The following is a 72089-nucleotide window of genomic DNA, read 5'->3' on the forward strand; positions in this document are numbered from 1 at the left end:
TAGGAAACAAATCCCCATGTACACGCATGGGGAAAAACAAAAAAGTTGGTTTGGAGTCGACAACGGCACATGGCTGGTGTATGGATTATTTTGGAGAAATTCAATTGGACTTTGAGCATGAGAAGTCCTATGAAGGTTGTAAACATTAGCGCTTTGGGACGGAAAAGTACATGAGTGTAAACAGATGATCAACTGAAAGCTCATAGGGAATATTTGGTGCCTTGTATCACTGCTTAACTACATGAACTTCCCTTCTTAAAAATGACTTTTGCCGTTTCAGGTTTTGGCCGAGGAAGCAAAGCGGTGAACTGCTCTCGCACATATTCTTCTCCCAGCTAGGATGAAGAAAGCAGCCCATTCATTCACACAGAGTATTTTAATTAGACTAGAGTGCATGTGAACTGGAAAACGTCTAAGGTTACACCACAAACACAATACAGCGGGGTAAACACGGAGACAGGGCCGGACCACAGGGTGCTATTGTCAAATATAATTTGTATGAAATTAAACTATAATCAATATTGGATCAGGTACAGTGGGGTAGACTACTAGACAGTCATAATATGGCTATGTCCTTGAGTCCACATAACAACCCTTGTTTTCTTCCATCCAGACCAGCGTATCATAAACAACGCATGGGCATAGAAACAAAGGGTTTTCCACTAACAAATCTTTCCACCGAGACCTGACACTAGTGTTAGTAGCTATTTACATACTGAGAAAGCACTGGCGGAGATTTGCATAATGTTTTTTGTAGCCGGGTGCTCAGGGGAGCAGCATTGTAACATATTGGTGCTTAATGAACTCTGATTTTTTTTTTTCTTCCACAGAGTAAATTAAGAAATGCATTATAGCTGTTAAAGCAATCTGGAGGGAAATCGGAAGCCTTCCACTGCTAAACTACGCTTGATCAGTAATAAATTACATTACACTTATTTGCTTTAATTCATGCTAATTTCACCCAATTAATGTATCACAGTGGTTCTAAGAGAAGGCCGCCACAAGAGGTTTAATTATTTATCCGAATTTCTGTATGTTCATGTGTGTGTTTTCCTGTTTGCATATCTGTGTGTCTGTATGGCGGCTTCTTTCACTGAGTTTATGCATGACTGTCAGTGTGCTATTATGAATGTATATGTAGAAGTGAGTTTTATCCGTGCACAGGGCGTTTCTAGGATCAGAAGACATTGGGGATTTAGCCCAAAGCCAGTAGGGGGGTCCTGGGGCATTCTCCCACAGTATTTCTACAGCATGAATTTGGTGCACTTTGAGATGAACATTGAGAGACAATATCTACAAAGTTTTTTTTTGTGACCAACTTATTTTGTTTGTCAGTTTTACAATGGGGGGCTTATACAGCTACAGGTATAATATTCAGACAAATATCAAATCATATCTTCAGTTATCATATTTCCACAAATATTATAATACAATACATTCAGGTCACTTACACATTCCACAGCAGACACTACCTGTATGTAATTACAGTAGCTACTGTGGGATACCTAGTCAGTTGTCAACTGAATGTATTCAACTGAAATGTGTCTTCCGCATTTAATCCAACCCCTCTGAATCAGAGAGGTGAGGGGGCTGCCTTGATCGACATCCACATCTTCGGCACCCGGGGAACAGTGGGTTAACTGCCTTGCTCAGAGGCAGGGCGACAGATTTTTACCTTGTCAGCTCTGGAATTTGATCCAGCAACCTTCCGGTTTCCGGCCCAACGCTCTAACCACTAGGATACCTACCAGGGTCTCTACTCTAAAACACTCCATACTTCTGGAACACATAAATGCAGCAGAAAAAGAAACAGCCCTTTTTCAGGACCCTGTCTTTCAAAGATAATTCGTAAATGTCCAAATAACTTCACAGATCTTCATTGTAAAGGGTTTAAACACTGTTTCCCATGCTTGTTCAATGAACCATAAACAATTAATGAACATGCACTTGTGGAACGGTCGTTAAGACACAAACAGCTTACAGAGGGTAGGCAATTAAGGTCACAGTTATGAGAACTTAGGACACTGAAGAGGCCTTTCTACTGACTCTGAAAAACACCAAAAGAAAGATGCCCAGGGTCCCTGCTCATCTGCGTGAACGTGCCTTAGGCATGCTGCAAGGAAGCATGAGGACTGCAGATGTGGCTGTACTCTGAGACGCTGAAGACAGCGCTACAGGGAGACAGGACGGACAGCTGATCGTCCTCGCAGTGGCAGACCACGTGTATCAACACCTGCACAGGATTGGTACATCCGAACATCACACCTGCGGGACATGTACAGGATGGCAACAACAACTGCCTGAGTTACACCAGGAACGCACAATCCCTCCATCAGTGCTCAGACTGTCTGCAATAGGCTGAGAGAGGCTGGACTGAGGGTTTGAAGGCCTGTTGTAAGGCAGGTCCTCACCAGACATCACCGGCAATAACGTTGCCTATGGGCATCAACCAACTGTCGCTGGACCAGACAGGACTGGCAAAAAGTGCTCTTCGCTGATGAGTCACGGTTTTGTCTCACCCGGTGTGATGGTCAGATTTGTGTTTATCGTCAAAGGAATGAGCGTTACACCGAGACCTGTACTCTGGAGCAGGATCGATTTGGAGGAGGGTCCGTCATGGTCTGGGGCGGTGTGTCACAGCATCATCGGACTGAGCTTGTTGTCATTGCAAGCAATCTCAACGACGTGCGTTACAGGGAAGACATCCTCCTCCCTCATGTGTTACCCTTCCTGCAGGCTCATCCTGACATGACCCTCCAGCATGACAATGCCACCAGCCATACGGCTCGTTCTGTGCGTGATTTCCAGCAAGAATGTCAGTGTTCTGCCATGGCCAGAGAAGAGCCCGGATCTCAATCCCATTGAGCACGTCTGGGACCTGTTGGATCGGAGGGTGAGGGCTAAGGCCATTCCCCTCCAGTAATGTCCAGGAACTTGCAGGTGCCTTGGTGGAAGAGTGGGGTAACCTCCCACATCAAGAACTGGCAAATCTGCTGCAGTTCATGAGCAGGAGATGCACTGCAGTACTTAATGCAGCTAGTGGCCACACTGACTGTTGCTTTTGACGCACCCCCCCCTGTTCAGGGACACATTATTCCATTTCTGTTAGTCACATGTCTGTGGAACTTGTTCAGTTTATGTCTCAGTTGTTGAATCTTATGTTCATACAAATATTTACACGTTAAGTATGCTGAAAATAAAGGCAGTTGACAGTGAGAGGATGTTTCTTTTTTTTGCTGAGTTTACATCTACAGTGTATTGCCAAAACCCCCCAAACCATTCCACTGCCACTCTACATCACTTTGTGTCGTCTGTTGCGGTCTCTCGTCAGCCTTCTTCTGTTGTGGTCTTTGTTTACCCTCCTCTCTTGTCCTGTCATTGTTGTGCAGTGTAAAAGTAAACAATTGGTTTAATAGCCAATTCACCTCACCTGCATCTATGATTCATTTCATTTCGTCAGTTCTACCAGCTAATGTGAGACTTTTAGATTACATTTGAATGGCCAACGTGTTTTCAATGTATTGTTCACCTACAATCTAACCACAAAGCCGGCCACTCTCTTTCTGGCTATAGAATGGAAAACAGCATGACTTATCAAGAACATCCTTAGCTTGCCCTTTCATTAAATATACTGTTAAGTACCTCTGACTGACCCAATAGCTTATGGATGCTGACCGCTAATGCTAGCTTATAAGCATTTGCCAGCCCTTATGCTGAGGGAGACTAGCTAGCTAGTAAGCTACCACCAACCCTGCACAAACATGTGGTTAAGTCTGCTGCTGTTCTGCCCTCTGCACCTCATTCCCTGGTCAACTTGCTCACTTTCTTCAGAATATCCATATTTGCTCTGTGCTACCAATATGGAAAAGTAATATATGACCATATATGGCCTTATATATATATATATATATATATCAAAGGGGTTTTCTTTATTTTTAATATTTTCTACATTGTACAATAATAGTGAAGCCATCAAAACTATGAAATAAAACATATGGAATCATGTAGTAACCAAAAAAATTAACAAACAAATCAAAAAATATTTTAGATTTTAGATTCTTCATGATGACAGCTTTCTCCACACTCTTGGCATTCTCTCAACCAGCATAACCTGGAATGCTTTTCCAGCAGTCTTGAAGGAGTTCACACATATGCTGAGCACTTGTTGGCTGCTTTTCCTTCACTCTGCAGTCCAACTCATCCCAAACCATCTCAATTGGGTTGAGGTCGGGTGATTGTGGAGGTCGGGTGATTGTGGAGGACAGGTCATCTGATGCAGCACTCCATCACTCTACTTGTTGGTCAAATAACCCTTACGCAGCCTGGAGGTGAGTTGGGTCATTGTCCTGTTGAAAAACAAATGATAGTCCCACTAAGCGCAAACCCGATGGGATGGTGTATAGCTGCAGATTGCTCTGGTAGCAATGCTGGTTATGTGTGCCTTGAATTCTAAACAAATCACAGACAGTGTCACCAGCAAAGATGCCAGCAAAAAAATGCTTCACGGTGGGAACCACACATGTGGAGATCATCCGCTCACCTACTCTGTGTTCACAAAGACACGGCGGTTGGAACCGAAAAATCTCAAATTTGGAAAATCAGACCAAAAGGACAATTTCCCACTGGCCTAATGTCCATTGCTCGTGTTTCTTGGCCCAAGCAAGTCTCTTCTTATTATTGGTGTCCTTTAGTAGTGGTTTCTTTGCAGCAATACGACCATGAGGGCCTGATTCAAGCAGTCGACTCTGAACAGTTGATCTTGAGATGTGCCTGTTACTTGAACTCTGTGAAGCATTTATTTGGCCTGCAATTTGAGAGGCTGGTGACTCTAATGAACTAGGTAACTCTGGGTCTTCCTTTCCTGTGGCGGTCCTCATGAGATCCAGTTTAATTATAGTGCTTGATGGTTTTTACAACTGCACTTGAAGACATTTTCCGGATTGACTGACCATGTCATAAAGTAATGACGGACTGTCATTTCTCTTTGCTTATTTGAGCTGTTCTTGCCATAATATGTACTTGGTCTTCTACCAAATAGGGCTATCTTCTGTATACCTTCCCTACCTTGTCACAACACAACTGATTGGCTCAAATGCAATAAGAAGGATAGAAATTCCACAAATTAACTTTTCACAAGGCACACCTGTTAATTCAAATGCATTCCAGGTGACTACCTCGTGAAGCTGGTTGAGAGAATGCCAAGAGTGTGCAAAGCTGTCATCAAGGCAAAGGGTGGCTACTTGAAGAATCACAAATATAAAATATATTATGATTTGTTTAACACTTTTTTGGTTCCTACATGATTCCATATGTGTTATTTCATAGTTTTGATGTCTTCACCACTATTCTACAATGTAGAAAATAAGTATTATGCATGCACTAGATGACGAAAAGTATGTGGAAACCTGCTCGTCAAACATCTCATTTCAAAATGATGGGCATTAATAAGGAGTTGGTCCCCCTTTGTTGCTATGACAGTCTCCACTTTTCTGGGAAGGCTTTCCACTAGATGTTGGAATATTGTTATGGGGACTTTCTTCCATTCAGCCACAAGAGCATTAGTGAGGTCAGGCACTGATGTTGGGCGATCAGGCCTGGCTCGCAGTTAATGTTCCAATTAATCCCAAAGGTGTTCGGTGGGGTTGAGTTCAGGGCTCTGTTCAGGCTCGTCAAGTTCTTCCACATCGATCTCGACAAACCATTTCTGTATGGATCTCGCTTTGTATGCACTGTATGTAGTTATATGTACTTGCACATAACAAAAATATAAAACGCAAGATGTAAAGTGTTGGTCTCATGTTTCATGAAGTGAAATAAAATATCCCAGAAATGTTCCATATGCACAAAAAGTTGGCATGCAATTGGTTGCGAGGCTGGTTGGACATATTGACAAATTCTCTAAAACAATGTTGGAGGCGGCTTATGGTAGACAAAATACCATAACATTTTCTGGCAACAGCTCTGGAGAACATTCCTGCAGTCAGCATGCCAAATTCCACACTCCCTCAAAACTTGAGACATCTGCGGCATTGTGTTGTGACAAATTGCACATTTTAGAATGGCCTTTTATTGTCCCCAGCATGAGGTGCAACTGTGTAATGCTCTTTAATCTTTAATGCCACACCTGTCAGGCGGACAAATTATCCTGGCAAAGGAGAAATGCTCACTAACAGGGATGTAAATACATTTGTGCCATTTTTTTTTTTTGAAATTAGCATATGGAACATTTCTGGGATCTTTTATTTCCGCTCATGAAACCAATCCTGCGTTTATATTTTCATCCAGTGTAAATACTGCATTGCATAAGTGATGTGCAGGTATGGAAGCTTGCATCAACCTGAAATAAAAAAATATATAACTATAATAATTATTGGACCATCAAAACATTCGGGGCTGGACCCAGGAAAGCTTCGGGAAAGCCCAGGCCTAACGACACCACTGTCAGTGTATGAAAGTGTGTTCATGTGAATGTGAATGTGTGTGTGTGTGTGAAAGAGACAGCTCAATCCCCTGGGTGACGGAGCCTTGTAAATAGAGTCCTGATTGTCTTTGTGTGGCCTGGCTTTGCTCTCCTGTACTCTTGTGTGAGGACTGGAGGCTGCAGCAGCACAGACAGGAGATCTTCCTTCCTTCCTTCCCCAGCTAGCAGCAGCAGGATGAGTCACTGTTTACAGGCCTTTCCATTCTGCTATCCTATCAAACAACGGTGACGCCACTTTTCCATTGAATCACAACCTTTGCATGCCGCAACATGACACTAAGCCGGACCTACATTTCCTCTATAAAAGGAGACTGTCTCGCTCTCTCACGGGCCTCTCGACAATCCTGCTGTCCGCAGGAATCGGTCATTGGTATATTTACCAGCTGCTGTATAATACAGTAGAAATGTCAATAAAAGGGGAACATGTCAAGCACTTTAGAAGGTGAAGAAGAATATCAACAAAGTGTAAACAATTTTTATTTTACCTTTATTTAACTAGGCAAGTGAGTTAAGATTTTTTTTTTTTCAATGATGGCCTAGGAACAGTGGGTTAACTGCCTTGTTCAGGGGCAGAATGACAGATTTTTACCTTGTCAGCTCGGGGATTTGATCTTGCAACCTTTCGGTTACTAGTCCAACGCTCTAACCACTAGGCTACCTGCCGCCCCATAATATTTCAAACGGACAAAAAACATTCAGAAATCAAAACAGAGCAAAATGTTACAGTTCTTTCAGGACAAAACATTTTTACCACTTCAAAATGCATCAAGTAAATAAAAACATACACCTCACTGGAACGTTAAATGGAATCGCAGGTTGCCGGGTAATGTTCTCAGAGAATGTTGGCAACACCCCTGGAAAAAGTTACTATTGAATTAGCCTTTTGTTTCACTACCGGCCACCGAGAATACACTTCTACCTCAGAAAAAAATGCAATCTATGGCCTGATAGACTACAGACATACGTAGATAACTGGTAGGGGTAGGGATTTTTTTAATTTAAAAAAAATAATTTTTCCTTTTGTTGTAATAGTTATGGGAGGGGGAATTGTGGGTGAAAAATTTAAAGTTTGTTTCCTTTTCTATCTTTGTGTGCGAGGTGCGTTTGGGGGGTGTTCACGCCCCCTGACTTTTTCCGCATTTTGTTGCATTGCAGCCTTGTTCTTGAATGGATTAGGTTGTTTTTTTATTTGGTCCGTTTTGGAGTGGGGCTGTGGATGGGCAGGGAGTCTGGGTGCTTTCCGGGTGCTCTGTATACTCATGTCTGTCAAGTTATTGTTTAATGCCAAATGTAATTCAATTGCATTGTTGTTAAATCGTAAAAGGAAACAAAAACTATAATAAAAACATTTAAATGCAATCCAACAAGGAACGGCTTAGTAGTGTATATCAGATTTTGACAAAACCACTACAACAGTGCAATATCAAGAATCTCAAGCACTGCATAGAACATGAAGCTTTTGTTATTAAAAACTGCACAGGCATTTAAGAAAAGATGCCCAAGAATCACACCTAGGCCTTGTTAGCGGTCTGTGTCAGAACCAAGAGAGTTTGATAAGGAATTAACTGTACTTTGTTTCCCCCCCTGCTACAGTAGGCCTTCCCCTTTGGAGAGGCACCGGTAAGTATCCGTTCCCGTCATGCAGATATTAAAAAGCTTAACCAGAGATAGTTTTCAAGTAAATTAGAGAAAACAAAATCTCCTGATTAGTCAATTAAGTGGCACATTAGCCAGAGAGTTAATTAAAAGATAGGGCCATAGTCTTTAAGGATACGTCGCTATGGCAAGAGGAGTGTTTAAACAGGAGATTGAACAAATGCTGCTTATTAAAAACTTACAGTGAATCACTTGACATCTAACACATCTTGCACCTAGAGCTACACAAACAGATTGTCACACGGTGCCAGTCCCTGGATTCCACTATGTAAATCTTTGGGATGGGAGAAAGCCAGGAGATGTAGAAGAGAAGTGCCATGCGTCACACCATGCTGGCACGTCAAAATGTTAAAGCTTCCTACAATCAGGGGCTTAGTGTGGCTGCCACAGCAACCGATGAGGGAAAAACACCCAACTCTTACTGTTCACTATGCGTTGACTCTTCGAATTGCTGAAATTTACGCTTGTAACGTTAAGGAACACACAAACATATCTCTGGACTGGCAACAAATCTCAGCTGCAGATGCTTTGCATAAAGACATAGCTTGTGCATAAACAAGGCTGTGGGATGCTGTTTGTAACCAGACACCAGCATTCATAAGAACATTCAGAGAAAGGGGAATATTACACTCTCATACCTTCTTAAGCAATTCTTAATGCAAAAAGGCAGGAGTTGAGGCAGAGAGCCCAGAGAGTTAACAGTAAGGTACACTAAAACATCACAGTTCAGTGGGTGTGCGTGTCTGTCAGAAAGACTGAGCCCTGAGAGTTAAGAGTTAGGTACACTAAAACATCACAGTTCACTGCACTGTGTTGCCGCCTCAGCATCACGTTCAATCCAGAACAATGCGACAGCTGACAGCTTGCGCCGAGGAGCATCACGCTAAAACTGAATTATTTCTGCCACGTGTTAATTTATTAACAACCACACATGCTCTAATGTAGGCACATTTGAATATACATTTTTAACCTGGAAGTCGAATCATGAATATTCTTGCCAGGCAGACATGAGGAATATTTCTCTTTGTTATGTGCGTTTGAATTTTGAAGGATGGGGTGAGGGAAAAAAGGGGAGACAGACACACATTTGTGTGAATGTCCACAGGGCACATCTTCTTTAAGGGCACATCTTCTTTAAGGGCAGATATCAACACTTCATCATCTGGAACATATCTGAAACCTTCTCAGCACCACAATACGGTCTCCGTAGCTGCAGCTTGTCGTCTAAAAGAAGCATGCACCAGGTTTTAAACTAACTGGTTAGTTTTGAAGGGTCAAGGACTTGACAGCAAACATATAGAATACTTTAAGATGAGGTACTGATTAACAGATGATAAAATACACAATTGAAAAAGAGATGACGACATGAAAGACCAATATTTGAAGTATCTTTAACGCAGAAACTAGTTTTAACGCTTGCAGAGCACTGACAAAATCAAGCAAGAGGCTGGGTCACAGAGTTCAGATTAACATAATTATGACACAGTACTACTAATGGGACCATAGAACACTGTATATATTCATCAAGTATGTTGTGACAAAAAGGTCTGTCCCAAGTGTGAAGGCAGCAGGTGTTTCGATACACATACACCTGCAAAGTATCTCACATATTATTATTCCCCTAGGTTACACATGCATGAAACCTGCAGATTCCTTCTTCAGGTTATGGGGCTGACTTCACCATCACCAACAAAGCCATTGTGTGTAACAGTGACAGGTTGTTACTGAATGGTTGGTAAACAAGGATGTAAACAGAGATGTAGTTGTTGACTTCGGATGAGACAATTAAGAGGTTGACAAGGAAACAAACACATCAAGGCGATGCATCTGTGAGTTGAGAAAGAGTCTCAGGTGTAGAATGCTACCTGTGTGCCTACAGTAGGTGGTATCTCTGTTACAGCGAGACTGAAAGACTTGAAATGCATTGTTAAAAGTGCTGTACGAAATGACTCAATAGGTATACGCAGATTGATCAATTATCACAATGAATCTCAACTAAAACCATAATAGGCATTTATTCATCTCTGTGTGAATAAATGCAATGTGCAGCCACATTGCTGTGTGTGTGTGTGTGCTTTCCTCTGTGTATATGAGACTTCACTTGTCAGTCATGTTAACTCAATGCGAAGAGGGCTGCTCCAAGCGGAAATTTGAGTCCTATAGCAGCACAGAGCTGGTAGTATTAAGACCTTCTATCCATCCGCCCATGTTTTTTTCTGCATGGAAGGAGGTAAACTACGCTCTCTTAACTACCAGCCTGTGTATAGTAGCTCCGCTGGGCTTATTCGGGGGGGGGTAACGCCAGCCTGGTGTGTATCTACGCAAGCACACACAAAAGTTTTTGTTTTTACACACCATTAAATATGTTCCACCTCCTATCAGGATTCTAAAATCCTGATAGCATTGATGCATAGTCATATATGGTAGAAGACATAATTAACATTCATGTTACTATGTAGATTCTTCATAGAATCTACATAGTAACATGAACCTTTAATAATTTCTACATTCTGCCTGTTTACTATTGAATAAAAATGGGAGCAAAGTAATGCGTGATCTGAATAGGCTACGTAATAAAGTGAAGATTGTATTTTTAAGAACAATCTTAAAAAGAAGCCATTGTCTGTGTTTAATTTAGTTTATTAGGCTCCCCATTAGCTACTACACATGGAGCAGCTACTTTTCCTCGGGTCCACATAAAACATACAAATACATGACAAAGTACAGAACAGTTACAGACAAGAACATTGTAAGATATTAAGTTCTATATTGGAAGGTCACCAAGAGAAACTTTTTTTTTTTTACACAATATGCATACACTACATGACCAAAAGTATGTGGACATCTCATTCCAAAATCATGGGCATTAATATGGACTTTGTCCATCCTTTGCTGCTATAACATTCCTCCACTCTTCTGGGAAGGCTTTCCACTAGATGTTGGAACATTGCTGCCGGGACTTGCTTCCATTCAGCCACAAGAGCATTAGTGAGGTCGGGGACTGATGTTGGGCGATTAGGCCTTGCTCGCAGTCAGCGTTCCAATTCCATCCCAAAGGTGTTCGATGGGGTTGAAGTCAGGGATCTGTGCAGGCCAGTCAACTTCTTCCACACCTCTCTTGACAAACCATTTTTGTATGGACCTCGCTTTGTACACGAGGGCATTGTCATGAAACAAGAAAGGGCCTTCCCCTGTTGCCACAAAGTTGGAAGCACAGAATCGTCTAGAATGTCATTGTATGCTGTAGCGTTAAATTTCCCTTCACTGGAACTAAGGTGCCTAGCCCGAACCACGAAAAACAGCCCCAGACCATTATTCCTCATCCACCAAACTTTACAGTTGCCACTATGCATTGGGGCAGGTAGCGTTCTCCTGGAATCCCCCGGATTAAAAATAAATAAAAATCATCAGCAATCTACACACAATACAGCATAATGACAAAGCAAAACCAGAAATACCTTAGTCATAAGTATTCAGACCCTTTGCTATGAGACTTACATTGATCATCCTTGAGATGTCTACACAACTTGGAGTCACCTGTGGTAAATTCAATTGATTGGACATGATTTGGAAAGGCACACACCTGTCTATATTAAGGTGCCCACAGTTGACAGTGCATGTCAGAACAAAAAAACAAGCCATGAGGTTGAAGGAATTGTCTGTAGATCTCAGAGACAGGATTGTTTCGAGGCACAGATCTGTGGAAGGTACCAAAAAATGTCTGCTGCATTGAAGGTCCCCAAGAACACAGTGGCCTCCATCATTCTTAAATTGAAGAAGTTTGGAACCACCAAGACTCTTCCTAGAGCCAAACTGAGCAATCGGGGGAGAAGAGACTAAGGGAGGTGACCAAGAACCCAAAGGCTCTGAGAGAGCTCTAGAAGTCCTCTGTGGAGATGGGAGAACCTTCCAGAAAGACAACCATCTCTGTAGCACTCTACCAATCAGGCCTTTATGGTTGAGTGGCCAGATGGAAGCCACTCCTCAGTAAAAGGCACATGACAGCCCGCTTGGAGTTTGCCAAAGTATATATTTAATTACACATTTGTAAAAAGAAAGTTCAGCTTCTTCAACTTGTTCAATGGTCACACCCTTTACTCAAACCTCCAGGTGAGGTTTAGCTCTAAGAGAATACATTGAACCAAATACAATGCTTTTGGTTTTAAATGTATTTAAGACCAGTTTATTGTTAATTACCCATTCGGACACTGACTGTAACTCCTTGCTAAAAGTCTCAATGAATTCACTTGCTGTAGGTGCTGATGTGTAGAGTGTGCAATCAGCAGCATCCATACTGTAAAACTTCCATTAATAGCCAAGACATGTATTTGCTTAAATCACTGAACACAACAGGCGCTTAGAGACAGGCTTCTATTTAAGCCAGGCATCTATTTCGTTAATGCACAAAGCTGTTGCTTATTTGCATAGTTCATTGTTGAATTCCAGCAGTTTTAATTTACCAGGTAAATTGACTGAGAACACATTAATTTACAGCAACAACCTGGGGCATAGTTACAGCAGAGAGAGGGGGGGAGATTAATGAGCCAATTGGAAGCTTAGGTGGCCATTATGGTATGAGGGCTAGATTGGGAATTTAGCCAGGACACTGGGGTTAACATCCCTACTCTTATGTTAAGTGCCATGGGATCGTTAGTGACCACAGTGTCAGGACACCCGTTGAACGTCCTATCTGAAAGATGGCACCTTACAAAGGACAATGTCCCTAATCACACTGCCGTGGGGTATTGGGATTTTATTTTAGGAGTAATATCCCACTGGCCAGTAGGAGTGCCTCCTACTGGCCCCCCAACACCACTTCCTGGTCTCCCATCCAGGTACCAACCAGGAACTACCCTGCTTACCTTCAGAGGAAAGCCAGCAGTGGGATGCAGGGTGGTATGCTGCTGACCTGACTGCTGCTGATCTTTGACTGTGCATTTAAGTTCTTACTTTCGCCACTAGAGGGCGATCTGATGATTTCTAGGAGTCTGTACTCCCCAATTGTTGACTGTTTTTGTGCTTGCCAGTTAGCTAGCCGTTCTCAGCTGTTAGCAGCCAATGGCTAGCAGTTTCTCACTGGCGAGAAACTGATTATTGCTGTCATTACTGAATGATTTAATGTAACAAATCATGGTAACAAATAATGGTAACATCGTAAACAATTCATTTAAACCCAGCGTTTATTTAAAAGTAATTTATTAGCTCAAACGTGGGCCAATACCGGGCTATTAGAAAGGGACTGGCAGCTATTTGAGACTGCGTTTAATTTACGTTTTACAGGTGTCATTTGTAAAAATAGAGAACAGAAACAGCCCAAGGCAACTGTCCTGAGGGATACCGCACTGTACATATCTGATATTAGTGTCTGCATTAGTTACATACCTTTGACAAGCATGGCAGCATTGCCTGGTTGTAAATAACCGGAGTATAATGAAGCAAGCACTCAGCGTTCCAAACAAACTGTCAATCCCAACGAGATGACTGGAGGCCAGTTGGAGCCGTTCATTTAAGTCATGTTAAGAGCAAAAAAAAAAAATCAAACCAGCGACCCGGGGAGAAAATACAACACATCCACATCAGTAAATGACAGGTAACAATGGTGACATCTAATTTATAGTTCAAGGACCGTGTACAAGCAAACAAACAGGCAGTTCTGTTCCACATGTCCTTCTCAATTTGCCTCTCCCACGGTCCATTACTTTTGGAAAGGAAAAAAAGTTGAAAGTGTACAACTTTAGTATGTCTCACTTGCAGTGCAGAGGCCTGAAGCCCAGTCTTAAACACCCCCCAAACAAAGGAAACAAGCTGACAGGTCTTGATACAAATGGTCGATTTACATGCATGCTTACTTACAGATACAACTCACAGAGGGTGGTGTGGGGGGCTAGAAGGCTGTAACGGGTGGGGGACACTTTGTGCAATCAAGCGGAAATTATTTGAAAACATCTCATTGTGTCTACCCTATTTCCTTCCATCCCTCCTTGCTTTCTTTCCTTAATTTCTTCCTATCAATCTCTTAGGCAGGTGTTGTCAGTCCCCACTTCACAGAGTCAAGTGGCAGAAACTTTGAACCTCTGCTCCCCATTCCTCCGGCAGGTTTTGGGCCTAGCTCGTGATCTTTGTATGCGCATGGCACTTGCTGTCTTTACATGTTGTCTTCAGCGCCTCCAGGTAACAGAAAGATTAAGCACAGTGAGATGCCCTCATACAGCAGCAAAGCTTTAGTGAAGGGGATCTTCAAATATTTAGGGTATGAGTAGAACGACACGTTGCTGTGCAAAAGGGAAAAAAATACAAATCGAACCATTTACATTTCATTCCTGGGTGTCTGTTTTGTAGAAACAGAGCAAAAAATGCATTTTTGTCAAAGATAATACATTTATTTGTAAAGTGTGATATCCTATGTGAGGTGATGGTGGAATATTTCATGTTAAATATAAAAGTGTTCATACATCATTAAATGCACATACATCAAATCGCTACTAAAAAATACATCTATAAAAGGTTCAGATATCTAGCCATTTCTATAAATGATCATCCATCAAAATGATAATAAAAAAACGGCAAATTTTCTCATTTAAAATATCCCTTTAACACGACTTCTCCACAATATTTTCATCAATATAATTTTCATGTGTGCAGACTCAAGCCATATTCTCAAGCATTTTCATAACAAGCAAATAAACATCACGTGGTTTCACCATTCTGGCCCTGTGTCAGAGTCAATTAACTTCTCCAGGTAATGACCCCATTTGCATAGTAAACCGGGCCTGTGTGTGAACCCTAATGGGGCCACTACCTGAGGAGATTAATTTAGAGTGACATGACTTGAACTCCATTCCTTTTCCCCCTCCATCTTGCTTACCCCCTCCGAAAGATCTGCCTCATATTATTTTTATACCGCGCTACAAGCCTAAATAGCGGGAGTCCTTCAAACTTTGACACAGGCTCTGAGAAGAAAGGACGTTACTTGCATTATGCATCATCACATGTGATGTTCGGAGCAGGTGCATCACTGGGCTGCATGGTGTTCCTAGCCATGGCAGAGCATAAAATAATACCCAAGCTTCATAAGTGAAATGGAACATGAGATGTGTCTTTTTACCAAACATGCTGCGTCTCTGTTCTAATTACCAGGTAAAGAGGTTTCATTTGCACGGGCTGAAAGGACAGCAGTACAAAAGCACAAACACACTAACGCTAAACATAATGACGAGTACTATAACTGGACCATTTGGAAGACACGGTCCTATGCGGTAAATTGCCATGTAATGCAACCACCCTCTTGTTCCTATCAAATTACTTGTATTAGTTATAATTATCAGTATGGTTAATCTTATCAATATGTGACTGAAGCCTACCTCTAATGTGAAAATGAGGCAACTAAACACCATTAAAAGCCCCATCCCTTTATGCAATAAAAAGTGACAGTATAAATTTGTTCTCATGGCTAAGGGCAGCAGACATTCATTTTCTGAGTGACAATTCCATCCCACCCAGAAAGAAGAGAGAAAGGAGACAGCGCTAGTGAGAGGAAGAGAAAGGAGGGGTGGTAAGGCACTTTTATTTAATATTGAGAGATGACCCCAGGTCCAAGAAGCACCAAATTTCAAGACCGAAAACAGAAACAATGGATGTGTCTTAATTGTGACATTACAGGCACTCGCACAGCCAGGAACAGAGGGGGACTGATTAAAAGGATGGGAAAGGTGGGTGACTTTGTGAAAAGGTCATCGCACACTTACACACCTGGGGTTTTCACATATTTTCCTCTCAAAAAAGAGAGAGGAAAAAAAGAGTGAAAGAAAGAACTCCTATGTGATTATAGAGAAAGGAAAGGCGTTTCGGGGGCCGGGGACAATATTTTACAATGCATTAGTGAAATAAGATGGTAATTTCCTGGGCAGTGTGTATCCAGGCAGAAAATGACAAACGGGAAGGATCCTCCCTATCTCTGTTAGCTTGCAGCAGGTTCGCCTGCCCTCATCACCCAATCGCCAGGTGGGCTAGGCGCAGGGGTTAATTGAGAGGTTAACAGGAGGTTGTGTCAGTCAAAGGTCAGGGCATTGCTCTCCATGGTCCCTGCTGACCTCGCCGAGTGTTGGTGGCCGTGTTTCCATGTTCCTCCGCTGCGTCTACGTGAGAGGCTCTCTAATGGAGAGTAGAGCAGAGGGGAACCACACTGAGCCGTACTACATAGACGACCCATTGTCTATGAGTGATGAATTGTGGTGAAGATGAAAGAGGACGGTAACGTAACAGGCAGTGTATCATTGACCAGAGAACCTGTGCTGTAGTCATACTACTGACCCCCCACATTACACACCGGTGTCATTGTTACACTATACATTGATAAAAAAATATTATAATATGCAATTTGAGGGATTATAATACCTGCCAATTCATAACTATTTTGGAAAGCAGACAGTACAATTACAGTACACAAGCTAATAGAGTTGGTCAAAGAGAACACACACAAAGAGACCACCACACATTGACTGCTGCCCACCAAATAAGGATGTACATATGCCATACAGTACATTCGGAAAGTATTCAGACCTCTTGACTTTTTCCACATTTTGTTACAGCCTTATTCTAAAATGGATTAAATTGTATTTTTCCTCAATCTACACCCAATACCACAAAATTGACGTTTTTTTAATGCAAATGTATTTTAAAAATGAAACACCACATTTAAATATGTATTCCGACCCTTTACTCAGTACTTTCTTGAAGCACCTTTGGCAGCGATTACAGCTTCGAGTCTTCTTGGGTATGACGCTACTAGCTGGTACACCTTTATTAGGGGATTTCCCCATTCATCTCTACAGATCCTCTCAAGCTCTGTCAGGTTGGATGGGGAGCGTCGCTGCACAGCTATTTTCAGGTCTCTGTAGAGATGTTCAATTGGTTCAAGTCTGGGCTTTGGCTCGGCCACTTCAAGGACATTCAGAGACTTGTCTTGGCTGTGTGCTTAGAATCGTTGTCCTGTTGGAAGGTGAACCGTCGCCCCAGTCTGAGGTCCTGAGCGATCTGAAGCAGGTTTTCATCAAGGATTGCTCTGTTCATCTTTGCCTTGATCCTGACTAGTCTCCCAGTCCCTGCTGCTGAAAAACATCCCCACAGCATGATGCTGCCACCACCATGCTTCACCTTAAGGATGGTGCCAGGTTTCCTCCAGATGTGACACTTGGCATTCAGGCCAAAGAGCTCAATCTTGGTTTCATCAGACCAGAGAATCTTGTTTCTCATGGTCCGTGAGTCCTTTAGGTGCCTTTTGGCAAACTCCAAGCAGGCTGTCATGTGCCTTTTAGTGAGGCTTCCTTCTGGCCACTCTACCATAAAGGCCTGCTTGGTGGAATTCTGCAGATATGGTTGTCCTTCTGAAAGGTTCACCCACTGACAGGAACTCTGTAGCTCTGTCAGTGACCATCGGGTTCTTGGTCACCTCCCTGACCAAGGGCCTTCTCCCCCAATTGCTCAGTTTGGCCGGGCGGTCAGTCGTCTTGGTGGCTCCAAAGTCCTTTCATTTAATAATGGAGGTCAATGTAGTCTTGGGGACCTTCAATTCTGCATACATTTCTGTGACAACACAATCCTGTCTCGGAGCTTTACGGACAATGCCTTCGACCTCATGGCTTGGTTTTTGCTCTGACATGCACTGTAAACTGTGGGACCTTATATAGACTGGTGTGTGCCTTTCCAAATCATGTCCAATCAATTGACCATAGGTGAACTCTAATCAAGTTGTAGAAACATCAAGGATAATGGAAACAGGATGCACCTGAGCTCAATTGAAAGTCTCATAGGAAAGGGTCTGAATACGTACGTAAATAAGGTGTTTTGTATTTTTAATACATTTGCAAAAAATTCTAAAACCTGTTTTCGCTTTGTCATTATGAGGAACAACATTTAATCAATTTTAGAATAAGGCTATAAAGTAACAAAATGTTAAAACGTGAAGGTGTCTGAATACTTTCTAAATGCACTGTATGTATAACATACTGGTAGTTTACGAGCAGATCGTTTTGTGCTGTAGCCATGTGTTCATCCTGTTAATCTCATGCCAATGCTATGTATGGCATGAAAAGGAGGGACAAAACAGTTGGCTAAAGTGCCAAGGGATCTGCTTCCATGCCAGGAATTGTTACAAAATGGCTCAAAGCAAATCTGAAGACAAGCGATTAAAAGTCAAATTTACAATGTTCATACTTATTTTTATATGTTTTATTATTTCAGACATGATTCTGAATTAATGTACAACAACCTACAAACTGTTGTATGCTAAATGCAGTGAAAAGAGGTATTCTAGAAGATGGAAAAGGTAAAGACGGTACAGTATATCATATACACAACTAGTGGACAGAATATAAAAACATACTACAGTTAGAGGGAAAAAAAGATAAATACATGTAAATACTATGTCTTCACATTATCTATAGTGTTGTTCCTGTTCATAGGCCTGTATAGCCAGAAGAAAATATCCAGAGAAAGACCGTGTTAGTTAATCATACGAATGTTAAGAGGTCTGCGGCTTAGTTTCATACAGAGTGCGACTGAACACTATCTGCTGCGGTGTCCTTCCAACTCCTTTAAACATAGTGACAATCCACCATTAGAGAAGCAAGCCTAAGATCTGACAGCACATTATCTTTGATGGTGTGAAGTGAAGGAACTTTGCCATTTAGAAAAGCAACACACTAATGAGTCCCTGTGTTAAGTATCACTAAAACAACATCAAAGCAAATCTTTGAAACTGAGAAAGTGATTCACCAAACTCAACTTGATACACAGAAGAAGAAGAAAAAAAAATCTGCTGAAAAAAAAATGTTGTTCATTAGTTTAGGATTCTCTTCTCTGAATCTGACAGTCCAGAATATTTCCTTATTGTGTTGCGAGTCATTCACTTGTAATCCAAAAGCCGCTTATGGCAAACAGGGTCAGCCATGTTTTAATTCCTTATCACTTTCTGTTACTAAAGAGTGCATTTGAACAAGTAATACTGAGGCAGTATCCCAAATACATGCTAAATAACATCACAGAACTAACAGTCGTACCGTACAGTATGTAATCAAAGTGGAGTGTAAGACTGAGCAAATAATTGATTGACAACAATATAAAACAATGATTGTAGGGAACAAAATGTTATGACAATGATAAAATGTTGCGCAATTCACCAGTCGTAAAAATGTCTCATCCCTTGTATATTCCAGGAAGCCAGTATTTCCAATGTATATCCAGTAAATTCACGGCTTGAAAGACTGACAGGTGAAAACCATGGTGAGGGTCTTCAGGATATACTAAAACCATTATTTCCAACAATATGGCTTTAACATTGCGTGAGGGCACACGCTACAGTATAACTCAAATGTGCATTAATCATTAGTTATATCAGGCCAACAATCAGACAAGAATACTACTACTCATATCTGGAGTGAACTGCTGACGGTAGGCCTAAATCAAAATCTCCTCTGATCTAATAACAGCAATGGCAGCATACTCCAAAGCCTGACAACCCAGATGTCCTTGAACTCCATGTTAACCCTATGGTTAACCCTGCCTGTCATCCATCAATCCTTCTCAAAAGAGATTTGTTGATACAGGTAGATATTAGCAGAAGTCTCTCGTGGACAGACTACGTAACAGAAATGGTTTCGTAACATCTTCCAAAAGACTCTGGGATGCGAAGACAAGCAGAGATTTTAGTTGTGGGTGTCCGAGATTAGCATTGGTTATACATAATAGAGCTCCATTTGTGCAGTTTTGTAAGTAACTCAAGCACACTTGAATCCAAAAGACAACTAAAACGTGCCCTACAAAGCACGTACATTATTTACATAGTTGAAATGTTACAGAACAAAAACTGATATCTGGATTAAATACATTAACAGAAAAGGTATACACTAATCTACCCGATTTAGTGCTGATCTTCAAACTTTCTTTACATGAAGCTTTCCAATATTTCTTTACATGGAGCTTTTCAATACGTATCGTTTTGCAAACTACAGTAGATATGGACTATAACTACGGCTGTTCTGTTACACATTGTTCACGAATGTGTGTCTCGTAGTTCTTATACCTCTAATTGAAGGTGTATTAATATGAGTAAGAAAAACACATCCCAAAAACAAAGTTATTACAGTGTCATACAGTACTGACTAAACACACTAAAAGGCTGCTAAATATCAAGGTAGAACATGTATTCCTTTGGTTTAGTGTCAGGAATTTACATTTTGGTAGTGAAAAAAGAAGAAAACTTTCAAGGCAAAGATGTCAGTCGGACAGTATTCCTGAAATGATAGAGATGATCTTCCTATCCAATAAGGCATCTAAGGTAATATTTTTTAAAGAGCTGATTAACATATTGGTCAAAATTAAACACACACTTTGGTAAATAAAAAAAAAGTTCATATAGCATGTTTATACTTGTGGTACGTAACAAAAAGCATTTATAAAACTATTTTTGGCCCCTGCTTGGCCATGTTGGCAGAGAGGCCCAGTGTAGATTAATAGATCTCTCTGTGTGGGCTTAAATCGAAGGCACGCACTTGTACACACACACATATGCTAAACGCACACACCTAATTAGCCCACACACACACACTTTTCCTCTCCCTCCCTCCCTCCCTCCCTGCTGGAGCGTAAAGTACAGGTAGCAGTAGCACTACGGCCAACATTCCCAATCCCATCGCCATCATGGTCCTTCCTATGTGGGGAAGCAGATGCCGCAGCACTCCATGCAGATCTCCAGGCAGTCGGAGGACTCACAGCAGGCGTCCATGATGCCACAGTCCATGTCGTCGCAGGGGCAGTTGCAGTCATCTCCCATGTCCTCAGCGCAGCAGCAGCAGCAGCAGGCCTCCGAGGTGCAGGTGCCACAGCTAGCCTGGGCCACCACCATGTTGCACAGGGTCAGGAACTCACAGAACAGACAGGCCAGGATGCAGTGGACACAGCAGTCTGGGTCCCACACACACCATGTCCATAGAGACGGGTGGAGGATTATGAAAAAGGATGAAGGATGGATGAAAAACACAGAAAACCACACAAAGCATGATCAAATACAAAGAAAACAAAAACAAATGTCTTAAAAGCCAGTGGAGGAAAAAAAAATCTGATTAAAACCCCTGCCTGGAACAGAGCAAGTTAATCCCTGGTCTTTTGTAATCAGAAGCCTTGAGCAGGGCTCAGGCAGTTATACAGTCACAAATCAGACTGGCCAATTACTTTGACACGTACAGTATGATAACGTCCTTACAGTAAATAAGTCAAGATAAGACTATCACTATTGACTGACAAAACAGATGAAACCACAGAATGAACTGGAACAGTAGTATATTCAATAGTATTATATTGTATCTCTATGGATAAAACTCTGTGTGTGTGTGTGTGTGTGTGTGTGTGTGTGTGTGTGTGTGTGTGTGTGTGTGTGTGTGTGTGTGTGTGTGTGTGTGTGTGTTTGTGTAAGTGTATTCAGGTGCATAAGAGAGAGTGCAAGCTGAGTAGAAGTTGCTGACTAAGCAGGGAGGAGGAAGGAGAGCCAAATGGAATCAGGGAAAATTCCAAAGGGACTGAATTCCACTTTTGGGTTTTGATTAGCAGCTTTCTAAATAATTGGGGAATTATCATGCAAATGCACAGACTTGATTACGTAAAGCTGATTAGCAAAGTCCGAATTCTTCTCCCTGGCAAATTGTTGTGCTAATGCGGCCGTTTCTCTCATCACTGATTAACATTTAACCTCTGTAGACCTTTTACGTGTCTGGTGAGCATGTCGCCAAATCACTGTTGTTTTCCAATGAACGGATGGAAAACCCTCTTCTCTATTTCACCAATAAAACAGCTGTTTTATTTTGTGGAATTTATTATTCAGTTTTTTTGTTCAGTGGTGTTAAAACATTTTACAGAATGTAAGTGATGTCATGCACTAACATCCGTTACATGAAAGTCAGATGGTACACAGTTAAAAAAATAAAAAAAGACTGATGGATGGACAGATTTAGGCAAAACCATACGTAAAGAACAGGCAGAATTCAAATAATCAAAGCACATGCAAGCATTTTAAACAATGTTAGTTGATATTAATGGAGAGACATCTTTGTAATAAATCATGGGTACTAAATCACAGATCTACTCTGACATGCTGTTTTCTGTACCATGCAAGGAGCCGTGAAGGTTCTCCCCGCCACACTAGAGGTGGACCGATTATGACCTTTCAACGCAGATTGGAGGACCAAAAAAGCCGATACCGATTAATCGGACGATTTCTACATATATATTTGTAATACTGAATGAACAATGAACACTTATTTTAACTTAATACATAAATAAAATCAATTTAGTCTCAAATAAATAATGAAATGCGTTCAATTTGGTTTAAATAATGCAAAAAGTGTTGGAGAAGTGCAATTATGTGCCATGTGTGCCATGTGAAAAAGCTAAACATTAAGTTCCGTGCTCAGAACATATGAAAGCTGGTGATTCCTTTTAACGTGAGTCTTCAATATTCCCAGTTAAGAAGTTTTAGGTTGTAGTTATTATTGGACTCTCTCTCTATACTATTTGTATTTCATATACCTTTGACTATTGGATGTTCTTATAGGCACTATAGTATTGCCAGCCTAATCTCAGGCATTGATAGGCTTGATGACATAAACAGAGCTGTGCTTCAAGCATTGCGAAAAGCTGCTGGAAAACAGAGGACAGTGTGGTTTGAATGAATGCTTGAGCCTGCTGCTGCCTACCACCGCTCAGTCAGACTGCTCTATCAAATATAAAATCATAGACTTAATTATAATATAATAAACACACAGAAATACGAGCCTTAAGTCATTAATATGGTCAAATGTGGAAATTATCATTTCGAAAAACAAAACGTTTATTCTTTCAGTGAAATACAGAACCGTTACGTATTTTATTGAACGGGTGGCAACCCTAAGTCTAAATATTGCCATACTCTGCGTCCAAAAATGATGATTATCAATTGCTATGAAAATTTGAAAAATCGTCCCTAAATAAAATCGTCCAGAGCATGCACCTCTACCCACACTGTAGTCAAGGCCCAGCAGAGCTTTGGAGATGCAAGACATTGATATGGATAGAAAAATGCCAGTACAATCAGTGTCTTTGCATAACGGTCATCAGACGTTCTCAGCCTGTCAGAAAGACAGGGCTCCTTTTTGACAGCCGCAAAGCTTGACCAGTAGCGCTGTACTGGACACAAATCAGAGAATGCAAACATGAAACGATACAAACGGGTTCACCAAGATGTTTGAACGCTGATTATCATAGGCAACTACAACAGAGACACTTTAGAACAAAAGTATCATATTTCCGCATTTGAAATGATTGTTATTGAAAAAAACATTCATAATTATTGTGCACCGTATTCTAGAACTTAAAACTCTGTACTACTAGAGAAAGCGAAAAGCAGAACTTTGCCAATGTCAAATGATGAAACCTCAAAGCATCTAAAACCTTGAAAGACGCTTTACGGTAATTAAGCTAGTACCAGCACAGTACACTATGTTCTGATACAAAATGATCTAAATAATGTCCATAGCATCAAGCAGTTGGGGCATCTTAGTTAGCAATTCACTTGGATGTATAATTCAACAGCAGCGATTAGTGAAAACCTTACAGAAGGGGGCGAGGGGGGCTGGGTCATGTACACAAGAACGCCAGACATCTCTCCTACCACAAAGAAAAATACGGCACAAATTGACACCGCCTCAGTGAGAGAGCGTTCATGTTTAATGTCAGGCCGCGGCGAAGATGCCCAGATTCTGGAGGGCCAAAAACAGCGGCGAGCGCCTCAGAGGAAATAGTTTGAGACATCTGGAAAAAACTCCAAAGGGAGCAGCATGACATAAAACAAGCTGGAATGGGTGCACACCATCGAGCCAAGCGAAAACATTCAAATGAAGAGAGACTGTTGGGTGGAGGGCCAGTATACTGCCTAGCTGCCTGCCAGGCACAGGGAGGGAGAGAGGGTGAGAGATAGCATTTGAGAGGAGAAGCCCACCCCATGCAGTAGTCTTTAGAGTGCAAGTCCATAATGCATGAATGAGGGTCAAACATGTGGCTACGGGGAATATACAGACAAACCAAGATGTGAAGTTGGCGCAAAGAAAGCATTCCAAATTAGTTACCACAAAGGCCTTAAAAAGTATTGAATGTGACTTAAAAATGAGTTCAAATCATAATTGATTACACAACAAATAAAAACCACAAAAGGCCCCAACCGAACCCCGGCCTGACTAAAAGACGAGCGGTAAACGGCTCTTCAGTCAGTAGCGTACACAGAACTGTTATCACAGCTTCATTTCAGTGCCAGAGAACATGTGCCAAGAATGCTCTGCTCTAGAATCCCCTGAGCTAGGTTCTCTTCCAGTGGAGCTTTATTCTTCTAGTGTTCATAGGGGCTGTTTAGTAGCTAATTTCACAGGCAAACAGATTATGGTAATCCATGTAAACATTAAAACACAACAGCTTGCTGTTATACGCCGGGAAATAAATACTTGAGTGTGAACATATTGATTTAGAAAACACAAGTCGAAGAATAACCAACACAAAAGCTGTAATGAGACTTATTGAACTGTTGCTGCTATTTTTCTTTGCCAATTAAGACATGGAAGAAAAACATGACGCCTGTGGAATACATCATTGGTGAATATTTAACTTGTATCATACCTTTTATTTATAGGGAACTCTATAACTTGGTAGCCTTAGCTCTACCGTCAATCTGCTGCATATTTCAAATAGCTTAACCTTGGTGAAGACAAACAATCTCAAATTCCCCAATTCATTTAAAACAGATTTACAGTGAGCTCCAAAAGTATTTTGTTGTGTTGGCTTTGTACTCCAGCACTTTGGATTTGAAATTATACAATGACTACGAGGTTAAAGTGCAGACTGTCAACTTTCATTTGAGGGTATCATTCTGGACTATCTGTAATCATGGTAGCCTCCACACTAATGAAGACGTGTTTAGAAACATCATAGTCTTATTTACAATAAAAGTGACTCCAAAATGACAAAATCCATTATTTACCATTCATTTCTATTGGGCACAAAACAATCTGAAACACAACCAAAAACAAACAGCAAATGCATCCAGCAAGTCTGTAGGAGTCACAAGCTTGATGTAAATCATTGCATGCTATGAATATGGGACCAAATAATAAACTTTTGACTACTTTAATACACATAGCTGAATTTGGTCCCAATACTTTTGGCCCCCTGTACAAAAGTGCTGTAATTTCTAAACGGTTCACCCAATATGGACGAAAATACCCTCAAATTAAAGCTGGCAGTCTGCACTTTAACTTCTTGAAGCTAGGGGGCACTATTTTTATGTTTGGAAAAATAACGTTCCCAAAGTAAGCGGCCTATTTCTCAGGACCAGATGCTAGAATATGCATATAATTGACAGATTAGAATAGAAAACACTCTAAAGTTTCCAAACCTGTCAAAATATTGTCTGTGAGTATAACAGAACTGATATTGCAGGCGAAACCCTGCGGAAAGTCCAATCAGGAAGTGCCTCTTATTTTGAAACCCTTCTGTTCTTATGCATGCCTATCCTCCATTTAAAGGGATATCAACCAGATTCCTTTTTCTCTGGCTTCCCTACGGTGTCAACAGTCTTTAGACATAGTTTCAGGCTTTTATTTTGAAAAATGAGCGTGAAAGATCACATTGCGTAAGTGGATAGGTGGGGGCTCTCAGAGTGAGTTTTTGCGCTACAGAGTAAAGCCGCCATTGTTCCTCCCGCTGTTATTGAAAAACCTACACACTCGGTTGATATATTATCGAATATATATTTTAAAAACTACCTGAGGAATGATTATAAAAACGTTTGACATGTTTCTGTGGCCATTATGAAGACTATTTGGAATTTCCATCTGCGTTGTCGTGACCGCTCTTTCCTGTGGATTTCTGAACATAACGCGACAAATAAACGGCGGTATTTTGGGTATAAAAATCATCTTTATGGAACAAAAGGAACATTTGTTGTGTAACTGGGAGTCTCGTGAGTGAAAACATCTGAAGATCAAAAGTTAAACGGTTCATTTGATTGCTTTTCTGATTTTCGTGACCAAGCTTCCTGATGCTAAGTGTACATAATGCTATGCTAGGCTATCAATAAACTTACAGCGAAAGCAATCCAAGCGTTTGTGTAAAGCATAATTTAAAAATCTGAGACGGCAGGTGGATTAACAAAAGGCTAAGCTGTGTTTTGCAATATTGCACTTGTGATTTCATGAATATTTTTTTGTAATATTATTTGACTGCGCTATGCTCTGCGCTCTCTATGCGCTATGCTATTCAACGGTTGCTGACGAAAATGATCCTATGAAAGGGATGGGTAGCGCCAAGAAGTTAACCCCAGTCATTATATCATTTGAAATCCAAAGTGCTGGAGTACAGAGCCAACATAATAAAAAATGTGTCACTGTCCCAATACTTTTAGAGCACACTGTATCACATATTTCACACTTATCATCTATTATTTTTTCTCCCTCTTCCTCTATAAGACAAAGTAAAAGACAAAGCGAGAGGAGTCAGAGACGAGGCGATGATAAGCAGGGAGCAGCAGACAGGTTAGATAATGGATAGCAGATAACAGATAGCAGACAGCTGTTACAAGGTAAAAAGAGGATGCGTGTGTGACTCCCAGACAGACAGAGCCAATGTTAATGAGGAGCCACAGTAAGGCTGGAGACTGGAGGACAGACATAGGCCCATGCAGAGGGAGGGAGGGTGGTATGGAAGGAGGGATGACACTTAGCAGGCACCCTGGGCGGCTCATCCTCATTAGAAGGTCACACCTTACTGACCATTAGTCATTCAGAACACCAATTCATTACTGTACTCACCTCCACACAACACCTGAGAAAATGATGGCTCCCCCTGAATTCTAAAATACATCCTTTCGGTTGTTGTTGAGGAAAATAAAGCCATATGAAGCAGGTCTTGACCAAATGAAAGTACACTTTCATCATTAAAATAAGAGAACCGAGAGAATCTGTCCATTTTTGACCGTCTTTTCTGTCCTCTCGACAAATGGAATGTTAATGGTGGAAGACCTGCACTAAAGGTGTTGATGAAGTGCTAGCGGAAAGTCAAGCCAAGCAGATGAGGGATGTGTGTTCATTGTGTGATTATTAGTCTGTGAGTGACTCTAATGACCTTAAGTTGGAGCACAGTACTTACCTCCTAGTGAGAGAGTGTGTTCTATATAAGACAGAGTGTGTGTGTACAGTCGGCGCCCAGCACTTATAACTCACCCTCTGGTAACGTCCCAGGCTTGTGAGATACGGTGGAGCTTCCCTTACTCCGTCTGCTGCTGTCGCTGTTGACCGACAGGCTGGAACGAAGCTGGCTCTGCATCTTCTGGGAGACGCCGGGTGATGGGTGCTGCTTCCTGTGCTGCTCCGCCCCACAGGAACATTGCTGGCGGATTCCATTGCCGTTATTCAGGCCGGCGGAGGATTGGTGGCCATTTTGACTTCTGTCAGAAGCAGCATCTTCTCCCTTGTCGGGCTCTCCCTGCGCAGAGGCGGTTGGCTGGGGCAGCGGCTGAGGTTGAGCTGGATGGGGAAAGTTATTTAAAATGTCACACTCCTCTCTTTTCAGTTAGAGAGCACTTATTGTGCTTTCAGCATGTTTGACTGAGAACATGCCATTTATTCTCTACTAAGGTTTTACAGCTAGATTCTGAGTATGAGAAGGATGTTTAGAACGTTCAAGGTACTGACTGTCTTTGTTATGTTGGGTGCTCATGACAAGTATCAAATAAGTCACTTAAGAACCATTTTTTTGTAACCCTCAAGATTTCTTGTTTTGATACCATCAGAACGGATACCGGAATCCCGAGGGTAAACCTTCAATAACTGTCCTTTTTTTGTACTGCCATCATGGAACCTTAACAAATAAAGGAGAACTGAAGAAGAGGATTTACAACCCTCACACACCCAAATGATCACACAGTACAGTATCCCTGTAGGTGAACAGTGAGTGAACAAGCATTTTCTTGGAGAAGCACCCAGGTGAGTTAAGAGAAAGACTGATCCTGCATTCCTGCCCCTGCTACAGTAGAGTAGTGATTTCCCTTCCCCATTCTCAAAGCTCTGGCTCTTTACATTCTTACAGTCGCTCCACGTGTGACAGGCAGCAGCCAGCCATGAAGAGTCAACCACCGAACGAATGAATGTCGGGCCATCTGATAAAATAAAGGGAGCGGTGACATTTCCAAGGGAAGAAGGAGAAGAGACTCCTGCACATCCAGCTCTACAGGGAGATAACTCCTGCATTACCTTCCATCTGCATCAGAAAGGAGAGAGAAGTAGCAGCACGGTGACTTATTGATCTCTGTTGAATTATTCATCTCTTTTTTTATTTTTCACTAACTCTGCATTTTAGTGTGCGAGTGCTGCACAAGCGGCGGCCCGTACGGCAATACGACACTCACAGGGGAACTTTGTTGGTGACAGCCACACGATGTAGTGTTGATTTGTAGAGTGCTACTACTGTACCTGAACTTCTCCAAGTCAAAGTGGATGCGCCAAACAGTGATCTGCATACGCCTGTTCTTTCGTTCTTTCTTTCCTGTCTGCTCACCAACTAGTGCAATTATTGTTAACAAGAGAAAGGAAAATCGAGTTCTAGCCCACCTCTTTTTTACAACACACTCAGCACCCAGGGAGACCTCTGACGAGAATGTAGATGTAAAACAATGCAATTAAAAACAGACACTGCTTTGTCTCCTCGTACAGCGGTCCGCACGCCGCCTCTATAAACAAATATAGACTTTTGGGATCAGATTTCTATGCAATTTGAATTAGACAACTGGTTGGCACAAAGGAGAATTCATTATGCTCCGATTTAAACCCAGGTTGATGGATTTGACAGCTTTTTACGTGACATTGTTAGTAAACTACGGATGGCTAACAAGAAGATTCAACAATTGCTTGTTTTCTTTCGCAAATATCCACATGTAACTTGTGAGATATCAACTTTGTTCTTATATAGTGAACATCAACAATCTATTCTGTAATAAGACACATTTTAACAGTGGAATTCAGAATCAGCAACGAACAAACCATACTATAACTAGTACAAAAGTTACCTTAAGCTGGCCTCCAGAGTGGCGCAGCGGTCTAAGGCACTGCACCGCGTGACGACAGCTTCGGGTTCGATCCCAGGCTGTGTCACAGCCAGCCGTGACCGGGAGACCCATGAGCCAGCGCACATTTGGCCCAGCTTCGTCCAGTTTAGGGGAGGGTTTGGCCGGCCGGGATATCCTTGTCTCATTGTGCTCTAGCAACTCCTTGTGGCAGGCCGGGGGCCTGTAAGCTGACCTCGGTCGTCAGTTGGACGGTGTTTCCTCCGACACATTGGTGCGGATGGCTTCCGGGTTAAGCGAGCAGTGTGTCAAGAAGCAGTGGGGCTTGGCAGGGTCATGTTTCGGAGGACTCATGGCTCTCGACCTTCGCATCTCCCAAGTCCGTAGGGGAGTTGCAGCAAAGAGACAAGACTAACTAACAATTGGATACCACAAAATTGGAGGGTAAAAGTTTTTTTTTTATCATTAAAAAATACATGATAAGTTCTCTTTAAGGTCAATACCCTTTACTGATGTAGCCTACTGGGTAGGTACAAACACAGTATGTAGGCAGGACTATGTGACGCCACACTCTGGTCTAAAAGACGACACTTGCCTATGAAATAAATTACCCATAGCAGCTTGTGTAATAAACCAGTCTCTTTTCTCATACAGAGGTCATGGAGGCATCCACAAACGACCAACCCACAGTCTGTCTATTCTCTGCCTCAGCCAGCATAATTACCTTTCCCTTTGAAGAAAGTCAAGCTTTCAATTTACAAAGTATAAATAGTTATTAGGAAACCACCGCATAAAAAAGCAGCGGTTCAGGTTTCCGACACACTAGAAAGCCTAGAAAGTGGTTCAAGTGCGAGCCTACGAAGACACATTTCCAAGGACAGGTTCCCAGTCTCTCGTGGAGACCAAGTTTTATTTTTATCCAGTGAAAGCAATGGGAGACAAAGATGAATGGACAGGAACAGGGTAATATTCATAATCATTGATCACGGTAATGATGATCCTGCCAAAGATGATGGCATGATGAACCATGTAACCACACTGAACCAAGCCAGCTAGTAGAATATACTGTAGAACTACTTCTGGTAATAATAGAGAAATAGAACTAGCAGCAATAGATAATAACAGTTAAACATCAACTTGGATAAGAACTGTATACTCTATAGACTGGCTATACAATATAAATACCTATGTAATATAAATGCACTGCAAAGTCAGTGTTCCTATCCGGACAAGGAAATATATCCCCCATAAAAAAAAGGAACAACTCCCGCTAGTTGAAATAATCATAAGCGATTAAAATTGAACAGTTGTGTGGTTTACCACAAAAACTTGTTCGGAGCTGGTGGACATACACAACCTGACAACAGATCGCATTAAAACACCATGTTTAGGAAGGGGGGGGGGGGAACACTTCCAATTGGACTTCTAACCACCCTATTTCTAACACATCAACAACTGTTGAGAGTGTACATCTGTAGTTGAATAATACATGGAGTAGTCCTCTACACAGGCTGTCAAACATATCAGATGGAACTGGGGGGTGAGTGGTTCTTGACTGTCTAAGCAGCATCCCAATTTGGTCCCTTGTATCTGACAGGCTCAAATATCTCGGGAGCATTTTTAAAAAGGCCAGTGTTTGATGGATTCATGAAGAACACACAAATATAATTGCCATTTGTCACCAAGTCTTCAGTGAGTAGTACGCGACGCCATGGGGACCGCAGCGCCATTGTGCCTAGAGAGCGCTACGGTCTGTGTGCGGGATCACTCTGTATGTAAAACTGTGTATAAACACCTACTTTTTTTTATGTGGCAAAAAAAGAGGTCCTATAGGAAGAATTCAAAATTGCACCCAGAAGACACAAGGAGCATATCACACGGACCCAACAGGAAGACAGAGGAATATGTATGAACATCAACTCAAATGTGCTGCATAAACAAGAATTCTAAAATAGTTCAGGTACCGGAAATATAACTAAGAGGTCAAAACAGGGCAGCTTGGAAATTCTAATTTGCACATCACTACACTATAAGTCATAGGTAAGGCAGGAGCTGGATAGGAGTGCAAAAACTAGAGCGGTGTTTCTATGGCTCAATCCTTTTTAATATTAATGGGGGGAGAGAGAGCAAGTTCTGTTTGCAGAGACCTATTAGGATGCCTATCAGAAGTAACATACAGTTAGTTATTCGAATGTCACATGTCAGCAGGCTAAACAGATCCATCCAGCCCCATCTCCTAATAGCTAGCTAGCTACACCATGCTTGTGGTTAGTGAGTCAAAATGCACTGTGGAAAGTGGAATACTCACAGGAAAAATAATACAAATATGATAAACAAGATGTAAACTAATCCAATTCAAAAACACGAAAGACATTTAAAATGGTAATTCTTCAAGTAACGTTTTTGTTTATCTTTGTACTCTTTACATATGTACATATTATAAACATGTCTCCTGTACATGTTCTGGCCTTATACCTGGTTGATCGAAATGCTAATTTGTGAATGTGCCAATGACCTAGCAGCGGTCTCATCATCCCCTAAACAGCCTGGGGTGGCGTTTCCCCTCCTAACAAACACCCCTGTAATGTCTGGCTAGCTGGGCTGCTCAATCCAAAGGGATATATTTTCTAATTTGAAATTATACATCTCCCATTCCCATATTTATAGACGCAAAACCAGGGGAATTATATGTAGAGAAGGGGGGGGGACAGCACCATGAACGTTGTTACAAAGGCTCCGCTTTAAATTTTCCTTCGGCATATCAAAGCTCATTTACAGTTTGACCTTCCAACTCTGTGACAAGGACTTCCTTTATTGTGTCGAAGGACAGGTTGCTGGAAGGGACAAGCAATGGCAGAATCATCATGAATTGTCCTTTCGACTACCCCAACTCAACACAACCCAAGCTGTGATCAATGTACTTGTGAGTATCTGGCGTAAAATAAAAAGCATTTTAATTGCATTCAAATTGATGAAATAAAACAAAATCTAGCGTGAAAATGTTGGGAGTGTTAGGGTGCTGTAGCTTAGAATAGCCTGGATAAGCTAGTCCAACTAGCCTAGTCAAACTGTAATTAATGGAGACTGACTAGCATTCACCAAAAAAATTTAGTATAGCAGGAAGACATTCAGGCTGTGATCGGCTTGTGTAAACGCATCCGTAGTCGTCACAGCACAAAGCTTGTAGACTGGATGTATCTTTTTGAGTGTATTTGTATCAGGGACTTCATTGGTTGATTATAATATTTATAAAACTAAAAAACTAAATGAGAAACAATGACAATACTTTTTAACTAAGAAGTAATTAGGGGAAATGTATCTTGCTTCAACAGAATAAAACATGTGACAATCTCAGGATGACTCTGTGGTGGTTGTCGTGGTAATGTCAGATCACTCCTATACTAAAAAAAAGTAACCTTCCAACTGATCACAGCTCTATTCATCTTAGCCTAGTGGCGATGGGCCATCTGTGCCTGTTGAGGGAACTAAATTACCTTCTCTGATAGGATACTCTATCAGCAGGATGTGACATGTGATGTGACAGAAGTATTAACTCTATTAGCCCCCCTATCCTCTATTCTGATGGTATTGTATAATATAGAATCTAATTCCTGGAGAAACACCCATATCTACACTCATGTCTTATTTTCCTGCCGTTTTGAATGAGGAATAAGTCACTATTACTCAGCTCTTTTTCACCGTGGCACACTTAATTCTCTGTGACAAATTATCATTCAAATTTAGGTCTTCAAATGTAACCTGCTGTCGTGATCTGACACTTGGGTGTTTTAATATTCTGAGCCATCCTCTCTTTCCCTTGTTTCCAGTCTCTTTCCTTCCACATTTTAGACTGCCTCGCTCTCACGCTCTTGATAACAATGACAAGAAAGCAGGGCGTCTGGGATTTACTAATTTCAAATTTGGTAATTTCGCCACTGATTGAGGGGTAAAAAAAATAACCCCTTCGGACCCTGTTCTGCTTAATTACATTTTACAGTGGAGAAGGCAACTTGAAAGACAAGAGCTTGATTCGACGACCTGAACCTTTCAGGCGCTCTTGGGGAAGGTGGAGCCGATCATCAATTATCCTTCGATTTCAAAACGGAACATTTGGTGAGATGAATGTCTGGCTGCTATCTAAATCATTAAAAACACCCAATGAGCTGCCTTTTTCTCTTAAATTAATCACATTCAGAGGAAAATCATTTACATTGTGCAAATGCCAAAAGCGTTGAAGTTCTTCTCTTTCCCCCTCTTGTGTTGTGTAGAATTGTGTGCTGCTAATTTGAGTGGTGCTAATGTAGCATAACAGAACAGATCAAGGGCATCCACCACAGCCTTAAAACCTGAGTGCAGCAGAATGACACTTTTCTCCCTCCTTTTCATCTAATAGAAAAAAAGACCTGCGCTGTGATTCTGTCTTAAGCTTTATCAAATCCCCATTTTTTTCCCCAATCTGTTTCCATCTGAGAGCAAAAGAGGAATGTAGTAAAATCAAATGTAAAAATGTCTTCACAAGTTTGAGAAAGTGCACATCTTGCACAGATTTAGGCTTTACACAGGCAGCTACCACATTTTCTAGAAAGAACAATGATGACGTGACTCAGAGCAGGCCTAGGGGAGCTACCAGACTCTATACTCGCAGAATGCTCCACCCTCTCTCTGACGACTCAAAACCAAAACTAAGCAACAGAGAAGTTGAGGGGGGGTGGTAAGGAGAAGGGGGAGTATTTTCAATTTCAGTTGAAATCGATGACTCACAGATTCCACCAATTTCAAAATCTCTTTGCTGAAGTTAGCCACAAGTTCCACAGGAAACCGACTTGTTTGAAATTCAAAACGGGGCACAATACATCTGGAGGGAGGACATTACTGTACTAACAGCACCTGAGGAGGACAAATAATTTCCAAATTAACACACAGCAACAACAAAAAACGACAAAAGAAACTAGGCAAAACTGAGCCGTCCAAAACAGCCAGCAGGTATAGGGTCTGTATGGGGCAGTCAGTCTATAAAAGATATCTATAGACATGGTTCCTTTATTTGCTCAGTATCAATCTGAGCATTAACCAGAGCTAATGGGACAGCTGTGGGTCAATGGTCTTTGTCTTCATAGGTGCCAATCAGGGCCTTAAGCTGTGTGATCAGACTAGGGGACAGAGGTGCTAGTCTGCCTCTGAGTGGGTTTTTAACGGAGACGGCCGTATTGATTTCAGCTCTAGCCGGAGAGCGCCGTCTGCACTGTCTGAATGGAGCCAGCCCAGCCAGGTCCCCAGTCACAGTCCAGTGATCAGAGCCCTGACAGAATGACCTACCAGAGAGGTGGTGAACCTGCAAACACCGTGGGGGCAACATCACTCGAGATCTCTGTAATAGAAAAGGGTTTTAACCTTAATGTCGGAGCCAAAACCCTGTTAGAGGCCAAGTAATCCCCCCTGCACCGCTCTCATTTGAAGTGGGCCCCTATGTGTGTGTGTGTGTGTGTGTGAGAGAGAGCTTTCCCTCTCTCTGCTCCAAGGCACTACCCCTGTGCTGTGTTGTGGGGTTGGTTTGGGAGCCAACAGAGTGGAGCTGCACTAGGGCATTACTGTTCAGGGAATGCAGCAGAGCCTTTGTAGTAGAGTTGATACAATGGAGCTCTGTGCACACCTGCTCTGACTGCTCCAAGAAGACAGGTAAACTAGGGAATGCGATCTAGGCCTGTATGTTTTACTATTATTCGAAAAACTGACAATAATTTGAATTTGTTTGAGTCCTCAAATCCTCCCTCCAACAGCGCAAAACAATCAATCTTTGGTTCTCCATAGCCAAAAACCTTGTGTGTTTGAATTATGACGGTGATATCTGATATCCACATATTATAAATATTTGCGTATGAGATTTCAGTACATAAATAGAGGTGTGCATACACTGCCTTCGGAAAGTATTCAGACCCCTTGACTTTTTCCACTTTGTTACATTACAGCCTTAATCTAAAATGGATTAAATAAAAATCCTCAGCAATCTACACACAATACACCATGACGACAAAGCGAAAAGAGGTTGGTAGTATATTTTGATAATTTATTACAAATAAAAACAGAAATAGCTTATTTACATAAAGTATTCAGACCCTGTGCTATGAGACTCGAAATTGAGCTCAGGTGGATCCTGTGGATCCAGAAGAAAGGATCCTGTGGATCCAGAAGAAAGCTCTTCTGCAACATCCACCAGCGGAGCAATTGATCATCCTTGAGATGTGTCTACAACTTGGGAGTCCACCTGTGGTAAATTCAATTGATCAGACAAGATTTGGAAAGGCAAACACACACCTGTCGATATAAAAGGTCCCACAGTTGACAGTGCATGTCTTTCGGAGCAAAGTACAGAGAGATCCTTGATGAAAACCTGCTCCAGAGCGCTCAGGACCTCAAGACTGGGACAAATGTTCACCTTCCAACAGGAAAATGACCCTTAGCACACAGCAAAGACAACGCAAGTGGCTTCGGGACAAATGTCTGAATGTCCTTGAGTGGCCCAGACAGAGCCCGGACTTGAACCTGATCTAACATCTCTGGAGAGACCAGAAAATATCTGTTCAGCAACGCTCCCCATCTAGCCTGATAGCTTGAGAGGATCTGCAGAGAAGAACGGGAGAAACTCCCCAAATACAGGTGTGCCAAGATTGTAGCGTCATACCCAAGAAGACTCGAGGCTGTAATCGCTGCCAAAGGTGCTTCAACAAAGTACTGAGTAAAGGGTCTGAATACTTATGTAAATGTGATATATTTTTTTCATTTTATTATTAGCAAAAATTTCTAGAAACCTGTTTTTGCTTTGTCATTATGGGGTATTGTGTGTAGATTGATGAGGGGGAAAAAAACAATGTACGCATTTTAGAATAAGGCTGTAACCTAACAAAATGTGGAAAAAGTCAAGGGGTCTGAATACTTTCCGAAGGCACTGTATCTAATCTCTTTTTTTTGTTTAAAACATCCACAATGAATAGGTTTTAACACTTCTGGAAACGCTAATTGGAATGCTTGAAATTTCCCAGATGAAATCCATCTACAGCAAGACAATGAGGAAATAATTACCACAGAGGTAGAATTACAATGGCCATTTTAATCAACCCCTGTGCTACCATTTCACCCTATTTATACTGTTTTTGATTCCATGACCCACTGGTAAGTAATCACTTGAAAATTACACCTCTGTTTTTAAATGGGCTCTTGCTTTAGACATTTTTTTCAGTATAGACGGGGGCCTACTGGATTACAATAAAGATTTAGCTCTTGGATAACAACAACCACCATGCTGTTCTTTTTGGCAGAAATATTAGCACAAAAAAAACTGATGAGACTTTTTTATTTTATATATATATATATATATATATATATATATAAATAAAACGTTTCTGAAGTTCACAGGACCTTACCCTGTATACTAACTAGGATGTCACATTTGGGTCTAAGTGATCTTTACACAACACTATTCAAAACAATGACGATACCTGCATGTCCCACTATTCTGCATTCATTTCATAGATGCTATATTGAGGCATCAATAAGCAAGAAGAAAGCTCTTCTGCAACATCCACCAGCGGAGCAATAATTCATCGACATACATCTACCATGGAAGTGTCAAATATTAAACTTCCTAAAGGTCATTTCTACACCCGGGTAATAACCTTGAAGCTTCCCGAGTAAAAGCACAATCAGGGATTCACACAAAGGCCACACTAATGTCTTTCTTTTCAAGGCGACAGCCATGTCATTTGACCTCACGTCTCTTTATCCACGGAGAGAGCACTTCCAACTATTTGACAATCACAGTGAATAATGTGGCGATTAAACACCTAAAACTGGCGTTAGATCATGGCAATTTATTTAAGGCCCGGACCTGCAGAGCCAAAGCCGCCTGGAGAAGATATCAGCTGAGTGTATTCCCTTAGGGGCCGAGCCACACAAGACCCTGCTAGCTGCCACATACTGGGGCCTTATAGTTGAAGGGCTCTAACAAGAAACAGTGACCTGAAGATACATGCCCTTTACACTTTGCATATTAAAAAAGGTCAGAAATAACTTGAGCTAAATAAACAAGTTTAACTGTTAAAGAGTAACTAATTAAATCACTTTTTTTCAGCGAAAACCAGATGTTTTCGGCTAAGTTGTAGTGAAACTCGTCAATTCCGGTATTCATTTTAACAGTTTATTGCAAAAGTGATATTTTGGTCTTTTAGTAGAAAATCTAGCTCTTTTTGCCCTTAGAGGATTAACTCTACCTTGAGAAGGTTCCTCTATGTCATCTCAATGGACGGGTTCAGTATGAAATACACTCCCTTCTAGATGTGCTGAGTGGTACCACCTCAAGGCTTCCCAATCTCTATAACTGGAACAGTCTGCTTAAACAGCTCATAATTAGTTCACTGGTTGTGAGTTCTAATCCCACAAAGAGCAGATATTTTTCCTGTGCCCATCCACTTTTAATTCTGAAAAGTGAAACCATACCTGTGAGGGGTCGCCCTGATTGTAGTTGTAGATTTTCATACAGTACCCAAGAATGATCTGAGAGTTAATTTGACCATTGGAAAAAGAGCTACTTCAATATTGCAAATTTAATTGAGACCCTAATTTTCATTTTGAAGGTGAGAATTTTTTTCTTCCCAAAGCAAGAACGCAATAAATGTGAGTCCACATTTCATCATTTTTTTTGTGCCCCATGGGGGATTTGAACTTACACCGCAGGTGGCAATAGATAAAGAACTCAGCACCTTACCACTGTGCGCCAACTGTCTAGAGCCTAATATACTCACAATGCACAGAATTATATTATCAAAGTTTGCCAGTGGACTTCTGGTAAGTATGTTTTAGTGATTAAGTGTTGGGATCAGGTACAACTAATTTTACCCACCCACAAAATTAATCTTTAGGAGCATTCCCCCCCCAACCACAACTTCTCACCTGAATGCATTCTTTTGGGGGGGAAGGGTTTGGGCAAAGGTTGAAATTAGGGTCAAAGTTACCCTTTAAAAGACAAAGACAACATGTTCAAGTAACAAGCGCCAGCTTTTTTGTTTGATTCATGCTAATAAAAACAACAGACCAAGACAAATCACATGCAGCCTAGGGCACCCAACAAGTTGGAAATCGGACAGAGGGATGAAAGAAAAAAAGGAATAAATTGGCACTGTGTGGTCAGTCAGATGATTTCCCGTTTCAGTAAGTCAGGGCTTCATTAGAATCAACCAGACCAGTTTAGTGTTCATCAGCTCCTCGCCCTGGATATCCAACATTGCATTCTGTAAGCTAACTGTATATTCAAAAGATTTTTATTTCCATTCAATTTGCTAAACAGAACCTCTATACACAGATTAGGTTATCATCATTATTTGAAGTGATTAAAACATGTTCCTGTACCATTCCCTCAAAAGGAGATTTGTCATCTCCCTCACTTTCATATTCCCCAAACACTCAGTCTGTGGGGGGTGACTACAACTACTACATTAAAACTGTTATTTTTAGATGAAAGTGATGCATTTTACTTGCCAGTAGTGCATTACATACATTACATTTTTTTCACCTTTATTTAACCAGTTAGGCCAGTTGAGAACAAGTTCTCATTTACAACTGCGCCCTGGCCAAGATAAAGCAAAGCAGTGCGACCAAAAACAACACCGAGTTACACATAGGATAAACAAAAGTAGTCAATAACACAATATAAAAATCTATATAGTGTGTGCAAATGGACTAAGGAGGTGAGGCAATAAATACGCCATAGTAGCGAAGTAATTACAATTTAGCAAATGAACACTGGAGTAATAGATGTGCAAGTAGAAATACTGGTGTGCAAAAGAGCAAATAAAGTCAATAAAAACAACATGGGGATGAGGTAGGTAGTTTGGTGGGCTATTTACAGATGGGCTATGTACAGCTGCAGCGATCGGTAAGCTGATGTTTAAAGTTAGTGAGGGAGATGTAAGTCTCTAACTTCAGCGATTTTTGCAAATGGTTCCAGTCATTGGCAGCAGAGAACTGGAAGGAAAGGTGGCCAAAGGTGGTGTTGGCTTTGGGGATGACCAGTGAGATATACCTGCTGGATTGCGTGTTACGGGTGGTTGTTATGGTGACCAGCGAGCTGAGATAAGGCAGAGCTTTACCTAGCAAAGACAGATGACCTGGAGCAGGTGGGTCTGACGATGAATATGTAGAGGGGGCCAGCCGACGAGAGCATGCAGGTCGCAGTGGTGGGTGGTACCTGGGGCTTTGGTGACAAAACAGATGGCACTGTGATAGACTGCATCCAATTTGTTGAGTAGAGTGTTGGAGGCTATTTTGTAAATTACATAAATTAAGTCGAGGATCGGTAGGATGGTCAGTTTTACGAGGGTATGTTTGGCAGCATGAGTGAAGGAGGCTTTGTTGTGAAATAGGAAGCCAATTCTAGATTTAATTTTGGATTGGATATGCTTAATATGAATCTGGAAGGAGAGTTTACAGTCTAGCCAGACACCTAGGTATATGTAGTTGTCCACATATTCTAAGTCAGAACCATCCAGAATAGTGATGCTAGTCAGGCGGGCGGGTGCGGGCAGCAATCGGTTGAAGAGCATGCATTAGTTTCACTAGCATTTAAGAGCAGTTGGAGGCCACGGAAGGAGTGCTGTATGGCATTGAAGCTCGTTTGGAAGTTTGTTAACGTTTTTGGGATAGGGGGCAGCATTCGGAATTTTGGATGGAAAGAGTGCCCAAAGTAAACGGCCTGCTACTCCGGCCCAGAAGCTAGGGTATGCATATAATTATAGATAGATTGGAATAGAAAACTCTAAAGTCTCCAAAACTGTTACAATAATATCTGTGAGTATAACAGAACTTAAATGGCAGGTGAAAACCTGTTGAAAATCCATCCAGGAAGTGCTATTATTTTGAAATGGGTGTTTTTCCATTGAAAGCCTAACCACCATTTAAAGGGATAGGACCCTGTTTCTGTTCCCCATGGCTTCCGCTAGCTGTGAACAGTCTTTAGACATTGTTTCAGGCCTTTATTCTGTAAAATGAGGGAGAATGAGCAGTTTCAATGAGAGGCCAGTGGAATTTCCCCAACCTGTTTGGTGCGCAATCCCAAGAGCATGCCTTTCTTGTTTTTCTTTAATATTGACGACGCTATTGTCCGGTTGAAATATTATTGATTATGTAGGCTAAAAAGAACCTGAGGATTGATTATAAACATCGTTTGACATGTTTCTACAAACTTTACGGATACTATTTGGAATTTGTCTGCCTCGTGACCGCATTTGAGCCATTGGATTACTGAACAAAATGCACCAACAAATGGAGGTTTTTGGATATAAAGAGGGAATTTATCAAACAAAACAAACATTTATTGTGTAACTGGGAGTCTTGAGAGTGCAACCATACGAAGATCATCAAATGTAAGTGATTAATTTTATTGCTATTTCTGACTTTCATGACTAATCTACTTGGCTGCTAACTGTTTGTAATGTTTTGTGTGCTGAGCGCTGTCCTTAGATAATCGCATGGTTTGCTTTCACCGTAAAGCCTTTTTCAAATCTGACACGGCGGCTGGATTAACAAGTTAAGCTTTATTTTATGTATTGCACTTGTGATTTCATGAAAGTTAAATATTTATAGTAATTTAATTTGAATTTGTCGCTCTGCAATTTCACCAGAAATTGTCGAGGTGGGACGCTAGCGGGCCAGATGTATACAGAATGGTGTCGTCTGCGTAGAGGTGGATCAAGGAATCACCCGCAGCAAGAGCGACATCATTGATATATACAGAGAAAAGAGTCGGCCCGAGAATTGAACCCTGTGGTACCCCATAGAAACTGCCAGAGGCCCTCTGATTTGACACACTGAACTCTGTCTGAGAAGTAGTTGGTGAACCAGGCAAGGCAGTCATTTGAGAAACCAAGGCTAGTGAGTCTGCCGATAAGAATACGGTGATTGACAAGAGTAGAAAGCCTTGGCCAGGTCGTTGAAGACGGCAGCACAGAACTGTCTTTTATCGATAGCGGTTATGATACGTTTAGTACCTTGAGCGTGGCTGAGGGGCACCCGTGACCAGCCCGGAAACCAGATTGCACAGCGGAGAAGGTAGGGTGGGATTCGAAATGGTCAGTGATCTGTTTGTTAACTTGGCTTTCAAAGACTTTAGAAAGGCAGGGCAGGATGGATATAGGTCTGTAACAGTTTGGGTTTAGAGTGTCTACCCCTTTGAAGAGGGGGATAACCGCGGCCGCAATCCAATCTTTAGGAATCTCAGACAATACGAAAGAGGTTGAACAGGCTAGTAATAGGGGTTGCGACATTGGCGGCGGATAATTTTAGGAAGAGAGGGTCCAGATTGTCTAGCCCAGCTGATTTGTATGGATCCAGATTCTGCAACTTCAGGACATCAGTTGTCTGGATTTGGGTGAAGGAGAAGTAGGGGGGGGCTTGGTCCAGTTGCTGCACGGGGTGGCAGAGCTGCTAGCCAGGGTTGGGGTAGCCAGGTGGAAAGTGTGGCCAACCATCATCCAAAATTCCATGACCATCACAACCCTACCTACACCAGCTAGCTACAGTAGCTCCCTTGGTTTGACAAGTTCTTGCTTCGAAATCCTTTTTGAGGCATTGTGAGTGGGTTAATAGTGACACTTGAAGACAAGAGATTGGTTGGTAGTGAATTGGCAGAACATTCTGGATAGAACAGAACAGGTTGTTTCTATTACCAGAGTTCTAACTCAGTGGGACTCAGTGTTGTAAATAGGGTGTGACATGTACTTTCCATTCAAAAAAAAAAGTGAGAACTTTCCAATCAATTTATTTTAGTTTCCCCTATTATTTCTGCTGAACAAAAGGGCACAAAGATGCATGAGGAAGCATTTACATTGCTTAACACTTTACACTCGTGGGAATTGAAATGTTTTACAGAATAAATATGAAATGCATAACCATTGTAGCGGTTGAAAGGGAAGAGTTTGGCGATAATGGGACAATTACACTAAAGCTGAGGATACAACAGTTCACCAGACAAGACTGAATCCAACCATTACACTTGATTTTCTATACATGTTGCCGCATTTGTTGATAACGAAATCTGAAAATACACGGGAGACATTCAGTAACATGATAAGACTATTCCTGGAAAATGTGCGGTCGGTGCGTCATAAGACAAACAAATGACAGGGGTTTGGTTGAGGACTAACTGGTGACCCCAAGTGGCCACACACACCTCTGTGTGCACAATTCCTAAGCAATTTCAATGCACTTCTAATGATTCAAAGAACAGCCTTCAACTCTTCTTGTCAAGCACGGTGCTCAAGTTCAGAATGCCTGCCAGTCGAAATCCATACAGCGCTGTGAAGAACATAGCCAGAGCTCTGACGTCATGTATAGCATGTTACTGTACAGCCACTATGTTCCAATTTAGACGCTTATTAGTGACATTTTCAACCCATACACTGGTATGAGTGTAAAGGGTTGAGAAACAACTAAGTGTGTATCACCTTAACTGCAAAATAACCACAGATTGCTTTGCTGTTGCTATGGCCCCTTCTCTCCTTTCATTAGTAACTGAATATTTCAACCAGGTAGCATATTTACATTTTAGTCACTTAGTACGGGTTTCCCAAACTTGGTCCTGGGGGCCCCCCTGGGTGCACATTTAGGTTTTTCCCTAGCACTACACAGTTGATTCAAATAACCAACTCATCATCAAGCTTGGATTATTTGAATCAGGGCCCCCACCAGAGAGTTTGGGAAACCCTGATTTAGCAGACGCTCTTATCCAGAGCGACTTACAGTTAGTGCACTCATCTTAAGATTGTTAGGTGGAACAACCACATCAGTCAATAGTATATATTTTTTTCCACAAAGTAGCTATCAGCAAAGTCAGCGCTAGTAAGGGAGATTTCTTTTCACAAATAAGGAGAACTAAGCATGTTATCTGCTTCACTCTAAATATGGCTACAGTGCAAACACACTAAAACACTATACGTGCCTTCTAAAATGATTTAAGTGCACTGAAAGGTGAAACAAGTGGGCCCAGACAGTCAAAGCCAAACCACAACAGGATTTCCTCACTCACACTACAGAAAGCTGAAGGGTTGGAAGAGCAACCAGGGTGAAACATGCCAACTATTCGTCATTATGGCAGAATGAGAGAACGTGCATGTTACTTCATCCCATGTTATTTATTTAGACTTCAATACCATCTTGCCATTTCTCTCTGAAACTGGGAGGGTGACTTTTCAGAGGGACCATCTGTCAACAGGCATACGTCACTCTGCCACAGGGCCCAGCAGTGACAAGTGTTGATTGATGATGCCAGTTTATGACAAGTCCGAAGGTTCTGACAGAACATGGTCATGACAAAAACATTACTCAGGTAAGATAGCTGGGCTTGGCTACTGCACAAGGCTATACATGTTTAGAGTATTTCTGTCACTATGTCATTGTTTCTATCAATGTGTACAGTACAATTGTTAGGCATTGTGTTTTGTGTGGATCCCATTAAAGTAACAGATGAGGATCTGGGCAAACACGTAATAGCAGGATTTCCTGAGGTGCCCCTCATTGTAACACTTACTTCGAACAGGGTCACAATAGGTAGGGTTTTCCCCCATCACGTGACTTTGTACTTCAATGGACGTGCCTCTGGGACACGGTGTTCTGGATGGGTTTGTAGTTTCAGATGATTCGTTACTGCCACAAGCATCTAGGATCAAAGCACACAACATAAGAAATTTAACAACTGTTTAGCCTAAAAAGAAGGGGGGAGGGAGAGCACGACAAACAGATTGTTTGCATGCCCTCCGTTGAACAACTCAACTGGTCAAAATAAAGACGCATTATGTACTTCTACTCAGAAACAGATGTAAAAGGTGAGAAGAAGGTCAACTTCGGTGGACGTAATACTAATTCCAGAGACAGAAGGACAAGCCAAGCCAAGCCAGGGCTGCCTTATTTTTGCCAGAGAAAACATTGTCCCTTTCCGTTCCTTTGTCGAAAGGTTACACAACAGAGTCGGGAGCAAGGCGGTTCAGGTAAAAGCCAATGCCAGATTTCTGGATCTAATTTCCTCTACTCCCGGCTGTGCACTACCTGCCAAGGTTGTTAGAACCATAAAAACAGCATTCATCTACATTGAAAAACGTATGTAGGTAAAAACCTGCTCCAATAACTATGCAAAAGGTCAGCCCGTCTCTCTGAGTGACGTTATTAGTACTGTGTGTTCCCTCATCAAATACTGTACATTAAATGATCATTGCAAGAGTGCCGTCTCCATTCCTGCTGTGTTTAGCCAATAGGCTACAACAACAAAAAACATCTACAATGCCTTTATGACAAACAAAACGAAAGGAGAACCAAGGCACTCTTCATACAATTAATTAAAATGCCTTTATTTGTATGGCATACTCAATGGAAACAAAGTTTTACATTTCTCATGCGTTTAGGCTGCATGGCTTTCGTCAGGGAATCTTTATGACATTGTTGAAAAAACAAATTCCCGGTTGCTTCAGACCAGATCCTGTTTTTTTTTTTTCTTCTTCATTTTATGTTTTGGTTGTAACCATAGCCCTTTTCATGTTGTTTTTTTCTGGAAATGAAGGTGATGAATGGCTCAGCACAACATGGCAAATGTTATTTTCCTTAGCCGGATGATGTATTTGTTGCAGGCCTGTAATGCTGTCGCTCTGTTTAGTAAGCAATGGAAGATAGATAAATGAGCCACAGTGGCTCTAGAGATACGGCCCAATCTTAGCCAGAGGCAGGGGCTGATAGATGGCAAGTCTTTAGTCTTGGTGTGACTCCCTCCCTCTCAGATCGATGCACACTTACAGTAGCAGTGTGTGATGCATCACTGTATTTAGTGATTACAGTTAGAAATAAATTAGCCTATTCTCAGAACATCTACAGCCTCCTGAGAGAGGGGAAATCCAGTCTTAACTGAGAAAGGCTTTGAAGGTCCAGCAAAAATCCATTTGCCACCCGTCCCTGTGATTGCTTACTCTGTCCTACTTTGCTATTTTTGACAGTGCTGTAATGATGCTTGGTATAAATAGGATGGGTAACGGTTCAGTGGCTGTTTGAAAGAAGAAGGGGGAAAAAACGGGGCCAAGCTTATTTTACATGTGATAATCTTACGGGCAACTAGAAAGTTAATTAAAAACTATAATTGGCTGTGGTTCCTGCTAATAGTCACCAAGGCGTTCCTTCAATCTTTATTGTGAAATAATGAAAACATTATCATGCCTAATGCTGGTGTATAGCTACTGATGTCTGGCAAAACGACAGGAATATAATTTAGAGGGAATGGGTTCATGTTGGTTGTTATTATTGTTCTGAGTGAACTGATGGATTCTGACATGCAAGGAAAACAAGATCATGATTTCAATGATGACTAATTTCCCATCTTGACCAAGTTATTATTGATGGAATATCCCAGCAATGGTAAATTGACAACAGTGTTAATTGAAAGTGGAAGAGATGTAGAGCACAAGTACAACACAGTCACCAACTAAATAAACAACAATTGCATAACAGTCATGTTGTCAGCCCTTATATGCAGTATAATGTCATACCGTGAGAGTTTGGGAGAAGAGGACTTGTCTCCTGTTGAAGGTCCTTCCCTGGCCCAGCAGGCCCTTCCAGAGGTAAGACGGTCACAGTGGACATGAGACAGTCCTCTTGGAGTGATACGCGACAGATAAAGATGAGCCTCTTTTTCCTCCTTAGTCTTCAACCCTGGGAATTTGAATGTAGACTTGAAAAACAAACCACTACTCAAGTAAACGAAAATGAGCAAGTTACTGGTTCTCTCTCATAGAGAGCAGAGTATGAGTGACGTCAAACCACAATGTCGTTAAAAGTAAGTGGAATTTCCCCACTTTACTGCGTTACAGAAACTATAGAAACGGAAAGGAAATCTTCAACTAAGTAGTTTAAATGTATAAATATGGTTATTTATTATCGAATAAATCATAAGCCATACTATGTAAACATGCATAATAAGTTTGTTGATAAGTACCTTACAAACATGACAACTCCCTGTCTCAAGTTTGACTCACTCCCATCCCTCCTCCACAGTGAAACGCCTTCTCGTTGGAAAATTCCGCACGAGTTGTAAATTCAAATGTCTCCAAAGTTATCAAAACGTTTCCAATGATTCCGTTTATCGCGCTATTCGCGCGGGAAAAGTTGAAATATTACTCCTAATGTCATCGACATTCTGCTGGTTCGCTTGAAAAAAGTTTGGACTAAAACATTTTCATCATATCCGGATTCCCGAAAGCCACTCGCGCATGCTCGGCCAGCTGCAGAAATGAGAGAGTTCGTGTGCAGTGTGTCTAAGGACCATGGGAAAATGTTGGAGAAGTAAACTTTGACGTGGTAACTATTGCCACTTGACTGTATCCTTAACAAAGTGTCCTCGAAGTATAGCTGCTGCTCTTTTGCTCTGAATAGTATTACCTATCTTGATTATCCATCGATGCACCTTGTCCAATCATGTGGCAGAGCATCCTCCAAGTCATCACACAACACAACTCAAATAGTTTTTATCTAACTATTAGGCTGATCACTACTGAAGTGTAAAACTTATTGAAGAGTACTTTTTTTTAAATAATAAGTTGCATGGACTCTGTGCAATAATAATGTTTAAGATGATTTTTGAATTACTACCTCATCTCTGTAATCCACACAAACAAGTATCTGTAAGTGCCCTCAATCAAGCAGGGAATTTCCAATACAGATTCAACCAGAAAGACCTGGGAGATTTTCCAATGACTCACAAAGAAGGTAGATAAATTGATAGATAAATATACAGTACCAGTCAAAAGTTTGGACACACCTACTTATTCCAGGGTTTTTCTTTATTTTTACTATTTTCTACATTGCAGAATAATAGTGAAGACATCAAAACTATGAAAAAACACATAAACAAGATTTGTTAAACAAATCTAAATATTATATATTTGAGATTTTTCAAAGTAGGCATCCGTTGCCTTGAGGACAGCTTTGCACACTCTTGGCATTCTCTCAACCAGCTTCATGAGGTAGTCACCTGAAATGCATTTCAAATAACAGGTGTTCCTTTGTTAAAAGTTAAATTGTGGAATTTATTTCCTTCTTAATGCATTTGAGCCAATCAGTTGTGTTGTGACTAGGTAGGGGTGGTATACAGAAGATGGTATTTTACCAAATAGGGCTAAGTCCATATTATGGCAATAACAGCTCAAATAAGCATAGAGAAATGACACTCCATCATTACTTTAAGACATCAAGGTCAGTCAATGCGGAAAATTTCAAGAAACTTTCAAGTGCAGTCGCAAAAACGGTCAAGTGCTATGATGAGACTGGTTCTCAAGAGGACCGCCACAGGAAAGGAAGACCCAGAGTTACCTCTGCTACAGAGGATAAGTTCATTAGAGTTACCAGCCTCAGAAATTTCTGCCCAAATAAATGCTTCACAGAGTTTAAGTAACAGACACATCTCAAGATCAACTGTTCAGAAAAGACTGCATGAATCAGGCCTTCATGGTCGAATTGCTTACATGAAACCACTGCTAAAGGACACCAATAATAATAAGAGATTTGCTTGGGCCAAGAAACTCGAGCAATGGACATTAGACCGGTGAAAATCTGTCCTTTGGTCTGATGAGTCCAAATTTGAGATTTTTGGTTCCAACCGCCATGTCTTTGTGAGACACAGAGAAGGTGAACGGATGATCTCTGCATGTGTGGTTCCCACTGTGAAGCATGGAGGAGTTGGTGTGATGGTGCTTTGCTGGTGACACTGTCGTGATTTATTTAGAATTCAAGGCACACTTAACCAGCATGGCTACCACAGCATTCTGCAGCGATACACCATCCCAGTTTGTGCCATCCCAGTTTGTACTATCATTTGTTTTTCAACAGTACTATGACCCAACACACCTCCAGGCTTTGTAAGGGATATTTGACCAAGAAGGAGTGTGGTGGAGTGCTGCATCAGATGACCTGGCCTCCACAATCACCCGACTTCAACCCAATTGAGATTGTTTGGGATGAGTTGGACCGCAAAGTGAAGGAAATGTGCTCAGCATATGAGGGAACTCCTTCAAGACTGTTGGAAAAACATTCCAGATGAAGATGGTTGAAAGAATGCCAAGAGTGTGCAAAGCTGTCATTTTTAATTTTTCACCTTTATTTAACCAGGTAAGCTAGTTGAGAACAAGTTCTCATTTACAGCTGCGACCTGGCCAAGAATAAAGCAAAGCAGTTCGACACATACAACAACATAGAGTTAAGCGTGGAATAAACAAAACATACAGTCAATAATAGAGTTGAAGAGAATCTATATACAGTGTGTACAAATTAGGTAAGATAAGGGAGGTAAAGGCAATAAATAGGCCATGGTGGCGAAGTAATTACAATATACCAATTAGACACTGGAGTGATTGATGTGCAGAAGATGAATGTGCAAGTAGAGATACTGGGGTGCAAAGGAGCAAAATAAATAAATACAGTATGGAGATGAGGTAGTTGGATGGGCTATTTGCAGATGGGCTATGTACAGGTGCAGTGATCTGTGAGCTTAAAGCTAGTGAGGGGGATATGAGTCTCCAGCTTCAGTGATTTTTGCAGTTCGTTCCAGTGATTGGAAGCAGAGAACTGGAAGGAAATTTGTTGAGTAAGTCATTTTGTAAATGACATTGCCGAATTCGAGGATCGGTAGGATGGTCAGTTTTACAAGGGTATGTTTGGCAGCATGAGTGAAGGATGCTTTGTTGCGAAATAGGAAGTCGATTCTAGATTTAATTTTGGATTGGAGATGCTTAATGTGAGTCTGGAAGGAGAGTTTACAGTCTAACCAGACACTTAGGTATTTGTAGTTTTCCACATATTCTAAGTCAGAACCGTCCAGAGTAGTGATGCTGGACAGGCAGGCAGGTGCGGGTAGCGACCGGTTGAAAAGCATGCATTTAGATATACTTGCATTTAAGAGCAGTTGGAGGCCACGGAAGAACAGTTGTATGGCACTGAAGCTTGTCTGGAGGTTAGTTAACACAGGGTCCAAAGAAGGCACAGAAGTATACAGAATGGTGTCGTCTGCGTAGAGGTGGATCAGAGAATTACCAGCAGCATCAAGGCAAAGGGTGGCTACTTTGAAGAATCTCAAATATATATTTTGATTAACAATTTTTTAGTTACTTCATGATTCCTTATGTGTTATTTCATAGTTTTAATGTCTTCACTATTATTCTACAATGTAGAAAATAGTACAAAATAAAGAAAAACCCTGGAATGAGTAGCTGTGTCCAAACTTTTGACTGGTACTGTATATATATTTTTAAGCAGATATTGAATATCACTTTGAGCATGGTGAAGTTATTAATTGATACACTTTGGATGGTGCATCAATACACCCAGTCACTACTAAGATAAAGGCGTCCTTCCTAACTCAGTTGCTGGAGAGGAAGGAAACCGTCTATCGGTTGGGACGTTAAATGAGTGTCCTGACTCTCTGTGGTCAATAAAGAACCCATGGTACTTGTCGTAAGAGTAGGGCATAGGAGGCTGCTGAGGAGAGAACGGATCATAATAATGGCCAGAATGGAGCAAATTACTTTTTAAAAATGTATTTGATACCATTCCACCCATTCCACTTCAGTCATTACCACTAGCCCTTTCAACCCAATTATGGTGCCCCCAACCTTCCCAATCTGGCCCTCATACCATCATGGTCACCTAATCGTCCCCAGCATCCAATTTGCTCATTCATCCCCCCACTCTTCCCTGTAACTATTCCCCATGTCATTCCTGTAAATGAGAATGTGTTCTCAGTCTACTTACCTGGTAAAATATGGATACAATTTGTTTTACCATGAGGCCAATGGTGGCGTTAAAACAGTTACAGAGTTTAATGGCTGTGATAGGAGAAAACTGAGGTTGGATCAACATCATTGTACTTACTCCACAATACTAACCTAAATGACTGAGTGAAAAGACGGAAGCTTGTACAGAATAAAATATTTCAAAACATGTATCCTGTTTGCAACAAGGCACTATAGTAATACTGCAAAAAAATGTGGCAAAAAAACACTTTTTGTCCTGGATACAAAGCGTTATGTTTAGGACAAATCCAACACAACACGTCCCTGAGTAAAACTATTGATATTTTCAAGCATGATGGTGGCTGCATCATGTTTTGGGTATGCTTGTCATCGGCAAGGACTAGGGAGTTTTTTAGGATAAAAAGAAACGGAAATAGAGCTAAGCACAGGCAAAATCCTAGAGGAAAGCCTAGTTCAGTCTGCTTTCCAACAGACACTGGGAGACAAATTCACCTTTTAGCAGGACAATAACCTAAAACACAAGGCCAAATATACACTGGAGTTGCTTACCAAGATGACATTGAATGTCCTTGAGTGGCCTAGATACAGTTTTGACTTAAATTGGATTGAACTGGCTGTCTATCAATGATCAACAACCAACTTGAAAGAGCTTGAAGAATTAAAAAAATAATAATGTGCAAATATTGTACAATCCAGGTGTGCCAAGCCCTTAGAGACTTACCCAGAAATACTCACAGCTGTAATCGCTGCCAAAGGTGATTCTAACATGTATCGAATACATATCTAATCAAGCTATATTAGTTACATAAAAATATATATATATTTATTTACAAATGTTATAATTTATCTTCCACTTTGACAGAGTATTTTGTGTAGATTGTTGAAGAAAAAAAAGTCTCTAAAAAAAATTATTCTAATCCCACCTGGTAACACAGCAAAATGTGGAAAAAGTGAAGGGGTGTGAATACTTTCTGAGGGTGCTGTATTCTCCTACTTTGAAGGAGTAAGAGGGGCAGGCCTAGTTGAGATGATCTTATCTGCCAATCAAAGCTGTGTAAATATATTTAAATATGTATCTACAAGCACACACACAGGGCCTCCCAACTGGCACAGCGCAGTGCCTGAGGCAACACTACAGACCCGAGTTTGATCCCAGGCGACAAGGAGACCCATTAGGCAGCACACAATTGGCCCAGCATTATCCAGATTAGTGGAAAGTTTGACCAGTCAAGATGTGCTTGTCCCATCACGCTCTAGCGACCACTTCAACTACAATAACATTCTCAATAACGGTTACAGAAAAATAAAAAATCTTGCTATGACTTTGATGTCTTGACCAAATGTAAATGGAAAACAAAAACACTTGTAAAGCATGTTGGGTATTATGCTAATAAGCCCCGCCCCCAAACAAGTCCACATTTTGTTTCTGATCAGGCCAAATCTGAACGAATCATAGACGTCTATGCTATGTTTCACAAGTTTGAACAGTAGAGTACAGTACTGTATGGTATGGTACAGTATAGTAGAGTTTTATCACTGGAGCCGATATCCCTGCTTTCCAGGACCTCTATGCCAGGCAGAGTCAGAGAAAGGCCTAAAAAATTGTCAAAGACTCCAGCCACCCAAGCTATAGACTGTTCTCTCTGCTACCACACTGCAAGCTGTACCAGTGCACCAAGTCTGAACCCAACAGGAACCTGAACAGCTTCTACAGTCAAGCCATATGACTGCTAAACAAGACTTCTAAATAGCTAATCAAATGGATACGCGGACCACCTGCACTAACTCCCCTGCCCTCCAGGACACCTCCAGGACGCCCTCCAGGACACCTACACCACCCGATGTCACAGGAAGAACATAAAGATCCTCAAGGACAACAACCACCTGAGCCACTGCCTGTTCACCCCGCTATCATCTAGAAGGCGAGGTCAGTACAGGTGCATCAAAGCAGGGACCGAGAGACTGAAAAACAGCTTCTATCTCAAGGCCATCAGACTGTTAAACAGCCACCACTAACATTGAATGGCTGCTGCCAACACACTGACTCAACTCCAGCCACTTTAATAATGGAAATGGATGGAAATTGATGTAAAAATATATCACTAGCCACTTTAAACAATGCTACTTAATATAATGTTTATATACCCTACATTTCTCATCTCATATGTATATACTGTACTCTATATCATCTACTGCATCTTTATGGAATACATGTATCACTAGCCACTTTAAACTTTGCCACTTTGTTTACATACCCTACATTACTCATCTCATATGCATATACTGTACTCGATACCATCTACTGCATCTTGCCTATGCCGTTCTGTACCATCACGCAGTCATATATCTTTATGTACATATTCTTTATCCCTTTACACTTGTGTGTATAAGGTAGTAGTTTTGGAATTGTTAGGTTAGATTACTCGTTGGTTATTACTGCATTGTCGGAACTGGAAGCACAAGCATTTCGCTACACTCGCATTAACATCTACTAACCATGTGTATGTCACAAATAAAATTGGATTTGATTTGAACTCTCTTGCACTGACTCTATGCACACACTGGACTCTACCCATACACTCAAACATACTTACACTGACACCCCAACACACACATACACGCACTACAAACAGCCACACACATAACATGTGCACACACGCATACTTACAAAAATACACACACACACACACGCTGCTGCTACTGTCTATTATCTATCCTGTTGCTTAGTCACTTTACCCCTACCCACAGTGCATTTGAAAAGTATTCAGACCCCTTGACTTTTTTCACATTGTTACGTTACAGCCTTATTCTAAATCGTTTTTTCACTCATCAATCTACAAACAATGCCCTATATTCACAAAGCAAAACAGGTTTAGACATTTTTGCACATTTATTAAAAATTCAAAACTGAAATATCAAGTTTATCTGCTTGAGTATGACACTACAATCTTAGCACACCTGTATTTGGGGAGTTTTTCCCATTCTTCTCTGCAATTCCTCTCAAGCTCTGACAGGTTGGATGGGGAGCATCACTTCACAGCTATTTTCAGGTTTCGTCAGTGATGTTCGATCGGGTTCAAATCCGTGCTCTGGCTGGGCCACTCAAGGACATTCAAAGCCACTTCTGCGTTGTCTTGGCTGTGTGCTGAGGGTCGTTGTCCTGTTGGAAGGTGAACCTTAACGCCAGTCTGATGTCCTGAACATCCTGGAGCAGATTTTCATCAAGGATGAAAACTGTACTTTTCTCCATTCATCTTTCCCTTATTCCTGACTAGTCTCCTAGTCTTCTTTTACGGACTCTGAACCAATTGTGCTATTGTGTGTGTTTTTTTGCATTATTTGCAACTTATTTTTGTACATAATGTTTCTGCCACCGTCTCTTATGATGAAAATAGCTTCTGGATATCAGGACACACGACTACTCACCTTGTACTGGAGAAAGATGTTTTCTTTAACAAGTTGGACGCAAAGGATTTACTTCAGACACCCTACAAGGCCCACATCCCCGTCATTCGCAGGAGAAAGTGACGGAGATATTAGGAACGTAGGTCGGGGTGCCTTGTAAGGATCCGACGGCGAGTGTGTAACCTGCCTCTACCAAAAGTCCTATTAGCCAAAGTTCAATCATTAGATAACAAAATAGACAAGTTACGATCATGAATATCCTACCAACTGGACATTAAAAACTGTAATATCTTATATTTCACCGTGTAGTGGCTGAACGACGATTTGGATAAAATATAGCTGGCAGGGTTTACTCTGCATCGGCAAGCTAGAACAGTTACCGTCGGTCTGTGTATATTTGTAAACAACAGCTGGTGCACAAAATCTAATATTTAAGGAAGTCTCAAGGTTTTGCTCGCCTGAGGTAGAGTATTTCATGATAAGCTGTAGACTACACTATTTACCAAGAGAGTTTTCACCTATATTCTTCGGAGCTGTCTATTTACCACCACAAACCGATGCTGGCACTAAGTCCATACTCAGTGAGCTGTATAAGGCCATAAGCAAACAGGAAAAGCCTCATCCAAAAGCAGCATGCCTATTGGCCGGGGACTTTAATGCAGGGAAACATAAATTCGTATTACCATTTTTTTAATACCTAATCCCTCTGCCTCTATGTGGCAAATCTGACTACAATTCCATCCTCCTCATTCCTGCTAACAAGCAAAAACTAAAGCAGGAAGCACCAGTGACTTGGTCAATAAAGAAGTGGTCAGATGACCTAGATGCTAAGCTACAGGACTGTTTTGCTAGCACAGACTGGAATAGGTTCCGGGATTCTTCTGATGGCATTGAGGAGTACACCACATCAGTCACTGGTTTCATCAACATGTGCATCGATGACGTCGTCCCCACAATGACTGTAAGTACATACCCCAACCAGAAACCATGGATTAGAGCCGCATTGAGCTAAAGTGTAGAGCTGCCGCTTTCAAGGAGAATGACTCTAACCCGGACCCTTATAAGAAATCCTGCTATGCCATTAGACAAACAAACAGTCAAAGCGTCAATGCAGGACTAAGACTGAATCATACTACACTGGCTCCAATGCTCTTCGGGTGGGCAGGGCTTGCTAACTATTACGGACTACAAAGGGAAGCACAGCCGCGAGCTGCCTAGTGACACGAGCCTACCAGACGAGCTAGATTACTTCTACGCTCGCTTCAAGGCAAGCAACAATGATGCATACATCAACTGTTCCGGACGACTGTGTGATCACACTCACCGTAGCCGATATGAGTAAGACCTTTAAACAGGTCAACATTCACAAGGCCGCGGGGCCAGACGGATTACCAGGACGTGTACTCCGAGCATGCGCTGACCAACTGGCAAGTGTCTTCACTGACATTTTCAAACTGTGAAACATTTTCAATCAACATGTTTCAAGCAGACCACCATAGTCCCTGTGCCCAAGAACACTAAAGTAACCTGCCTAAATGACTACCGATTTGTAGCACTCACATCTGTAGATATGAATTGCTTTGAAAGGCTGGTCATGGCTCACATCAACACCATTATCCCAGAAACCCTAGACCCACTCCAATTTGTATACCACCCCAACAAATCCACAGATGATGCAATCTCGATTGCACTCCACACTGCCCTTTCCCACCTGGACAAAAAGAACACCTACGTGAGAATGCTATTCATTCGCTGCAGCTCAGCGTTCAACACCATAAGTGCCCTCAAAGCTCATCAATAAGCTAAGGACCCTGGGACTAAACACCTCCCTCTGCAACTGGATCCTGGACTTCCTAAAGGAACGCCCCCAGGTGGTAAAGTTAGGTGACAACACAGTTACCACACTGATCCTCAACAGGGGGGCCCCTCAGGGGTGCATGCTCAGCCCCCTTCTGTACTCCCTGTTCACCCACGACTGCGTGGCCAGTCACGACTCCAACACCATCATTAAGTTTGCCAACACAACAACAGTGGTAGGCCTGATCACCAACAATGATAGACAACCTATAGGGAGGAGGTCAGAGACTTGACAGTGTGGTGCCAGGACAACAACTTCTCTCTCAACGTGATCAAGATGTAGTGGAGCAGGATGAGAGCTTCAACTTTGTTGGTGTCCACATCAACAACAAACTATCATGGTCCAAACACACCAAGACAGTCGTGAAGAGGGCACGACAAAGCCTATGCCCCCTCAGGAGACTGAAAAGATTTGGCATGGGTCCTCAGGAAAAAAGTTATACTGCTACACCATTGAGAGCATTCTGACTGGTTGCATCACTGCCTGGTATGGCAACTGCTCTGCCTCCGACCACAAGGCACTACAGAGGGTAGTGCGTACGGCCCAGTACGTCACTGGGGCCAAGCTTCCTGCCATCCAGGACCTCTATACCAGGCAGTGTCAGAGGAAGGCCCTAAAAATGGTCAAAGACTCCATAGACACCCTAGTCATAGACTCTCTGCTACCGCATGGCAAGCGGTACCGGAGCACCAAGTCTAGGTCCAAGAGGCTTCTAAACAGCTTCTACCCCCAAGCCATAAGACTTCTGAACAGCTAATCAAATGGCTACCCAGACTATTTGCATCCCCCCCCCCCCACAATGCTGCTACTCTCTTATTATCTATGCATAGCCACTTTAATAACTCTACCCACATGTACATAATTACCTAATTTACCTCGACACCGGTGCCCCGCACAGACACATTGACTCTGTACCGGTACCCCCTGTATATAGCCCCGCTATTGTTATTTACTGCTGCTCTGTAATTATTTGTTATTTTCTTTCTTTCTTTTTAGGGTTTTTTTCCTTAAAACTTCATTGTTGGATAAGGGCTTGAAAGTAAGCATTTCACTGTAAGGTTGTATTCGGCGCATGTGACAAATAAAATTTGATTTGATTTCTGCCGCTGAAAAAACATTCCCACTGCGTGATGCTGCCGCCACCATGCTTCACTGTAGGGATGGTGCCAGGTTTTCTCCAGACGTGACGCTTGGCATTCAGGCCAAAGTGTTCAATCTTGGTTTAATCAGACCAGAGAATCTTGTTTCTCATGGTCGGAGTCCTTTAGCTGCCTTTGGAAAACTCCAAATGGGCTGTCATGTGCCTTTTACTGAGGAGTGGCTTCCGCCTGGCCACGCTACCATAAAGTCCTGATTGGTGGAGAGCTGCCTTCTGGAAGGTTCTCCCATCTCCACAGAGGAACTCCTAAGCTCTTTCAGAGTGACCATTGGGTTCTTGGTCACATCCCTGACCAAGGCTCTTCTCCCCCATTGCTCAGTTTGGCCAGGTAGCCAGCTCTAGGATGAGTCTTGGTGGTTCATAACGTCTTTCATTTAAGGATGATTGAAGCCCCTGTGTTCTTGGGGACCGTCAATGCCGCAGACATTTTTTTGTACCCTTTTTGGTGCCTCAACACAATCCTGTCTCGGCGCTCTAAGGACAATTACTTTGACCTCATGGCTTGGTTTTTGCTCTGACATGCGCTGTCAACTGTGGAACCTTTTATAGACAGGTGTGTGCCTTTCCAAATCATGTCCAATCAATTGAATTTACCACAGGTGGACTCCAATCAAGTTGTAGAAACATCTCAAGGACAATCAATGTAAACAGGATGCACCTGAGCTCAATTCTGAGTCACATAGCAAAGGGTAGTTATTTAAATAAGGTATTTCTGTTTTACATTTTTACTAAATTTGCAAACATTTCAAAAAAATCTGTTTTCACTTTGTCATTAGTATTGTGTGTAGTTTGATGAGGATTCTTTTTTTTAAATCAATTTTAGAAAGAGGCTGTAACGTAACAAAATATGGAAAATGTCAAGGGGTTTGAAAACTTTCCGAATGCACTGTATATGTAGATACAATATCTACCTCAATTACCTCGTACCCCTGCACATCATCTCGATACTGGTACTCCCTGTATATAGCCATGTTATTTTTACTCTTTATTGTTATTCATTATTCACTGTATATTTATTCCTTGTGTCACTATTTCTATTATTATATATATTTTTAATCTTTATCTTTAATTATGCGCTGTTGGAAAAGGACCTGTAAACATTTCCCTGTTAGTCTACACCTGTTGTTTATGAAGCATGTGACAAATAACATTTGATTTGATATTGATTTGATTTTTATTTGTATTCATTAGAGTAGAGTACAGTACAATACGGTACAGTACAGTAGATTTTAGTTCAGTAGAGTAGAGTACAGTATGGTACAGTAGTACAGACTAGTTTAATTCAGTAGAGTAGAGTACAGTACAGTTTAATTCAGTAGAGTACATTATAATAATATACTGTACTTTATTCTACTGTACTGTACTCTAATGTACTGTACTGTGCCATACTCTACTTTTCGTAACTGTACTTTCCTATAGTGTACTGTAATGAACTGTACTCTTCTGTGCTCTACTGTACTGTACTGTGATTTCCAAACTTGTGAAGCAAATCTGAATCAATTATAGACGTCTATGTTTGGGCCAAATATAGGCTAGTCTGGACGAGATCAGACGTCTATAGATGTTGAAATCAAGGCCAGTCCAGACCAAATCTGAATCTGATCATAAATGTCTAAGATTGGTTCGGATATGATCCGGACTGCACCAAAAAGCAACAGCCGTGGACATTGGAATCAAGGCCTGTCCGGACCACACCAAAAAAAGACCCCCAAAAAAAGATGGCAAGTCCGGACAGGACCAAAAAAAGACATCCAAAAGTCGTTCCGTGCTTAGTGGGAACTGTCCTCACAGCTCTGTGCCAAATGTCTTAAAGAGACAACACGCTGTTTTCGAAACTTTTACATTGGACATGCATTTATTTAGTTCAACATTAGTTTTGAACTTTGTCTTCTTTTTAAACACAGATAGCACCCCATGCCGTGGCCTCAGTGCAGGATCCGTATAGGACGTTTTGTTAGCACAGTATCTTGCTGATTGCTATTATCTACCATGAACCATTTTGGTAACAGAAGTGAAATGTAACATGAGAATGGGATGACTGATGTGAAATATGCCCTCCTCATTGACTGGGTGAACTCCATTTTCTGCTCCTAATGCAGAAATCACTCCGGGTCTCTGGCATAATGATTTACGATGAATCTGTGTCAATGTTGAACTCACAAACCCCACATAATCCATCTTGCAGATATCTACCCACCTTGCAGTCGGACTGGTGGAACGCAGCATTCCCTGTTTCTAAGTGTTGAATCTATTACTGGGCTCATCTGTAATCACAGTGGGCCTTCGTGCCCCACAGATGGTAATTACCTGGATACAGATACTCTGTTAAAGGTAAAAACTCGGCAAAGCACGGTTGCTGTGCTTCCAAGCTATTGCCCCTGTCTGTTTGGGGTGTTTCAATGGATGGTAACTGGGAACGGAAATGGCTAAAATTGCATTAAAGTAATAGGCCACGGATCTTGGTGGAATGGATATTGTACAAGTCAAAGATTGAATGCTGTGCACTGCAAATAAATCAAATACTGTATCTCAGATGTATATCTTCTTGCGCAAGTTCAGCTTCTTCTTTGAGACAGTGATTTTTCACGCATTCAGACTACACTGCAAAATCTATTTTCCCCTGCCTTTTTTAGAGTGACACACACTGACAAACACTATCTTGTGTGTGATCATGTGCGGTATCAGCGCCTAAATAAGTCGAGGTGGAATAATCTGTGTACACACTACATCACAGCAGGTTGTCACATTGTGTCAGTGTCGTGTCAGCGCCGTGTCAGCATTGTGCATCTGTTGCAGTCACATCTCAGAAGACACAGGAAATGTCTCTATTGACTTCATCTGTTTGTTTGGCAGCCTGCCTGATTGCTGGAGTAGAAAGGATCCAGACAAAGCCAGTCAGTAATCCCTATTCACTCTCTGAGTCCACTGTCCAAAACACATTACTTTACAGTACAAAAAATGAAGCAAAACTATCTGTCACCACCACTGCTACTCTAGTGATAAAAGGCCATCCGGTGTTATAATGTTGTAAACATTGCAACATACATACTGTGCAGCCCAGGCACACTGTTTAGAGAAAGTTATAGAGTCCTGATATAGAAATGCAGTACCAGTCAAATGTTTGCACACAACTACTCATTCCAGTTTTTTAAAATTTGTTCTATTTTCTACATTGTCGAGTAATAGTGAAGACATCAAAACTATGAAATAACACACATGGAATCATGTAGTAACCAAAAAAAGTGTTAAACAAATCTAAATAGATTTTAGATTTTAGATTCTTCAAAGTAGCCACCCTTTGCCTTGATGACAGCTTTGCACACTCTTGGCATTCTCTCAACCAGCTTCATGAGGTAGTCACCTGGAATGCATTTCAATTAACAGGTGTGCCTTGCTAAAAGTTAATTTATGGAATCTCTATCCTTCTTAATGTGTTTGAGCCAATCAGTTGTGTTGTGACAAGGTAGGGGTGGTACAGAAGATATCCCTATTTGGTTAAAAAACAAAGTTCATATTATGGCAAGAACAGCTCAAATAAGCAAAGAGAAATGACAGTCCATCATTACAGTAAGACATGAAGGTCAGTCAATAAGGAAAATGTGAAGAACTTTGAAAGTTTCTTCAAGTGCAGTCGCACAAACCATCAAGCGCTGTGTTGAAACTGGCTCTCATGAGGACCGCCACAGGAAAGAAGATCCAGAGTTTAAGTTCATTAAAGTTAACTGCACCTCAGATGGCTGCCAAAATATGTCACGCCTACTCCCACTCTTCCCCCCTGGCGCTCGAGTGCGATAGGCTGCCCTGCATTATGTACTCCTGCCACCATCATTATGCACACCTGCCTTACCTGTTTATTACCTCCCTTATATTTGTCATTTTCCTAGCTCAGTTCCCAGCTGCTGCATTGATTGTCGTCTGTCTTTGTGTTTCCCAGTTCTGACGCTGTTCCTGTCAAGTTGCATGTCCGTTCCAAATTAAATGTCAACTCCCCGTACCTGCTTCTCTTCTGCAGCGTCGTTCCTTACAGAATGCAGCAGCCATCAAATTAAGCATCAGAGAGTGCTGGTGATTCGGGTTGGTGGTGACTTTGGGTCCGGGAGTTGCCGCAGATGGAACCGGGGGTACCTTAGCTGAATCGTCAGGCTTCCATGTCCCAGTTGGCTCGAGAGGTTTCCTTGCCCCGGTTGGCTCGGAAGGCGCCCATCCCACGTCAGGCCTCAGACAGATCATCAGGTTTTAACACCCAGCCGGCTTGTCAGGCTGCTACACTTCAGCCGGATCATTGGGCTCCCACTCCTCAGCGGGATCGACAAGCTTTCACACCTCAGCCAGATCATCAGGCTCATATGCCTCAGCCGGTTCACTGGGATTTTACGCCCAGCCGGCTTGTCCAGTGCCTGTGCCTCGGCTGACTCGCCAGGCTGGCACAGGTGGGACGGTGGGTGGCGCCCCTAGAGGGGGGTACTGTCACGCCTGCTCCCGCTCTTCCCCCCTGGCGCTCGAGGGTGCCAGGCTGCCCTGCATTATGCACTCCTGCCACCATCATTACGCACAGCTGCCTTCCTTTGTCACGCGCCTCAGCGATATTGGACTCACCTGGACTCAATCACCTGTTTATTACCTCCCCTATATTTGTTTCCCAGCTCTGTTCCCCGCTGCTGTATTGATTGTCGTCTGTCTTTGTGTCTCCCAGTTCTGACTCTGTTTGTCATGATCGTCATATGAAGCGGACCAAAATGCAGCGTGGTATGTGTTCATGATGATATTTTAATTAAAGAAAGCACTGAACACTGAATACAAACTATACAAAACAATAAACAAATAATGACCATGAAGCTATAATGAGAACTGTGCTGACACAAGAAACTAACATAGACAATCCCACACAACCCACAATGACAAAACAGGCACCTAAATATGGCTCCCAATCAGAGACAATGACTAACACCTGCCTCTGATTGAGAACCATATCAGGCCAAACACAGAAACAGACAAACTAGACATCCAACATAGAATGCCCACTCAGATCACACCCTGACCAAACAAAACATAGAAACATACAAAGCAAACTATGGTCAGGGTGTGACATTGTTTCTGTCCTGTTGCATGTCCGTTCCAAATTAAATGTCAACTCCCCGTACCTGCTTCTCTTCTGCAGCATTGTTCCTTACAAAATAAATGCTTCACAGAGTTCAAGTAACACACACATCTCAAGATCAAATGTTCAGAGGAGACTGCGTGAATCAGGCATTCATGGCCAAATTGCTGCAAAGAAACCACTACTAAAGGACACCAATTATAAGAAGAGACTTGCTTGGGCCAAGAAACACGAGCAACGGACCGGCGGAAAATCTGTCCTTTGGTCTGAAGAGTTCAAATGTGAGATTCTTGGTTCCAACCGCTGTGTCTTTGTGGGACGCAGAGTAGGTGAACGGATGATCTCCGCATGTGTGGTTCCCACCGTGAAGCATAGAGGAGGAGGTGTGATGGTGTGGGTGCTTTGCTGGTTACGCTGTCAGAGATTTTTTTAGAATTCAAGGCACATTTAACCAGCATTCTGCAGCGATACGCCATTGCATCTGGTTTGCTCTTAGTGGGACTATCATTTGTTTTTCTAGAGTGTGCAAAGCTGTCATCAAGGCAAAGGGTGGCGACTTTGAAGAATCTAAAATATTAAATATATTTGGATTTGTTTAACACTTTTTTGGTAACTACATGATTCCATATGTGTTATTTCATAGTTGTGATGTCTTCACTATTATTAAACAATGCATAAAATAGTACAAATTAAGAAAAAGTCTTGAATGATAAGGTGTGGCCAAACCTTTGACTGGTACTATATGTATACATTGTATTTGCCACAGAGGCCCACTCTGTCTGAGAGTCAAGGCACGTGCTTTGCAACTTGTTCCTAACTGATAATCAATGACAATACAAGCCAAATGAGAAAAGTGTCACTTAATTACAGTAGGCTATGTGGGTGCTCCTAGGTAAGAACAAACTGTTCAAAGCTAGGGGATGGAAATATGTCAGTAGTATTCAGATCTGGGCCTCATGCTGTTTTTTTCTCTTCCTGGAAGTTCATGATTGGTTGATTAATGGATTAATGTCATTGATTGCCCAGAAAGTCCACTCATTCTCAGCTCTGAATCAGTCCCTGATTAGAGGGAAAGAAAGGAAACCCTGCAGTGCTGAGGAGAACTTCAAGGCCCAGAGTTGAATAGCCCTAAACTAGGACCTGCTGATGTACTTATAGTTAACTAAGAGGTACACCATGGTCCTTATGCATCGCTCTCACCAGCGGCCTGTGGTGGAAGCATTTGGTTTTTGTTATGGAATGAAAGTTTCACACCAAACGGTGTAAAAGAAAAGCAGTAGAACTGGAAACCTGTAATTATGCCTAATGAGCTTATTCTTCGGCGCTGTGATTGGAATCGAAATGTGAAACTTACCGACGGACCCGGGTCCTCGTCTTGACTTTAATGGCCAAGCGAAATGAGAAGGTGACACTTTGAACCACAACACCACGGCACAGCCACAATACACACCCGTAACTGATCAAACCTTCAAAGAAACTCACAAGGAAGTCAATGGCTAGAATGAGAGGAACTTAATACGTCGAGCTTTGATGCTAACAGAGGACAAAATGCCAGCCATCCACAGACCAAGCTGACCGTGACATTGGGTGACCCTTGACGCCCTGCGTGATTAACAGCATTATGGTCATTTCTGACGGCTTTTGAAATACTCTCTGATCAACACTCTGCACCCTTTTATTGGTCTCACTGTCAGACACTGAGACATACTTTGTTTTCACAGAGCAAGCCTAGTCTGGAGCTGTCTGCTTGAAACAAATGTGACATGAACAGACATGAGACTCATTAAAAAAACAAGTTTCCTGGTGATCAGCACTGTTGGGTAATTACTATAATTGATTGGTGATTCAAATGCAAACAAACACCAGCTGCCTCAAGGGAAGGTAGAGGAGAAGAAGAAGAAGAAGAAGAAGAAGAAGAAGAAGAAGGAGAAGAAGAAGAAGAAGAAGAAGAAGAAGAAGAAGAAGAAGAAGTGAGCAGCTGAGTAATATTGCTCCTCCGCTTGCCTTGGACACATCTGGACTCAAAATTTGGAATGAGTGAAGAATGCACATAATCAGTAGCAAATGTTCACACCGGGTCAGACTAGCCATGAGTTCATGAATATGTATCCCTCTCTCCAATAAAAAACAAAAGAATGGCCCTTGGTCTGAGCAAAAGAGAGGTTGATGGAAAACCAATGTTTAAAAAACAAAAGACAGCTCTGCAGGTTTTCACGATGATAACTAAGGCCAGACGACTCATAGTCCACATGTACAGCAGCAGGACAACGTGACAGTTAGGCTATAACAATATGGCTGACAGCTCCTGATGATGGGATCCAAAGATCAAAGTCGAGGCCCATCTGCTGCTAATTTAACCTTGTTGACGTTCTACCCCAAGCCACAGATACATGTGTCATATAATCCAATCCATCGCAGTCCTGCACTAATTTTCTGCTGTTGATACAGATGAGCAGAGACTAAGAGTGAATAAGAAGTTAATCTGAGTCAGAATTAGTTAGTTTTAAAAGTGGAACTGGACCCCCTGGCCCTGGGGATCATTGCAACACTCATCAGCACCCCCAAACACAGGTACACACACACAAGCACATACACACGCATGCACATGTACACTCACACACACACACACACACACACACACACACACACACACACACACACACACGCACGCACACACACTTAACCAACCTCCCTAACCCCTACCACCAGCAGCCTGTAGCTCTCATGCCAGTTCCTCCACTTTCACAGCAGAGTTATAGTACGTGAGACCAGCAACATGTCAAATGACACCTCAGTAAGAGAGGAATGTGTGACTACGTGCTAAATACATGTCATTCTAGGTTACGGAAAGTTTGACACGTGAGGGGTTGTGTTGCTAATTCCCTTCGTGTTAACATTCTTTGATAAGCTACAGCTTGCATGTTGATGTGGACAGTGTGTCGCAGCTGATGTGGTACGTGATGAAGGTACAGTACATATAGTCTATGTTCGGTATGACTGTTGCGATGCAAACCAAAGATATGTAAAAACTCTTCTCGGCTTTTGTTAAAATAAAATATACGATTTGTTAACTTGAAGGAGCAATCTGCAATTCAAACAATAACAAAGCGACCTCACCACCACTGTTTTGGTAAAGGGATGAGGGATGGGGGTGAGGAGATGTGAACACTTTCGAATGAATTGACAGAACTATGGATGTAAGGATAGACCATCCATGATATCAAATGTATAGTTTTAACCATGTTGTGTATATTACTGTACGGTATATTATTTACAAACAATGGAGTAAAACAAGCTTGTATTTTGGGTTCTGATGGGGGTATAACAGTTGAACTGAGCTCATTAGGCATTCATAAGTTAGATTTTTCAAGAATCAGTGGGTTTATATAAAAAAGTCAAAAAATGGATGTGGCAATCGCAGATTGCCCCTTTAAAGTTTTGAGCAGGTTTTTTTTCTATTTCTTGTCCTTGGCTGGATCTGATTGACTTTGTTTTCAAAGCTGAACACCATCACAATATTTGGATCTTTCTGATTCATCAGAGACATATCATTACCATAAACCTAAGCCAAAGATATACAGTGGAGACACTGGCTAAAAAAAATCACAGTAGGTTACTTATTTGGGAAGGCGTGACGCCACACAGCCTGTGTGTCCAGCTTTGAGCCGTCTCACACAGTGCCAAACACATACCCCAGAGTCCTGTTAGTGTACCCCCCTGAGTGCAGCAGGGCAAGACTAGAGGCGTATCATCACACACACACACACATTCGTGCACACACACACATACACAACGCTGTGAAGCCGCCATAATATTCCACAAAACTACAATTTTGCCTATTTTTGATTAATTGAATGGCCCTGCATAAGCCTCAGATTAGACTTTGACATATATTATAATTAAATAAGGCAAATCTGGAAGTGAAGAAATATCACATTTTTAATAAATGTGGGTTTTAATTTACCTCATGTGGAGGACTGTGGTCACCTGCAAAGAAGCCAATCCACAGTGTCTAGCTTTGGCTGGCTGTGCAGATATAAAATAAACCCAATGCAATTTGTATGGAACAGCAGTCAAATATTTATCCAGTTGATGAGGTCTGGCTCTGTGTGCGGCTCTGACAATAATTAAAGACAAACCAAGCTAAAGGCGAGACACAATGACATCAATGTTGAAATGGTGTAACATCCAGATGGCTTGGTACGAATAGCTGGCACAATAGTGGACAGTGTAACAGTATTAGGGAATTTTTAATTAGCTACCTCCTGGTTAGACTGTTTGATGTGTTCTGACGAGACATTTTAAGTGCCCCGGATGGCTGTCTACCTTGATTGTAGAATCAGGTCAAGCACTTTGTTTAGACTAGAATTCTAAAACCCCAAATAAACCTTTAAGCACCCTAGGTTCATCCAAATTCCCCAACCATGTCTTCCTTCTCAACTCATTATCGGCCATTACTACGCACGCCGGTCAAATACACCTTGCCGTAGTTTGCCATTAAAAAATATCAGTTGACTTTGACGTTCAATGCTGTATATTATTGACAAACAGGTAGAATGGGTATTGTTAGTATAGTAAAGGGTGGCCTGTTGAGAAAGCATTGGTCTCACTGACATGGGATCAGTCTGAGGTAGGTGTCCGATGAGCACCACTCAGCACCCTCTGGGAAGAATAAGAGGAACGCACCTAAAAATCAATGAAGTACTGGAGCTCTCTGTGGTCTCCTTCATCGAGTAGAAATGTATGTGTAGTGTGTGTGTTCTCTCTCTATGGCTCATAGAGGACCCTGCTCCCAACATAGACTTGACAACTCAGTTAAAAGGGAAATACGTCCACAGGCATCTTTATACCATTCAAAGCCGTCAGGCCCAGTGTTGTGATTATATGTCTATTTGTGAGTACGTATTTTTTTATGTGTGCTTACGTGCGATTGAGTGTGTGCCCGTGCCACCTCACGTAAATACAAGCCTGAGTTGCCCTGTATCCATTCAGAATGTGATGATGCTATTTTTCTATTTTCATACAGTCAAACATGCCTTTTCAAATGTCAAATCTAAGCCAAGGACTCACAGAATTAATGTGAAGGTTGTGAGATGTGGAAGGAAACAAGGCAGGATGGGAGAAAGAGGGGATTTCACAAATCTCAGATCAAAGATGTCTAATTATGTAAATCAAGAATTCTCCAAATGTCAGCATTACTAAAGAGGATTAGGATTTGAGAAGGTAAACGATAAATCACCAATCAGCTTGCCAAATCAATACAATAAATATGATATTAACCATAATTTAAAAATATACTTGCAAAATAACTTTGAGGTTTAATCATACATACTTATTTCAGTGCGAACTGAAAAATGTATTAATATTAAGGGAACAACTCAATAAGGTAAATATGAATATCCTCGGCTGATTCAGCAAAACCATGTTTTTTGTTAATTACAGTACCTTTGCTCACGTGTTCCTAGAAATGGAACTGAAAAACAGTCTGGACAAATCTTATCAGAAGGCAGAGGGGGCTCTTTGGAAAACATCCTCAATGACCACGTTGACATTACAAATGACTGCTGGCTGATGCTATCTGCAGTGCTGCCGCCATTCACACAGCTCAGAGAGCAGAGTCTGTTCCAGGTTGTGTCTGATACTCCCTGTATCAGGGATGGGCAACTCCAGCCCTCGGGGGCCAGAGTGGTGTCACACTTTTTCCCATCACTAGCCAACACAGCTCATTAAACTAACTGCATTCGAAAATGGAATATCACGATTAGTTGATTATTGGAGTCAGGTGTGGTAGCTGGGGCTGGGCCAAAAGTGTGACACAAATTAGGCCCCCGAATACTGGAGTTTAGTGCACTACTTTTGAAAAGTAGTGCACTATGTAGGGAATAGGGTGCCATTTTGGACAGAACAACAGAGAACAGAGTCTGTTCCAGCTCTGTTTCTGTTCGGCGTTTATCTCCTGCCAGTGTCATGGTGACAGAGGAATGTAGATGTGGCTAACCTGTGCTCCAGTAAAATAATCTGTTTCCAGATCTGTTTGTGCTGTTTTGTCAACTCTTATGGCCTTTTATTGGTCAGACAGCACAAACAGATCTGGGACCAGGCTGGGGAGCCAACATGGTGACCTGTTCTCACCTTGTAGCTACTGTAGCTACTGTACTGTACACTAACACTACAACAGCTCAGTCTCACCAAGAGGACATTCATCACGGGCAGCACTCTAAGACGATACTGTGTCCCACAAACTAATACCTATTCAACGTTTACACTTTTAAACCCCTTTGATATTTTGATGTTTGACTTTGGAGCCAATAGCTTATTTTTAAATGATTATTATAATTACCCCCGATGAAATTTGGATTTGAGAGTCTTGCATTTTAAAATGAACAACAACAACCTTAATTCACCAGGCGATGAATGCAGCATTACCTGTCTGAGACCCCTGTGGTTTCCAGTTAAATGAAGATTAGATCCGATTAATTATATCTCCCTATGTGTCTAACCTGGGAGGGTTTGCTTCAGCATTCTGATGAGGCTGTGTGTGTGTGTGTGCGCGTGCGAGCGCGCGTGTGTTATGACGCTGTTTCATATTAGAGGAGATAAGACAACCCATCGATAAGAGACTTAATTACAGTCAATATAAAGCACATTTAACTCACAAATTACAGTTCAATATGTTCTTACTATAACTTTGCATTAGAAATGGTTGTTTTGCTATTTGCTTTGGGGAAGCTCCTTTGTGATTTCTAGCTACCCATTGCATCAAGTGTTCGTGGCGTTATTGGATAGGCCAGTCATCTAGTCGTCTTCTGTCTGCTGTCTACCGTGTCACTCACAACCCCATTGAACACATTGGGATGAACTTGAGACAGAACAAAACATTAAGTATTACAATCCATTTGCATATCATTAGGAAGATGGGAGGCCACCACCCCTATGGGTTACTCCCATATAAATATATTTAAATATATAAATATCATGAATACATTAATTGATCTTGCCCTCATATCATCTCTAAAAGCAAGCAGGCCTCCCATCTGTAGTGCAAGGCCGCCTTGTTTCTCTGGGGAGAGGACTCGCATGACACATAGAGACAGAAACACACAAATAACACACACAGGCACGGAAACAAACAGACACAGGCATGAACAGATGCAGACACACACACACGCACGCACTGTTCTGTGTCTATCTGACTTTTTATTTTTTACAGTTCAACGAAAAGAGCAATTACATCAGCGTCTGCAAGCCTGAAGACGTGAGCGTCGCTGTGGGCCAACACCTGGCCGCGTTTAGTGGTGCAGGAGCCGCGCTGCAGCCAGATGTGAGCTGCAGGTCTGGGGCACACGGAGACTGTGATCCAGCCCTGACAATGAACCCTGGGTCTGAGCGGCGAGAGGAACCAGTGAAACCCTGAAAACACTTCCATCACAACCAGTTAATATTATTATCCTTCACGAGCGTAGAGTCCAGTTTAAGACTTCAACCATCCGTCAGCTATCCATTTAGCATGTGTCCGTGTTTTCCTATTGAATCAGTGAGATTAGCATTACAAAGCAAAGGGTTTTGAAATGTTGTCAAAACATATCACCACTGATATTGCTTCAAACATGCCAAGTGTAAGAAGTACACTGCACAACACACAACACATAATGTAAGACGTTTGGGCAGGAATGAGCGGACGGTGTGATCTGCAGAGAGAGAGGAAGAGGCACAAACAGAGAGAGAAAACACAAACAGAGAAAGAGGGGGAGAGGGAGAGAGATACATTGGAATTAAAACATTAATTCCCTGAAGTATTTACATTGCATATAACTTACAAGTAATGATTAGTGCAACCATCATCCATGTTCATTTTGTTGTTAACCTCATTGCATTGTACTGTATTTACTGAAATGCTGTACCACTATACTGCTTTGACAATATCTACAAATTATACTTTATGCCGAAAAAGTAATCTGAATCTGATAGATAGAGATAGAGATAGAGAGACAGAGAGAGAGAGAGAGAGAAGAAGAAGAAGAAGAAGAAAGAAGTAGAGCCGTTATGGCATTTGACCCTCATGTGACCTGCATGCCAACCCCTCACATGTGGTTCACATCTGTCCTCCCACTGCAATGCCTCTTCTGGCTCTAGCTTCTGGCTCTGAGCCACTTGTTGCAGCAGCAGGCATGGAACATGGAGCCCCAGTCAGCCTCCATACGCCTGCTAGCCAATTAACAGCAAAATAAACCCAAACAGATTTCAATTGATAAATCTTTAATGATACGAGGGATTTTACACAAATTCACACTTGACAGTGTTAATTTAAAGCAAATACCAAAGCTTGATTAAAAATTCCCCAAGCAAGGGAGAAGATAAATGTTTGAATAATTTATCAGATTTAATTGACACGACCGTGATGCTGTAAACAGAAATGTTTTGGTGTTCGTAATGCATTTTGACACGGAAGGAGTTTTTGGGACGAATCCAAATAAGAGCACAACGGGAAATGTGGGCCAGGCAAGAGAGGGGGGGGTCACAAGAGGAGGCCAACAAGGGGAGGCTCCCCTTCCTGATTTAGTAAGCCGCCTGCGAATGCACTAAATGAACTTTCAGTACTCTCTATTTACATATTATTCCAGATCTGCTCAGGCTGCAAGTGAGACCGCCATCGGGTATCTTATAATAACTCATTTGAAAAAAAATGACAGGATAGGAACCAGGCTGTGCGAACGTTCAGCAAACACAGTGGTACACAAACCTCGGAGCCAGCCCCGGGCAAAAGCACTTTATTTTGACCCTGGGAAGATGACACTAAACAAGGATGTAAATACACTGAGAGAGAGGGAAAGGAGGAGAGGGAGCCAATAATTCTCACACCGGGCACATCTGGTGTTTGTGACAGCCGTGCGTTTGGGCTATATTGTGGCTCTTGACACCGTGACACACACACACACACCAGCCTTTATGTGTTCAACCTGGCGCTACTGTCATGGCCTCTCTCAGGTGTGTGTGTGCTGATAGACAGACCGCCACACAGATGGAGAGGGACAGACAGAGGGAAAGAGAGGGAGGGAGGGAGAGATAAAGAGAGGTAGAGAGCGAGAGAAAGAGAGAGAGAGAGGGGGAGCTAGAGAGAGGGTGGTGAGAGCTAGAGAGAGTGAGAGAGAGAGTTAGAGAGAGGGGGGGGGGGAGCGAGAGAGAGAGAGAGAAAGAGACGAAGGAGAGCATTTGGAGAATGAGGATGTAGGAGTTGTGGAGACATACATACATGCATACATAGGAGACTCGCCAGAAGATATATGACCTGCAGGTGTGTATATAGGCGACCACTTGTACGATAAGACACCTATTTGCATGTGTGTAGTCACTCCTTCCTGGCAGGTCTGGACCTGGTAAACATCACCGTTATCTGTAAACAAACAGACTTACTAGTGACTATAAATGAATACATCAAATTTTGATGGGAATCGCCATGTTCGTCTCCCGAGCAACAGAACAGCCTGCACCATGATACAATGTACACCTGAATACATGAATACAAAACCAGGAGCCTTGCTGTTTGGAGGGCTATGTTGACTGGATTTTTCAAGATGTTACTTTGATTTGACACGAGTCTGGGCTCAGCGGAGTGGAGAGACAGACAGACACAGGGACAGAGAGGATCGTATACAGTACAGGGCCATTGTTTGTGGAGGCAGAGAGAGACGGAGGCACAAGCATGTCACTAAGGAGGAAACCAAGGGGAAGACACACAACAAGATCATTTGTTTTGGTCAGAGATCTGAATAGCAGACAGTTTGGCACAAGACACACACACACAGAACAGGGTTTTGTCCCATTGATATTTTTGTTCATACAGTTGAAATGAGATCAGTCTGCAGTCCGAGAAAAAGCCTCTGTTGTGTGTCTGTACCCCACCAGCAGTGAACGATCGCTCATTTCCAAGGTATAACACCAATCTCGGCACGGGGGGGCCTTGAAGCACAGCTGACATTATAACACACACCAGACGTTTACTTGCCGGGACAATGTATCACTTTCACATCAAAGGAAACGTCTCCTTTAAAAGGAAGCGGTGATGGAAGTCAGCTCGCTTGTGCTTTATTCAATTCCATCAATAAACATGCAGTCGGGGTATACGGTAATCAGGAAACATGGCCAAATAGGGTTGACAATGTATCAAAGCCTGCGCTCGGAGGCAACAGCAAAACCCTAACAAGCCAGTTTATTACCGGTAGCTGTTACTGACATTAGTCAAAACCAAAAGAAAGATAAAATAGAATAAGGAATGAACGCGACGCTGGAATAGCCCTCGGCAGCCTGTTCTCCTCGCGCTTTTGATAACCACACGCCTCCTTCTTTGATACGATAACAAATATAAATTGTTTAAAAAACATCAAATGCAACGAGGGCTGTAGCTAGACCCGGACTGCTATGGTGTTAATCTAGAAGAGGTGTGACATGCAGACACACAGAGCCAGGGCTGGATACAAAGACA

The 72089-nt window shown here is 41.9% G+C and overlaps 1 protein-coding gene across 2 annotated transcripts; it reads right to left on the minus strand.

The window, feature by feature from the left end:
• Positions 1-18348: 18348 nt before the first annotated feature.
• On the minus strand, positions 18349-46579 carry LOC112214373 (myoD family inhibitor domain-containing protein). Of its 2 annotated transcripts, XM_024373051.2 has the most exons (5): positions 46282-46567; positions 45836-45998; positions 43840-43968; positions 27430-27732; positions 18349-21097 (listed from the first exon to the last, which is right to left on the minus strand). In XM_024373051.2, the coding sequence occupies exons 2-5, from the start codon at positions 45927-45929 to the stop codon at positions 20844-20846; spliced, it is 780 nt and encodes a 259-aa protein (XP_024228819.1). In that variant the 5' UTR covers positions 45930-45998; positions 46282-46567; the 3' UTR covers positions 18349-20843. The 2 variants fall into 2 exon arrangements, with proteins under 2 accessions (XP_024228819.1, XP_024228820.1); XM_024373052.2 differs by lacking the exon at positions 43840-43968 and having other exon boundaries at positions 46282-46579.
• Between the last annotated feature and the right edge of the window lie 25510 nt (positions 46580-72089).

The sequence above is a fragment of the Oncorhynchus tshawytscha genome, linkage group LG15 (genome assembly GCF_018296145.1).
Source record: "Oncorhynchus tshawytscha isolate Ot180627B linkage group LG15, Otsh_v2.0, whole genome shotgun sequence".
Lineage (NCBI taxonomy): Eukaryota > Metazoa > Chordata > Actinopteri > Salmoniformes > Salmonidae > Oncorhynchus > Oncorhynchus tshawytscha.

Coding starts and splice junctions, on each gene's coding strand:
- LOC112214373 (XM_024373051.2), bottom strand. CDS start 45,929: ATGTCCACTGTGACCGTCTTACCTCTGGAAGGGCCTGCTGGGCCAGGG. Junction 27,733..43,839: donor CTATTGTGACCCTGTTCGAA/GTAAGTGTTACA, acceptor TTCCCCATCCAG/CTCAACCTCAGCCGCTGCCC. Junction 21,098..27,429: donor GCCTGGGACGTTACCAGAGG/GTGAGTTATAAG, acceptor TGTGGGACCCAG/ACTGCTGTGTCCACTGCATC.